Source organism: Rhinopithecus roxellana, chromosome 3 (assembly GCF_007565055.1).
Source record: "Rhinopithecus roxellana isolate Shanxi Qingling chromosome 3, ASM756505v1, whole genome shotgun sequence".
Lineage (NCBI taxonomy): Eukaryota > Metazoa > Chordata > Mammalia > Primates > Cercopithecidae > Rhinopithecus > Rhinopithecus roxellana.
In genome coordinates, this window is record NC_044551.1 from 98,422,601 (window position 1) to 98,494,689 (window position 72,089).

A 72,089-nucleotide genomic window follows, 5' to 3' on the forward strand; every position below is an offset into this window, starting at 1 on the left:
CCTTCTATTAAACCAAACATGAGAAGGATTCGCCAACGTGAAAAAAAAGCTACACTTCTTCACGGTATTTTTAAATTTATTTTTAATTGACAATGTTATATATTTATGGGGTACAATGTGATGTGTTGATATATATGTGATATATATACAATATAGTATATATGTAGTCTACCATATATATGGTAGAATAATTAAATCTAACAAATTAACATATCTATCACCTCACATACCTAACATTTTTGTGGTAAAAAAATGAAATCTCCTCTTTTAGCAGTTTTGAAATATACAGTTTTGAATTATTATTAACTATAGTCATCATGCTGTGCGATGATCACTAAACTATTTCTCATGCATGACTGAAATTTTGCACCGTTTGACCAGCATCTTTTCATATCCCATTTCATAAATACATGCTATCTATGTTAAGTTTAATGGGTTTGTTTTGTTATATTTAAATGAATGAGTATTTTTCAATGCCTCAGTTTTAATTTATAATATAATAAATATTAATAAGTACTTTGGTGTTCTCAACAATTACTCAGGGTTTCAAGAAATCCTGAGATTAAAAAGTTTGAAAACTGCTGACACAGACAATGAGAACCCTCTGGCTAAAACAGCCAGAATAATAAATTAAACGATGAAGGTATGGCAATATCTTTGAATTTTTAACAGATAGGAAAACAGAATTTACTTCCAGATGTTCATTGCTGTGAATGTTTGAACTTTAATCTGCATGGGAATTTTAATCATTAAACTCTAATTTCTTGCTAGGAAATTTAAAATGGAAGAGGGTTTGGATTCACATTTCAGATATCTATGTTGTTATACTGTGTTATTGTACTTTGCTTTTATGTTGTCATTTAATTTCATCTCTGAATCTCTGAATTAAAGACACTAGAATGAGCTGAATTGTACAACGTAGCTGATACTAATTTGAAATGGAAATGGAAGAAGGATTGCTTTTTCAGCCTTGGCTTTGATTTTACTGATTTCAGACTGACCTTGGCTTTGATTTCACTAATTCACTTTTCTGGCTCATTCTAGAAACCTCTTGGAGCAAAATCTACTGCGCTGGACGTATCAGGTAAACGCCCAAAAGACAGTGGCTGGTATTGGGAGCAGCATCAGGTGCATGAGAGTGAATCTTTCCTGAGAGCCAGCTGATCTCTTCCTGAGTAGGGAATGGCCATACCTCCCATGGGCTCCAGGCCCAGATGCTCCTTCTCCACTCCTGGAGTTTCCCTTCCTGAAGATGGAGTGCCCTTGGCACACCCTCTGCCTTTCATCACCCTGGCATTCACTGTGCCTCAGGGCAGGCGCTGTAATTATCTGTAGTGGTTTTGGAGTAAGGAGCTGTTCTATTGTTGGCTCCTGTTCCTTCTCCTGGGAGCACCCAGAGAGTATGAGTTCTCTTCTATCCCAGCTCTCAATGAGTGATTGGTGTAAAAGTCTACCTAATTCTCAAGTTCAGAATTAGGAAGTCAGCTTACTACAGACACAAGCCACATTCACCAAAATCATCTCATTAGTAAAAGTAGTGATATACTGGCTTCCATATGTTATCTTACTTTTTGTCTTATCTCTCTGAGGATTAAAAAACCGGGTTGGAAAGCAGAAATTATCTATTGGGTTGCCTCAAATACTGTAAGAGACTGAACTTAGGTCCATTTGATTCCAGAGGTCATGCTCTTTCCACTTCATGACTCTGCCTCTACTTTGTGTTTTCCCATAGCATTAAAACCAATACCTTCACTGATAAGTATTTGTGAAATGCATGATGAATGAACACATAAATGAATGAACAAATGAATGAATGAATGAACAATATCCCAGCACAGCATTGTCTCCTATTGTGTGGATTAGTATTCAAAATTAGGCAGAATATTTCGTTCTCATGTCAAGTGCTGACTAGCTTATAAAGTAAATGCTGTGATTTGTTAAAACTTAGTGCTTTTTTCTGTTTTACATTAAGGAGGTGTATAGTCTTGAGAGGTAGGATAGCATAGTACGCTGAGACAGGATAAAACTAACCATGAGAGTTACATCACTTCACCCCAAATTCATTGACTTCACTTAAGTGAGAAATAAATCCGTGTTGGATAACTCTTAGGCATCCACAGACCATCTGAATCCTACATCTGTTGCTGTTTGGGGCAGTGCATGTTTTTCCTTTGACCACAATTCAAGGAAAATAAAGCTTCACCCCAGCCATTTCACAGATAATTGGCTCACTGCATGCATGTTTTTACACTAAAAATCATATTTAGTAATTACTCGCTATCTACAAAGATATATCGATAAGATACACAGGAAAACCCCAAAGTATAATGTATGATTCCTAATTCGTTATCTATTGTTACTTAACAAATTACCCCCAAACTTAGTGGTTTAACATAACAATAGCCATTTATTACCTTGAACAGTTTCTATGGAAGATAATAAATGGCTATTGTTATGTGATGTTATTTGCAGCTTACCTGGGATGGAGTAGTCTAGTTTGGAATCTCTCCTGATGTTATAGTCAAGATGGCACCTGGGGCTGCAGTCATCCAAAGGATAAAGCAGGCTGGAGGATCTGCTTCCAAGATGGTGCACTCGCATAACCCTAGCAAGAGGCCTCAGTTCCTTCCACGTGGACTTCTCCATGGGGCTGCTCAAATGTCCTCATAACATATCAGCTAGCTTTCCCTAGAGTGACTAATCCAAGAACAAGGGAACCACAGTGTCTTTTGTGAACATTCTCACTTTGGAAGTCACATGGTTATTTTCACAATATCCTATTGGTTACATAGGTCATTCTATTTAATATAGGAAGGGACTACACAGGGAATGAATAACAGGGTGGGGATCATTGGGAACCATCTGGATACTGGCTACCACAGTTTTTATCACTTTCTCTAGTTTCATCATGAAGAAAAACTAAGCTCATGGAAAGTGAGTAAGGAATTCTGTGGCCGCAGCAAATGAGGTGTCCAATGACAGGGTCTGTCTTTTCTGTACTTGGTTGCTACATTACAGACACATTGAGAACATCCAAGGTTTGATGTTAAACTAAATTCCCAGGAATGATTAATTCAAGAAGTTCCCATCTCAGAAAACTGAATCTTAGAGGAAGGGTAATAATTTATTCATTGAACAAAATTCATTGAGCTCTTAGTAAATGCTTAGTAAATACAGACTAGCTCTGTAGACCCTTAGATAAATGTGGAGCTCACACTACAATGAGGAAATCAAACATGTGGATACATAATCAGAGTATAATGTTGTAAGGCACTGATATAGAAATATATGCTTCATACATGGAAGTACTAAGGAGAGCTGCTAACTCAGCAGGACATGGGGAGTATCAGAAAAGATTTCCTGGAAGCAGTGACACATAATCTCAATCTCAAATGATAACTTAGAATTCACCAAGCATTCAGGACAGCAGAAACAGCATGAGAAAAGTTAGGAAGGTGAGAAACAGCATGGAATGTGTAAGAGAATGAAGGTAGAGTGGCGAGGAAGAAAGTAGGGATTTGCAGAACATAGCGTTGGAGAAGTAGGCAGGCCCACTCAGAGAGAACCAGGAGTTGGGTCTTTCAGATTATACACTATGGGAAATCTTTGACTTTTATCATCAAGAAAAGTGATATGGTCAGATCTCATTTGAGATAGATCACTCTAGGAGTTTGTATAGAAAGAATTTGAGCAAAATAAGATTACAGACAGATAGATCCAATTAGAAAACATTTGCTGGAGAAATAAATGGGGTAATGAGGACCAAAACTAGGGTAATAACAATAGGCAAGGAAATGAAAAGACAAATTTGTTAATTAATAATGAATTCGTCATCCAGAAAAAAACAAAACAAAACAAAACAATAAGCAGATTTTCCAGTAGTAAGGTAAAATACAGTAAGTAAAGTATGATAAAGAAAGAGGAAATTATTCTGGTGGTCTGTATTCCAAGCTTGGGAGGTGGGATATTTCAAAGATTGGTCATTTTCACTATAGAAGGTCCAGTTTGCTAGCCCATCAACCTTGGAAAAATGAGCCCTGTCATGACCACCTAGGCTCTCAAGGGGCCACACAATAATTAGAAGAGGAAAGAGAAACTGACTGACAGTAAAAACCAAACCACAGAACATCTGTGGATTGCCACTGAGTTCTGACTCTTATTATAAATCAAGCATCAGGATTTTTCCTTTTACATCAGTGTCCCTGATTTTCCTGTTTCACCTGTAGGAAAGCCAGAAGTATAAATGTACACAGGGAGATCTGGCATTCTTTCATGTAAAGAGATGCCCTTACCACCTCCTGAGAGCATGGCATCTCTGCCTTCCAATTACTGTATTCTCCTATCAGAAAGTTCTATTTGGTTCTTTTCCAAATCCACCTAGTAAATGTTGATCTCTTGTTTCTTCATTATATTTTCAATACTTTGTTTTATGAAAACATATCAAACATACTCCCTTTACATTCTGTTGCTTATCATTTTAATGTCTGCTGGCTTTGTAAGTCTACTTCTGTGCTTTGTTTTTGCTGCTGACTTTTGTTTATAATGGCTTGGTTTTGCTTAATTTTTGTAAGAAATTTTGAACCCATTCCCTTTGGGGATTTTTGTATGAGAAATTTCTGAGGCTGTAGTTGAAATTGTATTCATCTAGGGAGAATTTGCATTTGCTTCTGCCAACCTTCCAGAAGCACTACCAACACAAGACTACCGTAAAGTAATTCTTCTACAACCAAACAGGTAGAGGGATTTTGGTCCCCAGCCTTGTGATTACAGGCCTGTGATTAGAAGTAAGTGGGAAATTTTTTTCATTCAATTTATTGAAAGCCAAGATTAAGACAGAAATATGTCTCTGGTGTGTATCTCCAAGTTCTTTATCAGCAGGGCAAATTTTTTTCTATTTGTCTACTTTAGGGGTGTTAGATTTATACAGGAACTCTGACTGGATGCCCTCCTTTCCCTGTTGGGGCTCAGGCTTTGTCCCCTGTCCCTGTGCCTTTGTTCCACTGAAACCCAGAAAGCCATCTCCAGGTTTTACTAGATACCCCCAGGACAAACATTAGCTCCAGCACTACTACCCTGCCCTTTTGGATTTGTATTTTCCTGAAGTTTCTAAAAGCATTTGGAGAAATTCCCTTACTTTCTCCTCACTCTACCTGCACTCTCCCTGTGAGAGGCTGATTTTTAGGTAGCATTTTTAGGTGTATTGTACTGGAAAAGATCTCTCTGCACATCTGATCTGCCACTTTGCAGACAATGGAATTTAGAGCTAATCTCATATCATGCCACAAGAAGGACAGATCATTTACTTATGTCTTATGCTTAAAATTCAATCAATAAAGAAGACAGTTGGAATAAAGAAGAAGGCCATGTTGTCATTTTTCTCACATGTTCTACCAAAAAGGGACCTAAAGGAGAGCCAGATGGCCCTTAGACCAGTCAATATTTGAGTGCTACTAAGAAGCAATAAAGTGTCAAAGGATGAGACCACTGCTCGATGTCTTAAACAAACAAAGCACAACAACAAAAACCCACAAAACTAAATTTATGACTTCCTTAAGTGAGGCAGAGTTATGCTGGATGGGCACGATCTCTTGAAGAAGAGTAGGTAACTGTTGGGTGGAGTGGAGGGTAGTGTAACCTGTAGGAGCGTAGTTACTCAGGTGAGACTGTTGTGGATGGGTTCACTGCCAGAAGGCTGTTCATTGGAGGGAGTCCATGTGCTACTGGCTGACTTTCCAAAGCTAAAGGCTGATGCTGATTACTTGGCTTTCAGAAGCATATTCACTGAGGGGAGTTGTTGATGGATTAAATAGGTTTACAATGACTTCTCATGCTCCATTACTATGAAATTGTCTTATTGCAAATAAACAGGTTTAAAATCCATTTTGGTGCTTACCTGTTACTATGGCTACAGAATAATTAGTCTTATCCTAGGAGTATGGAAACTTTTTTGTTGGCAAATGAAAATGTCATCAAGAAAAATATGCAATAATTTGTAGAATTCAATCTCAACAAAGTCTCTGTATTTTTAGATAATGCTAAAATCTTCAGATTAGCATTAACCTACCACAGTCTCAATTAAACACATATATGTATATATGTACCTATTCCTTCTATGAGAAAAAGACAATGACAAGAAAACACTGTGCCCTTAGTTGACTCAGCCTCTCACACCTTCAGTGGCAACAGCATTGTACAATTCAAAGTACTACTCGGAATATTTACCTCATTCACAGGTCATAAAGTCCTCAATCACAAAATAGGATTTTAGTCATTGTTACAAAGTCCACATAGTAAAGGATGAAAGGAGACATGCATCCTAGAACATTTTTAAACAAAGTATGAAATCAAAAATATTATGCTTAATGCTTAATGAATTAAAAAAATGAACTTACACATCTAATTTCCTGACTATTTTGATTAATATTGATTACATAGAAATTTAAAATGCAGTGAGATAACCAGTAAGAGATGCCAAAAGTACATATGCTGGCATTACATTTTATTCAAAATACACGACCGTGTAATGATTAAGAACACAGCCCCTGAGCCTCACTGCCTGGAATCACAGGTTGGCTCTGCACGTGTCTCTGTATTCTCATCTGCTATTTGGACTAAATCATGTCCCCCAAGACTTGTATGTTGAAGTCCTAACCTCCAGTACCTTAGAATGTAACTATTTAAATAAAGGGTGTTAACAAAGGTAAATTAAGGTTAAATGAGGTTGTTAGGGTGGTCCCTAGTTCAATATAATTACTGTCCTTGTATGAAGACCAGATTAGAACATAGACACACACAGATGAATGACCATATGAGGACACAGCAAGAAGGTGGCCATCTGCAAGCCAAGGAGAGAGGCCTCAGAAGAAATTAACTTTGCTGACAGCTTGATCTTGGACTTCCAGCCTCCAGAACCAAGAGAAAATTAATTTCTATTGTTTAAGGCACCCCATCTATGGTGTTTTGTTATGGCATCCTTAGCAAACAAATACATCTGTTAAATGAGATGATATTAAATTCACATAGTAGTTGTGAGGTGTCTTAGTCCATTTTGTGTTGCTAAAAAGGAATACTTGAGTCTGGGTAATATATATTAATCTATTCATGAGGTCTGTGTCAATGACCCAAACACCTTCTGTTAGACCCCACCTCCAACACTGGGCATCAAATTTCAACAGGAAGTTTGGAAGGGCCAAACACTCAAACCATAACATGGACCAAAATAAATAAATGCTAAGTAATAATAGTGACTAACATTTACTCACCACTTACTATACACCCTAGCACTAAGATCAAAACCTGGGGCATGGCTGCTGCTCAATAATGCACTCATTGGAGATTTTTATTATTTTTTAAATTAATATTTGCCCAGTAAGAAAAGAATGTAATTCCAACCATGGTTTTGGATGTAATCTTAAATGTTTACTATTAACAGCTTGCCTTATTTCCAAACTTGGGGGAAAACACCATCCTCCATGAGTGGCAGCCTTATGCGGTTTTTTCATCAGCACATGGATAAATTACAGCTTAAGGAGTGAAAATAATTTATTTCACCTCATCCATTATATCAGGTAAGAACAGGGGAATATATGCTATTTTGGGTGTCAGACTGTAATTCACTGCATTAAATGAGAATATTGGTTTTGACCCATTCTTTTTCCTTTAGAGGTCTTAACCTAACTCTGTAGGGCTGTCAAAAGAGACTTACCATTTTAGTGAGAGGTGGAGACAGCTGGAACAAAAGCATGGTTTAGAAAGAGCCAGAAAGGTAGCAAGGAGAGGAGCACATAAATTTGCCAGGATGGGGCAGGGAAGGAAGACAAGAAGAGGAATACATTGAGCACCTGATGGTGACTTGAGAAATTTAGTGTGGATTATAGTACGATGACAGATGAGCATGTTTGGTGGAGTGTTTTTAGCATCAATATGTAAAAACAACTGAGAGGCAAATAGCCTTTAAGGTGATCCTAGAAAATCTGAACTATTCCTACAATAACAATGAAGAGGTCACTTGGTAAAGTGGTCTTGTAAGGAAATTCACAAGTAACTCTTTCTGTGGTTCTGTAGACAGAAAATGTGCAATGGGATTCAGAAATCCATGGGAGTCAACCTAAAACGAATGTGCTGAACTCTGCTCCACTCTAATCCTGAAGCAGAGAAGAATTACCATGGTACAGTCTAATTATCATGGTACAGTCTAATTATCATGGTACAGTCTAATTATTGGGGAGAAGACAAGTCAGGATTTCAGAAGACTTCAAAAGTCTGGTTTCTGTCTTACAGGTAAATGCAGTAACTAGAAATAGCCCAACAAAATATAGGCTAGTAGAAGTTCAGTTAACTTTGCTTTAATGACTATTTAAGAATCACATATAATTAGAAAACATGATGGGTTTACACTTAATGAATGATTTGAATTAGTTTTAATTTTAGGAACTGAAAGAGTTTTCATGTTGTTCCTTATCTTAGTCAAATATTTTGTGAGTAATAGATGAGGATAAACTTCAGCCCAGCCTCTAGACCAATTATCATAAATTGCATATTTATTGCATCAGGTAATTGAATTCTTGGGCATCCTTTGTCCCTGCTCCCTACCTCCCCTAAGAGAACTGCCTCATAAATTTAAAACAAATCATCTTCGACAAATTGCACCAACTCCTAGTTTGTGAATTATTTGATGTATTCTCTTAATGTATAGTTTAGCTTAACTCAATATGTTAATTCAGTAAGTGTGTGCCAAACTTTGATGACTTTTTCTCACAAAGGCCTAAGCTCCACAAAATTAAAAGACAAAAGTAAAAACAAAAACCTTTTCTCTCCTCCAAGTTAGTTAATGTGATATTAACTTGCCCTAAATAACATTTTCTATTGTCAGGGATTTCAAGTATGTTGAGAGTCTAAAATTTTTTTAATATTCTTAACTTCGTCCTGTATCACAGAGTCAAAAGGAACGGGAAACCTGGAGTTTAACCTCTTAACTAAGAATATTCTGGATAGTACAGTTTGGTTTTGTACACATACAATTACTAGCTGAGTGCCAATTGCAGATTCATGAATAGAACAACTAACAGGAGAAGACTTCTTTGCCAAGCCATTAACTGAGTTTATGGTTGTCAAAGTAACTGTCATTGTGACCTGTACATAAAACCAAAATGATAAGGACATCACTGAAAACAAAAATTCTTGAACTTATGGTAACACAAAGAACAAGTTTTATGATTTTGCAGGCTCCAGTGATTACATTAGCTGATTCTAACTTGAAAATTCATCAAATCCGTGTTTTACTGAATTGATTGCTAATTCATTTTAGAAAATGAGTAAATTAGCCATATATGCAGGACTGGAATTGCTTCTCTCTACATTGCTACTACGTTCCAGGACAGGTAGGCATAGGCCTAGCATTCATTAGTAGTTATGATTTCTATTTGCATACTCCCTGATCCATCTCTGACAATCCCGTATAAACTGCATGTAATCAATGAAGAATCATTATGTTGTGATCAGTAGTAATGTCATAAACTGCTATGAGACACTGCAACCAGCAATCTCAGGGTAAGAATGAAAGACGAAAATAGGGAGTAAAGGTGGCAGTTTTCAGAGGGTGAGTGAGGCCTCCCTCTTGTCTCTGCTCCATGACGGAAATTGATATTACCCAGATGGGTATTAACGAACAGCGGGAAAGTTGACTGCATCACCACAATTAATGCATACTGGTGACTTCAAGTGTTAATTTGTTATCAATGTAACTGCATGAAAGTTATCAACATAATTTCCTCTGACAAGTGATTCAGTCTAGGGGAAAAACTATGAAGCCTCTGTGGTTAGTTATCAGGCATCTGTAAACTGTTTCTTCCTTCTGCAGGTATTCCAGGCTGGCTTGAAAACACTAATGATGTGCAAAAGCAAGGCTGTGATTTACTGAGACATACCTCTTGTATAAACATGGCAAGGTTCACTATCACTTCTAGAAAGTGTCTTTAATAGGGGTGACAACTCACGTTATAAATAGTGTTTTCTAAAAATCCAGAGACGAAATGAGCTGGGCTTGGGATTTGAAAACACACTGCAGACAGACCAGGGCGAATTAGTATTCACCGTGGAATTATCTCAGCTTTCTAATGATGCTAATATTTATTTTTACTTAATCACAGAAAATGACAATGGGGCAAGGAAGACAATAAGTATAAAGAATGGAATTTGCCAAATAGAGAGAATCCAACATCCTGACCAATTTCAGCATCTCTTGGGAGACCTTTCTGTCAGCACTTAAAGGAAGGAAAAAGAGAGGCACCATTTTTCCTCTGCGCTTTTGTCGATTTCTTTGCTGGCTGTTTGGGCCTCAGACTAACCCATGAGTCATTCTGCATAAAGGAGGATGGGGTGGGAGGAGCGGAAATGGAAGCAGTTCTCTCTTATCTATTTGCAAGGGCTTTATTTGAAAAAGGCCTAAATATAATTGAAGCTAATATTATTAGCATGCATCAACTCTCGGATTTTTTTAAAGATCCATTTGTTTGATAATGTTCATTTTCATAAAAGCTCTTGCATGAGTTGGACGCTTTTAACTTTCACTCTATTAACTGAAAGTAGTCAGGAAGAAAACGAATATTCCAGAGCAGCAATGGGTTCTTGTTTAAAGATTTCTCCCAAATCTCTGAGATATACCACTAGTCCCATTGTTGTTTAGGCGGTGGTGGGCTGTAACTCCAGCTAAATAGGACCGAATGCTTTATCTTTAGAATGATGCCCCTCCCCTAAATACCCTATATTCAGAAATGCTGAAGAAACGGTTTGACCATTTGTAACATTTTTATTACCAATCTACGAACGGTTACGCATTTGTCTTAATATTTCTGGAAACTTCTTTACTTGAAGACAGCAGGTTGCATGTCCCACCAGCAGAGCAACTGGGTTTCATGTAAACAAATGTGCTCTGCCAATTTAGGTTTTGAACAGAGTAGAAAAGAGAGGAAGATGACCATCTATTCAAGGAAGGGGGAGAGGAAAGGATTTTAAGTGTTGAGGACGTGTTCTCAAATAAACCAAGCACCAAGAGCACAGAAGCAACAAGATTTTGAGGTCAAATGAACTTAAGCTATTTACAACTGCTGCTTTTTTGAGACAAGGAGAAGATCTTTAAGGATAAAATTATGCCCTCTAAGTTTGTCACTTAACTCACCCCTTCTTTGGAAACAGATAAGTGAAAACAAGATGATGGGCCTGGTGTGGTCGCTCACACCTGTAATCCCAGCACTTCGGGAGGCTGAGGCAGGTGGATCATTTGAGGTCAAGTATTTGAGACCAGCATGACCAACGTAGTGAAACCTCATCTCTACTAAAAATGCAAAATCAGTGGCATGTGCTGGTGCATACCTGTAATACCAGCTACTCTGGAGGCTGAGGCAGGAGAATCACTTGAACCCAGGGAGATAGAGGTTGCAGTGAGCCGAGATTGCACCACTGCACTCCAGCCTGGGTGACAGAGTGAGACTCTGTCTAAAAAAAAAATAAAATAGGCCGGGCGCGGTGGCTCAAGCCTGTAATCCCAGCACTTTGGGAGGCCGAGGCGGGCGGATCACGAGGTCAGGAGATCGAGACCATCCTGGCTAACATGGTGAAACCCCGTCTCTACTAAAAAAATACAAAAAACTAGCCGGGCGAGGTGGCGGGCGCCTGTAGTCCCAGCTACTCGGGAGGCTGAGGCAGGAGAATGGCGTGAACCCGGGAGGCGGAGCTTGCAGTGAGCTGAGATCCGGCCACTGCACTCCAGCCTGGGCGACAGAGCGAGACTCCGTCTCAAAAAAAAAAATAAATAAATAAATAAAAAATAAAATAAAATAAAATAAAGTAAAGGTGATGGAAACCTAAAGTCCATGAACCTAGTAGAACATAAACATAATTTCCAAATAGCCAGAAAAGCTTCAATATTCCTAACCCTTTTTAATATCAGAGCGAGGAGGAGGGAGAGGAAGTGCTACACACTTTTAAAACAACCAGATCTTGTGAGAACTCACTCACTGTCACAAGGATAGTACCAAGGGGGATGGTGCTAAGCCATTCATGAGAAAGCCACCCCACGATCCAATCACCTCCCATGAGACCCCACCTTCAATTCTGGGGACTATACCATTCAGTATGACATTTGGTGGGGTCACAGCTCCAAACCATATCACAGACATTGCTTTGAACTGGAGACACATGTACTTTTGTCCTCTTGTGCACATAAGCAAGTTCTTTCTTGAGAATATATAGCTAGTTGAATTGTTAGGTCTTAAAAGTTGTGCATCATCAAATTTAGTAGATTATGCTACATTGTTTTCCAGTTTGTTTGGACCAATGTATGCCTCCATCAATGCACGAATGATGCCATTGACCATATTCTCACAATCCCTGATATTGTTAGTCTAGTTTTTGCAAGTTTGGTGGATGAAATATAGAAGGTATCGTATTGCATTACATTTCCTTCATTGCTAATGAGAATGACCATATTTTCATAAACCTATTGATCATTTTTGTTTCCTTTTCTATGAATTATCTTTCCATTTCTTCCTTTGCCCATCTTTCTACTGGGTAAATAGAAATATTTAGACAGACATTGCTGTCTACCTACACAGTATCTAAAAATATTTAGACAGGACAAGTATTTTTCTTTTGATAGTTTTTTCTTTGGTGATATTTTTATTATTTGCTAGATATATTCCAGGTATGAATTCTTTATTAGATTACGTGTGTCTAAAATATATTTTCCTTACATAATTATAACTTATTTTTTACTTCTCTTTTGATGAAAAGAAATTCAAGTAATTAATATAGCCCACTTACCAAACTTTTGTTTTAGGTGTGTCTTTTTAAAAATATCACTCCTATCTCAAGTTCATAAAGATATTCTTCAATTTGTTTTCTAGAGTTCTAATTTTGATTTCTACACTTTCACTCTTAACCCAAAGAAGATTGATTTTTATATGATGTGAAGCACTTTCCTATTTTCTTTTCTTTTTCACACAGCAACCAGTGTCTTAGCACTACTTATTGTATTGTTCCTCCTTTAATTCTATAGCCAACTTGTCAGATCTACGACTAATGCTATTGGGATTTTGATAAGAATTGCATTAAATTCATAGACCAATTTACCAAGAAGGAGCAACCACAAATATGGTATATCTCTCCATTTATGTGTCTTCTTTAATGACATATAAGTCATTACATTTTTAAAATAAAGTTTAAAAAATTGATCCATAAATGTCTTGAATTATTTTATTAGTTTTAGTTCTTCATGCCTTTATTTTTATTATTTAAAATGTTCCTTTTCTAAATTATTACTGATATATAAAAGGGCAATTAATTTTTTGTTTAAATATTCTATTTTATTCTAATAATTTGTCTTTGTTTCTTCTTTTCTAATTTTTATATGTAAATTTTCCCCTAATCTTTTGTCCATTGGCTAGAACCTCCAGGATAATGTTGTGTGTAAGTGATGACATGGGCATTCTTGACTTGTTCCTGATTTCAACATAGAATATTTATCACAGTTAAGTGATATTAAGCACTCTTTGCAGTGTCACCCTGTGTCCTACCACTTTATACCTAAACAACCTAGGGCATAGATACAGGTATGACTGGGCTCCGGAACAATCTGAACACTGTATCTGTTATTGAGTCTAATTATTTTCTGTACATCCCCAAATTCTCTTGTCAAAGAATAAGAGTACATTCTCCAAATGCTAGTGCCAACCCAAGTACCCCCACTAAATCTCCAAACTAATTATAACTAAAACATAAATTATCATCTTATCCAGCAAAAGAACAAAGCAGTTTTTAAGACCAACAGGGCATTGCTTGAAACCTTCATGTCATTTTAGACTCCTTCCTTTCCTTTACTCCAAAATCCTATTGGGTCCCCAATCTTATCTTGATGGTGGACATGTATCCCTTCCTGCAACAAATACGTTCATGTGTATATTTTCATCTCATGCTCTCTCTCCTAGGTTAGTTTCACCCTCTTAATTGGTTATGTTTTTCTTATTCACATTTTGCTAATTAAATGAAGCTTCACTGTGGCTTTATATGGAAAAGAACAGCCTGGAGAGTAAGAAAACTTTTGTGTTTGTTTAAACGCATTTCCAGGACATTGATATCATACTAGCCTCATTCACTTGGGTACATACAGCACACAAAGGAGCTGTGACAGTAGACCTCACATTTTCTTTCATTAATTTGTACAAATTAAAGCTGCTGGCGTTATGTCAACCACTATTATTGATCATCTCCTTAGTACAGGGCACTGGGTGAGGAGCCAAGGGGATATAAAGATGTGTAAACAAGAACCTTGTAAAGTCTAGACAGGACACAATCAATTAGTTCCATTGGTTGAAATTACTACTATTTGAAATCTTTGTTGTTACATTTATGGAGACTAACAGCTAGAATTGTTAATCCTCTTTTGTCTCTCTTGCCTTTAGCCTTTTCATTAACTGGACCTACTAATGTACTACACACACTCAGTTCATAAATCTTAGTCACAGATGCAATCATTTTTGTATCCTAGTTCAAAAGATGTTTTGTTTCATCTCTTCTTTAACCTTGAGGATAACAAAACAGACAGCAAGGGCCATTGTCCTTGAAAGCCACTCTAAATGCTTTTGTCTAACCTCCTTAAATGTATCACACATCTCCAAGGATAATGATTTTACCAACTGCTTAAAGAAAAAACTTACAAAATATTTTCCCTCAAAAGGTGTTGTCATACCATATGCAAATGAAATGTGAAAAATCTCACTTTCCATGTTGGAGAACATACTGTTTTTTGTAAAGCTAGAGGAAAAAATTTAAAATTACTGTGCTGAAAAGATTGCATCATTTGATTCTCTTGCATTACCAGGGAACTGGGTGAGATTCTTATTGTTTGGGGACACTCCGGGAGAGGGAATAAATTATACAAGTAGCCCTGGCCATCAGGGCTGGGGCACCTGGAAGCAGGTCTGGAAGGTCCATTCTCAGTCCACCACATGACCTGTATGAGTCAGGGTTCGTGGGAAAAATAGAACCAATTTGACGTGTATAGAGAGATTTATTTTAAGCAACTGGCTCATGTGATTATAGAGGCCGGTAAGTCCAAAATCTTCAGGATAGGCAGGCAGCCTGGAGACCCAGGAAACAATTGTAGTTCGAGTCTGAAGGCTGTCTGCTGACAGAATTCCCTCCTACCCCAGGGACGCCAGTGTTTTTCTCTTAAGGCTGCCAACTGATTGGATAATACTCACCCACCCAGCTTGTGAGAGGTCATAAGATTTACTCAAAATCTACTGATTTAAATGTCAAGAAAAACTTCACAGAAACATCTCGAACAATGTTTGGCCAATTATCTGGATACCATGGCCTAACCAAGTTGACACATACAATTAACTGTCAGAGGGGTGCACCAAAATCTCACAAATCATCACTAAAGAATCTACTCATGTAACCAAATACCACCTGTTCCCCCAAAAACCTATAGAAATAAAAAAAATTTTTAATTAACCATCACAGGACCCACATGGCTTAATTTCTCACTAAGAGACACTTATTCAAGATTTTAGGGACTATGGCTGAAAATGTGGCACCATGCCAGCTCTGTGGCACATTCAGGCATCTGTCCTTGGTGGCTACCCTGATATAACTTGGCAAGCAGTGAAGACACTGTCATCATGTTTATGGGGGCCTATGTTTCCAAAATAGTGTGAACCCAAGTCTGAAGAAAACATTAAGTAAGGGCTCTGAATGTGATATTCAACATTGGTCCTTTCCAACTCAGTCTACTTTTCCAGAAATTATACTCAACTCAACATTAGCCAAAGACTTACGTTTGATTTCCTTTGTTTCATTTTATCACATATACCTCTTTATAATCATAACATATCTCTTTTCCTTTGCTTATTTTATCATAATATACCTATTTAACAAAGATGGGTGAGGAGCTGAGGGAGTATAAATATGTGTAAACAACCTTGTAGTCTAGATACGACATAATCAATTAGTTCCATTGGTTGAAATCAAGATTATTTGAAATCTTTGTTACATTTATGGAGACTAACAACTAGAGACTAACCTCTTTAACAAAGAGGTATATTATGGCTTGCAATGCAAACTTATCTGCATTTTTCAGATAAAATAAGAGACTTCAGGGGAAAAGTTTTTCTTTTCATAATGCCTTTTTTTTGTTTTGTTTTTTTTTTTTTTTTTTTTTTTTTTTTTTTTTTTTTTTTGGAGATGGAGTCTCACTCAGTGGCCCAGGCTGGAGTGTAGTGGCATGATCTTGGCTCATTGCAACCACTGCCTCCTAGGTTCATGCCATTCTCCTACCTCAGCCTCCCAAGTAGCATCACCACGCCCAGCTAATTTTTGTATTTTCAGTAGAGACGAGGTTTCACCACGTTGGTCAGGCTGGTCTTGAAGTCCTGACCTCAGGTGATCCGCCTGCCTCGGCCTCCCAAAGTGCTGGGATTACAGGCATGAGCCACCATGCCCAGCCCATAATCCTTTTGGACTATGTGTCCCAGTCTTTCTCAGAGACAATTCTTCAACTTATATTTTTTGCCATTAGACACAACAATTTAAGAAGAATTTCTGTGACAGTTTCACCTTGGTCATCTTAGAGCTCTCAGCCACCTTGAATAGGAAATTTCCCACTGGCTAGCTTATGAAGCTGAACCACAGGCTGACCACTTGGCATTGCCAGGACAAGACAGTTTCAACCTCCTTCAGTGAAGAAGACAGGGACACAGTTGGGCTAATTCATTCTTCGCCTCTGATTCCTGCCTCCCATCCTGGCTGCTGGAAGATAACAAAGAGAGATATGAGGAAGTGTGAATGCTACATAGCAATCCGTCACTGATATACAAGCTTAGGACAAGCACACTCTGCAGAAAGAAAAACAGCTTAAGACATTATTCATCCAACAAATATTCATGGAGCACCTATTATACATCAATAGCATTCTACTAGGCACCTTGGTCATGGTATGCATCTTGTTTGGTTCTTGCTGTCAGGAGGTTTGTTGGTATTCAAGCAGACATAAAAGTATAAGACAGTAGCATAAGCTTCATCCTAAGCATGTTTGCTACATAATTGAATTTGATCATCCATTTTAAGGCTTAGTGAAAAACCAATTGTAGAAAGCCTTTAATTTAAAATGGAAAAACTCAGTGATTTCCTCCTACTGAAAATTTAGAGGGAAAAAAACCCTTATTATCTAATAAATTATCTTCATTAAAGATGCATTAGTAATCAATCTTCATAACATCTGGTGACAGCTATATTGCTTATTTTAAAAAGCAACAGAATCTCCTTTCTCCGAGCATGCTTTTTATGGTTCTTCTGAAAGAAACGTATTAAACTCAGCCATAGAAGAAAGTAAACTACTTTACAATAAATTAGTGTCTCATAAATAAGAAAATGCTTAGCATAATATTTTAATGGCTACTTTAATTTAAGGCGTAATATATCACTGCCCAAAATGTCTACTGCAGAACATAGTTCTTGCTGTTGATGGGCAAACCCTAGAAAGAAGACGGCATGGAGTTTATTTTTCCTACTCTTCAAACTGAACAACAGAAGATCGTAAAGTGCTTTGTGGACTATCCACAGCAAATGGCATTTTCCTCCTGCCTTGGAAAGCTCATGCACACCGTTGTCCTGGGATGCCCATTATTCATCGTTAAAAAGGCAGATGCTTCTGAAGGCTCATTGGCTCTTGTAAATATATACTGACATGTTGAATTTTCCTCTTTTAGAGACCTCAGTGTTCCTATAGTTCTTAGCACAAAGTATCAAAAGATCCAAAAAGGATCATAAAAACCAATTAGTAATGGATTTGTTTTGGCTACTTCCAGACAAATGGGTCATTTCTATATTTGGCTGCTGAAGAGGCATTATTTACAAAGTGAAAGAAGCCAATATCCCCACAAAGTGATTCATAACTCCTTTCAGAAGCCAACGGCCCACTTTACTCTCTCAGTGCCCCAAGGTATTGAGTTGAAAAGAAGTGCATGTACAAAGAAGGCTAAAGAGCTGCCGTATTACATGACCTCCAGCCAAGTGACAAGAAAGTGGTCATAAAAAGGGTTTGAGAATAAGAGATCATTTAAGGCATTGGAGAAAGATGAGGTAGAGGGGTTCACACAGTTGGGAAACTGGAACTCAGAGAAAGGACAAACTGTATTTGTGGAAATAATAATAAATATGTCATGAATGAATGAAGCCAAATGAAGAAAATAAGAGAGTTCTCTCTCATATGTAATAACATTCTCTCCTTCTGCTATACTATGGTTTGAATGTGTTCCTTCCAAAACTCATGTTGAAATGTAATCCCTATTGTGTTGGTATTAAGAGGTGGGGCCATTTGGGAAGTGATGAAATCACAAGAGCTCTGTTCTCATGAATGGGTTAATGCCTTATAAAGGTCTGGAGGGAATGAGCTTAGGCCCTCTTTGCCCTTTCTCTCTTCTACCATCTGAAGATGCAGCAAGAAGGCCCTCAGCAGACACCAAAGGCCAGCACCATGACCTTGAACTTTCCAGCCTCCAGCACTGTGGGGAAATAAGTTTCCATTGTTTATAAATGACCCAGTCTGTGTTATTTTGTTACAGCAACACTAACAAAGATACCCTGCCTTGCTTGCTCTCATTCTAATCAAGCCCAGTGTATTCTTCTTTTCTTTCTTTTCTTCTCTGTAGTTTCTGTTTCTCCTGAGTGCACAAGATCGTTCCTCATTGACTTTTGAGGTCACTCTCCCATGGTCACTGGATGAATGAACACCTGATTCCACTTCCCAATTCCACCATTGACCGGACTTGTGATCTTGAGCAAATCTGTTACCCTCTCTGAACCTTAGTTTGGTCATGTGTAAAATAGGAACACCAGCACACACCTCATATGATGAGTACATTTCATAATTTCCCCAGGATTGCTGATGTCAGCCCACAGTTGTGTATTTCAGTAATTTCTAGGGAAATTACATTGACCAGGAATGGAGTTTACATCCTTGACCCCTGATCCTTGAGGCCTGACTGCCTTTCAGCTTCAGTTCATTTACCACCTGCTCTACACCTTTCTGTCAACACTGACACTGCTTATTTCTGAAGTTCCTAAACCTGTCTGCTCATCAGAATCACCCAGAAACCTTTCAAAAACTATAAATTGCAAGGACTATTTAAGTTAGAATTTCTCAAACAACTGTATCAGAATCTAAGGGTGTGAGTAGGGTGGGAATTGGAGTGTCCGTGTGCATTTTTTACAGAAGTTTTCAATCCAGGAATTCTGATACGTCATCAGGCTTGGGCCATGTTCAAGTTCTATTTCCCAGTGTGGAAAACTGGCCTAGACTAATGCCTTCTCCTTGCAGCCAAATCACTGCATGACCAGTGATGTTCTAGAAGTCCAACTTGGTGACTTTCCTCCCACTGGAGTTGACTGAGTCCTCTTCTTCCCCATTGCATGTGTCTCAAGCCTGCTCCCAGCTCTGCTCTTCCCAAACTGTCCCATCCTCTGCATTTAACTCTCTCAAGCCCAGCTTTTCCATATGTCAAAACAACCTCAGCCTCTTACATATGCCCTCCTCTGAACTTTAGACATCTGATATCCTAACACCCAAGGTTCATATCTGACTACGTCTAGTGGTCCCATGCTTAGCTCTTAACTCCAAGGTTACATGGTTACTTTCTCCCAAGACTTCTGTTCTTTGCACAGCATCAAGCAGTCCTTCCAGTTAGCCATATAAATCCAGAGTATTGGTTCGCCTTTCCTGAATCCACCATAAATGCCTTGCATCCCTTTGCAGGAACCCAGTATTCGGGTATCTTTAACCCTGAAAAGCAGATCCAGACTCTTCTGGGTTTTCCTGCAAGTGCTGAGTTAATGGAATGCAAATGCTCCCTTGGCAAGTGCCTTGGGAAAAGCATGAGCAATTCCTCAATAGAGCCGACAGGCTGCACCCACACAACAGTGGAGCACCTTTTTCACTACCAGACCCTCCATGACCCAGAGACAGCCTTTGCCGCTGCCACTTTAAACTTTGATACTCTGTTCCTCTCATTCATATTCCCTGTGTAGTTAAAAATACACCACACACAGACACACATACACATGCCCACACTGACCTGAAAAGAAGTGCATGAAGGCATTGTGTGTGTATGTGTGTATATGTATGTGTGTGTATGTGTATGCAGCTCGTAAGCCTGGTGCCAAAAGAAATGTGAACCAGAAACTATGTCAGCAGTTGTGAGAAAGGAGCTGCCTCGGGCACCTCTCCAAGGATAACGAGTTCGCAAGGGAAGTTGGGGGTAAGCAGGTATTTGGATGTTTTCGGTTGCAAGTTAGTAAATATCCAATTCAAATAGCTCAAGCAATAAAGATATAAAACGAGAAGATCAGAGAAAGGGTGATTGCTCAATTGCTGCGGTATTTCATTGATACATCCAGGTTCTGTCTGTCTTTTTGCTCTTCCTCTTCCCGGTGTGGTAATATCTACTCTCAGGGCTATCAGATGTCTGCTGTAAATCCCGGCATCATTTACAGTCACGGACTGGTGCCTCTCCCTGTGGCTCCCTTTTCATTAGGAAGTCAACCTTTTTTTAAGACCCCCACGCAGACACACACACAGCATCCTTTCCCCCTCGTGTTCCCCTCCGCCAGGACTGGACCACAAACACAAGTCCCAGCTTGAAGCAAGTCTGGGAAAGTGAATATCCAGCAAGTGTGTGTCCCTAGAGGGAAGCTGGATCCACCAGGAAAGAAGCAGCTGCAGGGCTGAGGCAGGGACAGAATGGGTGGTGAGTAACAGCCCACACTGGGTGACCCAGGGACTCAGGAATGAATGAAGAGAAGAACAGAAGCGTTTTTCCTGCCTGTAACTTGGATGGTCTCTCTTCCTATTGCACCGGAAATCATAAAGCATTCCAGTAGTCTCTACATATCCAGACATATCTCAGAGGTGAAGGTCCAGATACCCAGGCCTCACCATTTTTGGTCACTATCTAAGGACATCAAAAGCACTTCACATCTTTCTAGGTACCAAAAGAAACCTGGGAAGGCATTCTCTTTTTAAGTACATATCCCGCACAGACACACAAATTCTATAAAGGCCTGAAAGGTCTGCCTTAGCTCAGGTTGCTACAGCAAAAATACCATTAATTGGGGTCTTAAATGATAGATATTTCTCCAAGTTCTGGAGGCTGGGAAGCCTGAGTTCAGGGTGCCAGTATGATCAGGTTCTGGTGAGAATCCTCTCCCTGGTTTCAACAGTCAGCTTCTTGCTGTGTCCTCACCTGGCAAAAAGAGGGGGAACTAACTCTGTGGCCACTTCCCAAAGGGCACTAATTTCACTCATGAGGACTCCACCTTCATGAACTAATCACCTCCCAAAGGCTCCACCTCCACACCCCATCACCTTGGGGATTAGGGTTCCAACAGATAAATTTGGAGGGACGCAATCAGTCTACAACAAGGTCAAAGTGAAAAGAGGAAAGGAGGTGGTAGGCAGGGCCTGGACTCACAGCCCACCTTCTGGTTAATAGTGGCAAGAGTCTGCCAAGCACACTGAGTCATGTCTGAGGCTCACCTGGGCTTCCAGACAGGACAGTTAAACTGAAAGAAAATGAATGAGGGCACCAACTATTAAAGAAATTAGTTTCAATCTAGAGCTGGTGAAGCCTGCAAATTTGTGGATAAGGAAAATTAACAAGGAGTGTTAGCAAGTAATGGCTGAAGCAGAAACTTGGAAGTCAGAATCTGGGCTTAAGTCCAAACCCTGGCCCTGGATCATGGTGCAAACTTGGACAAGGCCCTCTGGCATAGGGCTGCCAGAATGTCGTGTAAACGATGTGGGGCATGTTCTGAGTCTGCAGTGAGAGGAAACAGGAATTATTCGCAGATAGAGGGTGCTGACATATGTAGGCAGCTCAAAAGTTAGCTCAAAAGTCTAACTAATTAGCTCGAAAGTCTAATGCTCATTGACACTAGTGTAAATTGGGCAAGGTATTACAGTGTTTGGCAATTCTACAAACTTCCACAGCAGTGCTACTTCTATGGAGAAGAGAAGGGAGCCTTCTGGACCCCACTGGCCCTCCTCACTTGCTCCACTTAGTCCTTCTCTGCCCTCCCACACAAAAACTGTATCTGATAATTTTATGGGGTCGGGGACCCCCCCAGTCTTGCTCCCTTAGTCCCCTGAAGCACTTCAGCATCTTAGGACTGTTTCCAGTGCCTGCCCTTCTCTAATTCTTGTGCTTCTTCAAAACTTACCTCTCCTGCCTACCATTACTTCTGAGGCAGAGAGGTCACCTAAGTGCTGTCAAGCAGCGGAGGCTACTAGTTGATTCAGGGTCAAGAAGTGCCCCATCATCCTCTCCCTCTCCCATGAAGTATCTTCCATGGAGTATTTTCTCTTTACAGGGGCCTTCTGTCTACATATAGGAAATTCAATCATGGGAAGACATCTACTGTCCTTGAAATCATTACTCTGTTCTGTCTGTCACTAAGGCAAGATTTCTCTTGAGAAATTATCATTATTTTGCTTTAGATGTAGTATAGCAAAGTGGATAAAAGTGCAGGGCTCCAAGATCACAGTCACTGAGTTCAAATCTTGATTGTCTTAGTCCATTTTGTGCTGCTATAACAATACCATAGACTGGGTAATTTATGAACAATAGCAGTTTATTGGGCTCATGATTTCTGGAGGGTGGGAAGTCCAAGATCTAGGGGTTGCATCTGGTGAGGGCCTTCTTGCTGCATCTGCATCATAACATGGTGGAAGGCATCCCATGGTGAAAAAAGCATGTGAAAGCAAGCAAGAGAACTCACTTTTATAACAAACCCATTTTCATGATAATGACATTAGTTCATTCATGAGACCTCTTCCCTCACCTTTAATCACCTCTTAAACCTTTAACCTCTCAAACATTCCACATCTCAATACTGTTGGTTAGATTTAAGTTTTCAACACATGGACTTTGGGAGACATATTCAAACCATAGCACTTTTTCTACCATTTGTCACCTGTGTAAACTCTGGCAAGTTATTTAACATTTCTGTGCCTAAGTGTTTACACAGGAAAGAAAGAGACAGACAAAGATAGAGGCAAAAAGGTTGCTAGTAAATACTTCATTGGAATGATTTGAAGTTTTATTGAGTGTTAATGGACTGAATGTTTGTATGCTGAAGACCTAAATATATACATTGAAGTCTTAAGCCTCAATGTGATGGTATTTGAAGTTGGGGCCTTCAGGAGGTAATTAGGTTTAAATGAAGTTATGAGAGTAGGCGCCCCCATGATAAGATTAACATCCTTATAAGAGGAAGAGACACCAGAGCTCACTCTCCACCATGTGAGGACACAGTGAGAAAGTGGCCATCCATAAGCCAGAAAGAGAGCCCTTACCTGAACTCAACCAGACTGGCATCCCAAAGGTGGACTTTCAGCCTCCAAAACTGTAAGAAATGAACATCTATTATTTAAGCCATCCAGTCTACAAGATTTTGCTCTGCTGGCCCAAACTCATTAGACAATGAGTTAATGCATAGAAATAGCATAGAACAGAAGGCATTGATGCACTTACAGGCATCAGTCAGAGGCTAAAGCTTTATTGGCAATAACAAGAGGGACAGACTTTGATGATTTTTTTAAATATTGCATCTAAATATTATTTACCTTGATTACTGAGTTTGTTGATGCCCCCTTAAATTTTGTGCCCAACACAAGTGCCTTCCTCATCTCACCTACTCCTAGCCCTGGTCACTCTTCCCTGACACTTGGTAAGTGCTAAAGGGCAGTTAGTTGTTATTTACGGGGCAACTTAAGGATAAAAATGTATATATTAATAATGTTTTTACAAATAAATTTATTGGTGTTTGTTTTCCAATTGGTCTGATGAGCAAATCTATTTACAGATCCCTTTCCTGGGGTTTCTGGGTCATGACTTTGCACTGTGGTTTATGAACAGGTCAGAATGTGATTTTTTTAAAAACTAGCCTGAGTTGTGACATGGCCTGACCCAGAAAGACATATGACTTGTAATAATGGAACCAGCCTAAATTCCTGTGGAAGAGGTCTGGCCAGATCATCAGTCTCCATCTGGATCCTTGTCTTAGACGCCGAACAAACTCAGCATGGTCCTTTTTGTCTCTCAGCCCCACTTGCCTCATTAGGGCTGACTGCTTACCCTGTCTACTGAACTGGGGCCAACAAGAACATTTCTCACTTTATATGACATTTCGGTCACCCACAATAGACATCCCTTCTGAATATGAGGAACATCATGAAAAACATCACAAAAAAATGTTTTTATATGTTCCCCCTGGATTTCTATGGTCCCTTTCTTTCAAGGAGTGTAGATCATTTTCTAGTATCTGTGTAGCATTCCTGTGCACCAGGCAAGAAAAGACATGATTTCTTCTTGGTAAGTGCAAATGCTGCATAAAGCAGACTCACACCTCATCACATTGCTGCAGAATGACATTGTTCAAGCTATTTTCTGAGGCCATGATTCTTGGTCTTCTTTTCATGAACCTTCCAAGTTCATCTTCCTCTCCTTACTAGTGCTTTTACCTCAAGGATTCAAGTATTCAGAGTTCATTTAGAGTTAGCAAAAGGACCAAATGTTTTTCACTGGGAATCCCATTTCTAAGCCTTGTATTAATTCCACAGTTGGTAAAACTCTTCCCTACAGGCATGCATTAAAGGGAATCGTTATATGATAATCACAGCACCACCATGGTCATTACTGTGGCTATTGGAAAAGAAAGTAGAAAATGGAAAGTGCAGAAGTATTAGACATTGGATGGGGCCAGAGTCCTGATGCAGGGAGCATCTTTGGGGAGAGTCAGACAACCATGTCCACATGAACAATCCACAACAGGTCACTGGAGCTGGTGAGCTGGCCCTGAACTCCTGTGAACAGAGAAAGGACTCTTGCAGAATTCTGGCCGTGGCCTGGGAGTCAGGAAACCAGAATCTTCACCTAAGATGTTCCCCTAAAAAGCAGGGTGACTTTGAGGAACTCGCAAAGCTGGATCTTGGATGTCTAATCCAGATTGTAAGGAATTTAGGCTAGACCAGTGATTTCTACATGGATCCCTCTACCAAGTAGAAGTGCCTTCAGGCCACTGTGGGAATAGGCATAAGGACCCAAGCTGATGGGGCCCAGGACTGCCATGTTTGTGGCAGAGCAGTTTCCGTTTCATCTGCTTCCTATATTGGGATACGACTTAAGATTTTGTCTAAAAAAAGAGTTCTGCTGTTGGTAATAAAGCAAAGTAAAACAAAAAAGAAAACGAAGGAATGAATGGTCTCAAATCTGCCTTTCGTTGTCACTAGTCAATGATTAAATGAAAAGAAAATGATATGGTTTGTAAATTTACTCTCTGTCAATACCCTTCAGCCAAAGCCTATCAGAAACACTCCATCATTGAAACTGGGTTTATTATTCATTGCAGCAAGGAAGAGTGTTCTCCAGGAGGAACCACAAAGAGGGTGTTAGAAGGAGCCTAACATAGGACTGGGGCTTTGGTTAGATCACTGGCAGGGAGAAGGTCTAAGGAAGTGGGAGCTTGGTTTAGATTGGATGCTGCCAGAATGTGGGGAGAATCCTGTTATTTGGTATATTAATCTTTCCATGGTGAGGGTACACTAGAGCAAGGATAAAACTGTAATTGATAAAGAAACAGCAGTCACTCATTTTAGCTGAGAGAGGGGGATGTTTGGTATTTTATGGGTTGCACATGGCCTTGCTTTGTCTCACTTCATCACGGTCTCAGAGTGACCTTGGTTGGTCCTGGTTGCTCTGTGAGCTTGTTTATGTGAGCAGGAGAAGAACAGGGCCCAGCTATGAGCTCCAGGTCAGCTTGCAATAACACTGAGGTCCAGCTAGGGGTATAAGGCTCCCAGATGTCAGGGACTGCTTTTCATTTTTTTATTTTTTACTTCCATAAAACAATGCATTTTAACTTGGGGCAGAACCTTATATCAGCACCTTTCCACCCGAGAGTTCCTTGATACAATTAGATGCTTCTCTGAACAACCTGCACAGGATACTCTGTGAAACAATTATATGAAAAATCATCCTCAAAGTGTCTTCTGCACCAGACACTTTTCCCTTTTCTTACCTACCCCAACTCTCCCCCACCCAGAGATGGCTGATGTGATGCTGAGACCTGCCTGCTTTGTGCCTCCAATCCTTGGGAAATTCTGGGAGATGCCAAATAAATATGAACAAAGAACAAAAGGGGAGAAAAATACAAATGAGATGGAAAAATACTTGGAATTTTTCATAAATGTTGCTCATTACACCAACAAGCCAATCAGAGCAAAAATCACCTGATTCTTTTAATTAGTTAGTGACAGGGCAGTGGCCATATTAGCATCAAGGTAGACTTCCCTGTAAAGAGAAAATTTGGAGGGTATGTGTGTCCTCTTGAAGGAAGATGGACATGAAATGAAAAATGTTTAATAAACAGTTTATTTTGGGGGGTGAAATAGACAAGAGGATATGAAAGTAAATTGCATTTGAGCTTTTGGTACATAGATATAGAAAACTGGTGAATATCAATTAAAAACCACTCTCACATACATACATAGACAAACATACATGTTTGCCTTTTTTTTTTTTTTTTCTAACATTATATATGATTTCCTGGCAGGAAAAGGGTTACTTAGTGGACTAAGTGATGAGATGAGAAGGAAATACGCAATGAGAACATTTGGCTTTCCTCATTTTTGAGCAGGACTACATTATTTATCTTTTTTATCTTTTTGTTTTGTTTTGTTTTGTTTTGTTTTTGAGACAGAGTTTCGCTCTTGTTGCCCAGGCTGGAGTACAATGGGCCATCTTGACTCACTGCAACCTCCGCCTCCTGGGTTCAAGCAATTCTCCTGCCTCAGTCTCCCAAGTAGCTGGGATTACAGGCATGCACCACCACGCCCAGCTAATTTTGTATTTTTAGTAGAGATGGGACTTTTCCATGTTGGTCAGGCTGGTCTTGAACTCCTGACCTCAGTGATCCACCCACCTTGGCCTCCCAAAGTGCTGGGATTACAGGCGTGAGCCACCGCGCCCAGCCCATTATTTATCTTAAGATGAGAATGGCAATGATCAGAGGAAGGAACCAAAAGATTCCCATTCAATTGGTCCTGGTTGCTCTGTGAGCTTGTTTCAAACCCGACAATTGATAAGGAATATGGTCTTGGGCGTGTCACTTAACCTCTGTGAGATTCCAGTTTCCTATGTTCTCTAATGGAAGACCCGACCGAGCTCTTTAAAGCTCTTTCCGGCTGAAATTTGCAAAATTTACATGTTCCACACCCTCTCTTCATCAGAAATAGGCTCCCTCTTCCATGCTCAGCTGATCCCTCAGACATGAGATTTATAGTTGAGACTCCAAGGTGAGTGTAGTGCACGTTTTCTGGTTTAGTCCTTTTTGCATCCATGCACACTATGATCTATCATCTTTATTTAAAACCTTCCATTTTTGTTGATAATTCGTCTCCCTCCCCATTCACAGTCCATGTGGTTTGGATGAGTGTGTCGTCCTCCCACAAACCAATCAGAATTTTTCCATAGTTTAGCCACCATGTTTGATTTGTCAATATGGATACCTAGCAAGTTTATTCAAGCAAAGTGAACCCTCCAACTTTTCAGGATAACATTTCTGGAGGTTAAGAAGACTTGAACTTGGAGGATATGAGTCTGGTCATTTCTAGATGTAATTACCAATTTATAAGAAATATGAGGGAAAAAATAACATATCAAGTACTTTAGTGATGCAATTAGCAACTGTTGAACTCCATAGAAAAAATGATCCAGTTTCCTCAAAAGAAGAAAATGGTGAAGGGGAGGTAGGGAGGTGGGCTAGGTAGAAAGAGATCTAGAAAACCTGTTAACCAATCACAGTGTATAGAACTTATTTGGATACTAATTTAAATACAGTCATGTGTTGCTTAACAGGAATATGTTCTGAGAAATGAATTGTTAGGAGATTTTGTCACTGTGCAAACATAATTGCGTGTATTTACACAAACCTAGATAGGATAGCCTACAATACACCTAGGCTAGATGGTATGGCCTATTATTGCTCCTAGACTGCAAATCTGCACAGCATATTACTGTACTGAATACTGTAGGAAATTGTAACATGATGGTAAATCAAAATATGGTATTATAATCTTATAGTACTACCCATCATATATGTGATCCGTCATCAGCTGAAACATCGTTATATGGCACATGACTGTTTATAATACAATCAAAGAAATGTAAGCTGACAAGGTGTTTGGCAATATTAAAGAATTGTTGTTAATTTTTTTAGATGTGACAATGATATTGCAGGTTTTTTACAAAAGAGTCTTAATCCTTTAGAAAGACAAAATGGAATCTCTATAGATGAGATACCATCTGGGACTTGCTTTAAAATAATTGCTCTGTGGGGAGGGAATAAATGAAACAAGATTGGCTAGGTGTTGATAATTGCTGAAGCTGGTGATGGAAACACTGGATTCATAACATCGTTCTCCCTACTTTTAGATATACTTGAAATTTGGGGCCAGGCACGGTGGCTCACACCTGTAATCCCAGCACTTTGGGAGGCCGAGACAGGTAGATCACCTGAGGTCAGGAGTTCAAGACCAGCCTAGCCAGCATGGTGAAACCTCATCCTTACTAAAAATACAACAATTAGCCAGGCATGGTGGCTGATGCCTGTAATCCCGGTTACTCAGGAGGCTGAGGCAGGAGAATAGCTTGAACCCAGGAGTCGGACATTGCAATGAGCCAAGATCACACCATTGCACTCCAACCTGGGTGACAGAGCAAGACTCCATCTCAAAAAAGAAGAAATCTGGACTGTAATTTTTCAATTTTAAAATAAACATACACACTCTTTTACACAATAATTTCACTTTTGAGAAATGATACAAATTAAAGTCAAATTTTCCTTTTAAAATTATTTGTAATAGAAAGAAACTAAGTTTGTCTTTCTATTTAGATTGTAGTAATTCCTTTCATTATAACATGTACCCTTTGATTGTGTCAAGGAGCAATTTTTAAATACATGAAAATGTGCTTATTCTTTATTAACTAAAATATATATCAAGATTATAATATCTCAAATAAGTGAAATATATATTACGTAAAAGACTGGATTTATTTCTAAATAAGGCCATGATTATTATTAAAGAGCATGTATAATTATGGTTAAGATTGCAGGTTCTAGAGTGAATTGGAGCCTCAGCCCAGCCATGCAACAGCTATGATCTCAGGCAAAGTACTTTGCCTCTGTTTTCTAAACTCCCCAATGGGGATAATGATGGTACTTACAAAGCATCTACCTAATAAGTGCTTAATAAGTCTTGGCTATTATTACCATTCTCAGTATCAAGTATATAATAAATGCTGAGTATTGGTTGCCTGAAAATTGATTATTGGTATGGATCGTACTGTCAACTTGAAATAAAAATACATAGAGGTGAGTCTCCAAGCAAAAAAGATTTATTTAGGAATGACCAAAGAAATAGGATTACAATTTTGGACAGATACAGAGACCAGGGTGGTCTCTGGCATGTCCAGAAAACAAAGGAAAGTTAGAGTTTTACTGGGGAGAGAGGAGGGTATAGAAGTTGTTTTGAAAGAAAGCTCGTTGGTGTTGGCGTCATCTAACAAGAGCTGGCAAATTCTTATTGACAAGTGTCAGTAGTTGCTAGGTCGGACTTGTAATCTTGGAGTTATGGTTAAGCCCTTGTAGTTTTGAACTGGGCTTGTGAGACAGTCTTTGAAACAAGCAAGGGTTCTTGTATAAGTGGCTAGCTGTCTTTGTGCTGCTAATTTGCCTTGAGTGACTCATGTAGTAAGCTGCAGTTTGAAAACATTTCTTGTGATAGTTCCCATTATCAGGAAAATTGTACAAGATAGCTCTCCATGGTCTTCCCCAGCTCCATTTGCTAGGCTTTGACACAAGGGACTCCATTTTTGTTATGACAACTTTCACACCACAACTGACCGTTGAACAACATGGGGGCTAAGAGGCTGACCCTCTGTGCACTAGAAAATCCATGTATAACTTTTAACTCACCAAAAACTTAACTAATAGCCTACTGTTGATCAAAGCCTTACCAGTAACACAACCAGTCAGTTAACCACATATTTTGTACTTTACATGTATTATCTACTGCATTCTTGACAATAAGCTAGAGAAAATAAAATGTTATTGAGACAACCACACAGAAAAGAAAATCTATGTCCTATTCGTTAAGTAGAAGTGGATCATCCTCAAGGGCTTCATCCTTGTCGTCTTCACCTTGAGTCAGCTGAGCAAGAAGAGGAGGGCAGAGGAGAGGCTGGTCTTGCTCTCTCATGGATAACAGAGGTGGAAGAAAATTCACATCTAAGTGGACCTGCACTGTTCAAACTCATGTCAAGGGTATTTATAATTTTCCAAAGGGCTGTTGCCACCTTATTGCATTTTATTCTAATAACAAGAGTCAGATGATAACTCTTCACAAAATGAAGATGAAAATTTAGCTACAGAGAAGTCGGCCAGACTTTCCCGAGTGACCTTGGTCATCTGCTGGTGATTCGGAATCTCCCTACCTCAGCCCCCTGGCTTCGCTCGGCCAAGACTCCTTTTCCACCAGCAATAAACGGCACCATGTGGCTGACTGTTCACCGCTGACAGGCCCAGACATTATTTCTAATCCCTCTGCTCTAACAGATAATGGTTCCAAATTCCAGGACTGGAGCGATAAGAGCTCCCCTGCTAAGCACTCAGAAGCCAGATGCCATTTAACGTGCCTGGGGCCGCCGATAACCGATAGCACTCCACTACTCCAGCTAAATTTAATTTCTCCTGCTTCTGCTCGCCTTGTCTGGGCACCCTCAGAAGGGTGTTGCCCTGACAGCCGTCTTGATTCGGATGAGCTTTGTCTGCACCCGATTAGCATTCTATTTCTATGCAAATAAGCACTTGCCTTTGTGGCTCCTGGACTAATGGACATTGTGAATTGGAGCCCTGGTCTTCAGAACCCAGAGAGCTGTGGAATATAAGGGGTGGATGGGACTTTACAGAATCAGAAGCCAAATGTCTTCATTTTAAAGATGAGGAAAGTGGGGCTGAGAGTGACCTAGTGGGTTTCCCAGATGCATATTACTAGTGAGTGCAGTCAGTCCCAAAATTTGGATCATCATAGCCCATATTTTTATCTCTATGCTATAAACCCCAGTTCAGCTGAAAAAAGTCACAGATTTCTGATTACCATCAATTATTCACTGTGTGTGTGTGAGAGAGAGAGAGAGAGAGAAAGGGAGGGGGAGAGGAAGGGAGAGAGATGCAAAAACAGAGGTAGCAGTGCGTTTCTCCAAACTGTAGGACTCAATCCTTTAAAGGGAGTGCTCAGTTAATAAGTTTTAAAAAACTTCTATTTTTAAAATAAAAGTTATATTTAGTAAATGTATATGTTTAAATTATTGACCATTTTTATTTGCTGAACAGTTTCATTCAGCTGATACTAAGAGTACAAACACATACTATGAAATGAATGAACAATAAATATTTTAATGTAAAAGGAAAGGAAAGGCAGGGGAGAAGCTACAAGTCAAAGGGAAAGATAAAAGAGGGGCGCCTCATTTGAAGATGAAGCAGAAGGGAGCAACGATGGCTTAATAAAAAAGTAAATTATTATAACTGACATCCACCTCCCATAAATAACGGCAAATCAGTCATAGTCCTCACCTCCATTTACCAGGGCAGATGCGCAGGGTCAAAACAGGGCACAGAGAGGACAAAAGTGCCCATGCTGTCCTAGACAGAAGGAGATTGAGGAGCTCTGCAGCTGCAAGGATCCTGATGCCACCCAACACTGAGGGACACACAAGGATCCTAATGTCACTCAACACTGAAGGACATACAAGGATCCTAATGCCACCCAACACTGAGGGACACGCAAGGATCATAATGTCACTCAACACTGAGGGACATGCATATCATAATGCCACTCAACACTGAGGGACACGCAAGGATCCTGATGCCACACAACACTGAGGGACATGCAAAGATCCTAATGCCACTCAACACTGAGGGACATGCAAGGATCCTAATGCCACTCAACACTGAGGGACACGCAAATCATAATGTCACTCAATACTCAGGGACAAACCGGTGTTGCCCGTACACAGGTCTTCTGGAAGGAAACAGTCTTTTGAGGCATAGCTGATAAATACTGGACTGGGCCTGACAGTGTCCGGCAGAAAACTGACTGTAGCACTGAGAATATCTGCAAATGCTTGGGAGTAATTTTGGTGATCATGACAACATGCCTGGGAGAGAAATTCCAATGCAAGGCACTAGTTTTAGATGGCAGGAGGGCTTTGGTGGGTGAGAAAGCCACAAAAGGCTGCAATGGATATAAAATGGGCCTGCAGGGATAGTTCAGAGGGGCCCAGCAAGACCCCGCTGGATTCACACATGCAGTTTGCAGAGCTGTGACCCTGTGGGCACCCAGGTCCATACACTGATATGCTTGGGAACTGATCAATGTTTTTGGTGTCAGAATGAGGAGAGGAAAGTCATGTGCGCAAAGGAAAGAAAGGAGGCTGAGCCTGAGACAACCTGGCAGCTGTCCTCCCCCTTCCTCCCTGCCCCACCCCATCCCACCCAGACCAGATTTGAGTCCTAGAAAGATGTCACATAAGAACATGAAGTAGCAATGTTAAAGACTGGGCAGCTGTGGTGGCGGGAGAGGGGGTCTCCTTCTACAGAAGGCAATGAAGGCACCTTTCTAAACACTTTACATACATGCTGTCACTTAATTTTCATGACATAATAATAGTAGGTACTTTTATTATCCATATTTTACAGATATGGAAACCAAGGCACAGAGAAGGTAAGTAGTTCTCCCAAAGACACAGAGTAAGAGGTGGAACCAAGATTCTAGGAGAGATGGTCAACTCAAACACTAAGCAATGCTGCCTCGGCCACACAGACGACCATGCTCCCGGTGCCTGGGTAACACAGGAGCCCCTCGTCCCTTTCAAAACCACTCTTCCCAGAAACTTCAGAGGATTCTTGGCATCATTAGGACCCTGAAGGCAAGCAGCTTTCAGGATGTGGAGTGGAGGAGGATCTCACAGAGGCCTTGGGGCAGGGACGGCAGTGGCCCCTTGGCCAGGAGCATGGAGTAAACAGGGCAGTCAGGCTTGCTCCTGGTGAGAAGGTGCCGCCCACTCAGACACACCACACACCCAGGTCCATATCCAAATTGATGGCCCATCAGAAATTAGGAAGCCATCCACTGGAAAGATCTTTTCCCCAGCAACAGGTACATGAATATGTGCTGTGTGTTGAACGGAAGGACCGAGCTCCCACCAGAGGATCCAAGGAATGGGATTGGTTTAGTCCTGGCCTCACCACCTCCCTTAAAAATGCCAGTCGATGGGACTCACTCATGCTCCAAGCTCTCGAAGGAGATAGTCAGAAAAAAGAGAAAGAGAAACCCCGTAATGTTCTGCCTCCATTCTTCCTCCATGCCCAGACATTACCCTGACCAGTTCTCTTCTCGCCTTATGTCAATATCCTTAATACCTCAAATTATGGGCATTTAAGGGAAGGAATTAATCAAGCTAACCTAGTCAAATGACCACCAACCTCACTGAGCCCCAGTGACTTAGGAACACTCTCTGAGCTACCAAGATAGAGTAAAAAAACTGGGCACTTGGTGGAATGGGAGATGTAAAATGTGAAATGGTAGATTACGTGCACCATTAAAAACAAGGAAGCTGGACACAGTGACAAGTGCCTGTAGTCCCAGCTCCTTGGGAGGCCGAGGAAGGAGAATCACATAAGCCTAGAAGTTTGAGGCCAGCCTAAGCAACATAGTGAGATGGTTTCCCTTTTAAAAACAGAAGGAGAGGAAGCCAGCCAGACCGCTATCACTTCTACTGGAGTCTGGGTTTCTCACCAGGCGTGTCTAATGTCCTTCATTTTGGCCATCAGCAGATTACGGAGTCTGTTTTGGCAGAGGGAGCTGGTCAGAGGTGCCACCCAGGGAGAACTTAGCTCTGCCCCTCCCTCAAGACCCGGGTGAGGATGTCTTCTGAATCTTCCCACAATCAGGAGAGAGGAGTTCCCCCAATGCAGCCTGCTTTGTGTCCGCAAAGAAAACCAGCGCATTATTATTCCTCTGTCATCCTACAAGTTGCTGAGCCTTGAAAGCTCCAACAGAGGCAGCTGCTGGAACGTGGCTGTGGGGGCAGTGCCACATCTAATTGCTTCACACGTGGCTGCCAGTTTATGGGCCCTTCGCTCTGCATTTAACACTGTAGCTAGCTGATGGACTTTTGCTGTTGGAAAATATGCCCCGGTCCTCTGCACACTGTTTTATAACTGATGGGGGAAGATGCTCTCTCATTTGGTAAATTGTATCTGGCCTTTCCAGCTCAGTGATCATTAACGTTTGTTCTCATCCAATGGGCAGATTCAAAGAAATACAGCTCTCATTAGCTCCTGCTCAATTAAGAAAAATGCTCATCTGCCCCCATGACTCAAACACAGCTTCCTAGCTGGAGCTGTTTGAGTTCCACAGCTGGAGAGACTGGGGAGGTCAACCAAACCATCTCCGATGCTTCAGCCCCCAGCCCCAGCAACATCCAGACTACGAATCCCCTCCAGCACCTCCTGCCTCACTCATTCCACACCTGTCTCCTAATGAGGGAGGACTACAATAAGTGACCCTGCTGAGTGCTTGCTGTGTACCAGGTGCTGTCTTAAACTGATGCGCATGGCTTAGCTCACGCAGGCATGCTTACAAATCTAAGACCTCCAGGGTCACAAGAATGCTCTGGAGCAGAGTTCAAGTTCTACTCCTGACACCTGTGTATGAGCTGAGTGAACATGGGCAAGTCACAAAGAGGAGACCCACATTTTTATATTTAAACCAGGTCCAGGGAGTAATAAGGTGAATCTCTGTGGTCAGTGCCTCTATGGACAAGTTGCCTTCACTTTGTTCTCTTTTCTCAGACTATTCACAGGCGGCTGACTTCCAAATCCTTGTGATCAGCCACCAGGGCCATGAGGGAAAAGGAGAGAATGAATCAGCCAAAATCCCGTCACTATCCTTGGAAAAAATGCCATGTGATGTTGTATTCTAAAATTTGAAAGTTGGAGCTGAAAATGATCAGCGGTAGCTGTGTAAATTGGCATGGCCTCTATGGAGAACAATCTGCTAGTATGTCAGAATCTCAAATGAACATCCCCTTTGACCTGGCAATCCTACTTCTAGGAATATATCCTAAAAAATGGGGTTTGTGGGGGAAAGTGTGTGTTCAAGGATATTTATGTCCGTATTGTCTTACTAGCATAAGCCTGCAACAATCTAGACGAGGATTGACTAAATAAATTACGGTATATTTGCACAACGAAATATTACAAAGCCATAAAAAATAAGGCAGCTTTAACAAGATTCAAGAGGAACAATCTTCAAAATATTTTAAGTGAAAAAAATCAAGATGTTATTGTACATTTTTTAAGTATTTATACTCAGTTGTTTATATATCATAGAATATCTCTAAAACAAAATTAACAATCTGATCATAGTTGCTGCCTCTGGGGAAACACTTTAGGTGGCTTGAAGTCAGGAGTGAGAGAGAGAATTACTTTCACTGTATATCCTTTTGAATCCTGAATTTATGTCATAGGAGTGAACTGCATATTCAAGAAGTAAACCGTATGTAATTAGAATATTAAAAATATTGATGTTTAAATAGATAAAATGCTTATTATTTATTAATTTATTTATTTAGTTTATATTTTTAAAGGGGGAAAGGGGCCAGGCATGGTGGCTCACACATGTAATCCCAGTGCATTGGGAGGCTGAGGTGGGAGGATTGCTTGAGCCCAGGAGTTCAAGTCCAGCCTGAGCAACATAGAGAGACTCTCTCTCTTAAAAAAAAAAAAAAAATAGCCAGGCATGATGATGCAGACCTGCAGTCCCAGCCTACTAGGGAGGCTGAGGAGGGAGGATCACTTGATCCTGGGGGGTTGGGTCTGCAGTGAGCAGTGATCTCACCACTGCACTGCAGCCTGGGTGACAGAGCAAAATCTCTCTCTTTAAAAAAGTAATAATAATTAAAGGGCCAGGCACGGTGGCTCACACCCGTAATCCCAGCACTTTGGGAGGCCGAGGTGGGTGGATCACCTGAGGTCAGCAGTTTGAGACCAGCCTCACCAACATGGTGAAACCTCATCTCTATTAAAAACACAAAAAAATCAGCTGGGCATGGTGGTGCACACCTGTAATCCCAGCTGCGCAGGAGGCTGAGGCAGGAAAATCGCTTGAACTCTGGAGGCAAAGGTTGCAGTGAGCTGGGATTATGCCACTGCACTCCATCTCAAAAAAAAAAAAAAAAAAAAAAACAGTTGAAAATCATAAATCTCCAGAGAACAATGAAAAAAATAATAAGGCAAATATGCAGAGAAATAAGCTGGCATTTTTAAGGGAGATGGTGAGGCCAGGACTAAATCAATCCCATTCCTTGGATCCTCTGGTGGGAGCTCAGTCCTGTTCAACACACAACACATACTCATGTACCTGTTGCTGGGAAAAAGGTCTTTCCAGTGGATGGCTTCCAATTTCTGATGGACCATCCATTTGGATACTTTGGGAGCAGCTAAAGACCTGTTCTCAGGCTTTGAGTATTTTTATGTCTCCTAACCAGCTTTCCCCCATGAAGCCTCTCTCCATCTGTGGTCATTTTTTATGTACCAGTTTGTCTGGGCTATGGTGCCCAGATGCATGGTCAAATATCCCTCTAGTTGTTGCTGTGAAGGCAGTGTGTAGATGAGATAAACATTTGCATCAGTAGACTTTAAGGAAAGCTAATGTACCCTCCCTAATGGGGGTGGCCTCATCCAGTCAGTTGAAGGACTTTGGAGAAAAAGCCTGAGATCCTCTGAGAAAGAGGAAATTCTGCCTCTGCGCAGGCTTCAGACTAGAGACTGCAGCCTCATCTCTTCCCTGGGATCCCAGCCTGCTGACCTGCCCTGCAGTTGTTAGACTTGCCAGCCCCACGCTTGCATAAGCCAATTTCTAAAAATAAATCTCAAGAGAGAAAAAGGAAGACAGAGAGCAAGAAAGAGTGAAAGAGGGAGAGAGAAAGACATACTGTTGATTCCATTTCTCTGAGAACCCTGACTAAAACACCACCCAGAGGAATGGCTCCCCACCATCACTCATCCCACTTCCCACATCATACTTGGTGAAGCCTCTGCTATTCTCTTACCTACCAAAGTGCATACGTCCAATCCTGCGGCCTAGGCTGGAAGGTCCCTGTGAGCCGGTGCTATGTCTCCACCATCAATGCATTTCTAACATTCAACGGAGTACCTGCAAGTGCTTGATAAGGATGTGTTGTTGAATGAGGCTACACGTTTAGTGACAGCGCTCCCGATGCTGAATGCTTAGGTTTGACTCATCTGTAGGTTCATATCCAAATCAGCACATCAATTAGGAAGAACATGAAGGAAAAGAAAAAGAAAACAACCCTTACCAGTTGTTTGCAATTACCAGGACCCTTTGTTTTCCTTGTTGCTTCTTACACAGCTACCTGAAGACCTGCCAAAGGCAATTTACTGTTCAGGATTAATCCAACAGGCCGCCGCAGTCAAGATGCCACAATGTTGGACTTAGCCTACACTGTATCCAAAATTAAAAGCAAGAATTCTCTTTTGAAATAAGATATATACAAATAGAAAAAAAAATAAGAAAAACTTATCTGTGATCATCACCCTTCCTTGTACTCCAAATGCAGTGCTGAATTTTAATGTCCATTTTAAAGAGGAAATTATGACCTTCAACCCCAAGATCAAAATATCATTTCTGAAAATCAGATTGAATCTTAGATTAGAAACTGCTGCAGACATCTTCCACAAAAGTTTTTTTAATCATTTATCATAGTTTTAAAAGATTACAAGATGAATTCATCTTTGATTAGTCAATCTGAATCCTCAAGTGAATAAAGAATCAATTGGCTTAGTTTTCTGATCAATAAGATGATTTTCAGTGAGCACCCAACACCAACAATCTTGTCCCATAGGAAAAATGATTTATAAGCATGTCAAATGGAGATTTTATTTTATCCTGCCTTCAGCTGTCAACGAAAGACTTAGCAGCTCTCCCCAGGGAGCAAGGAGGCGAAACAGTAGGAGGCCTTTGGAGGTCAACCTTGAAAGCAGGAAACACTCAGCTTTGACCTGGTCTATTGAAATCAATATGGCATGGCATAGAGAAAGGAACCAGATGGCAGAGTACACTTACATCAATATTTTTCTTTATTACAGAATTTGCATTAAATTTTGTTAAAGGAAAAGTGGATTCAATTGACCATGAGAGATACAAAAAGCATATGCCATGAATCATATCTTAAATGAATTTTAATCATCACTATAGGATTTACAGTAGAGGCTTATTTTTCTTTGAATAAACTTATCTTTTTATTTCTATTCTTTGTTATGTAGAAAAATACAGTATAAGGCATTAAAAAAGAGAAACATAACCTGTATTCCCACCATCAGATGATGCCATCATTAACACTGTAGCATATTTGATCACAATAGTTTCTTTACGCATTTTATATCATTGTGAACTCTGCTTTTTCCACTTACACTAGAGTAAAATAATTTTCTGTTATTACCTTTCTCTTCCTAATAGGAGTTCCTATTATCATCATTTTGGGAGGTTAAGGCTTTTCTAAACCCCAGAGCTCATAAGCAATGGAGCTGAGACTCTAACCCTAACCTACCTACCTCCAAAGACCATACCCTTCCACTATGTCAAACTACCTTAAAAATAGTTATTCCCTTGGGAGGCCCAGACGGTCGGATCACGAGGTCAGGAGATCGAGACCATCTTGGCTAACACGGTGAAACCCCGTCTCTACTAAAAAAAATACAAAAACTAGCTGGGCGAGGTGGCGGGCACCTGTAGTCCCAGCTACTTGGGAGGCTGAGGCAGGAGAATGGCGTAAACCCGGGAGGCAGAGCTTGCAGTGAGCAGAGATCCGGCCACTGCACTCCAGCCTGGGCGACAGAGCGAGACTCCGTCTCAAAAAAAAAAAAATAGTTATTCCTTTTGGCTCAGTAAGTCACCTTTTGGGGAATCTGTATGGAATCTGAAATGTACGAGATGAGTCTGGGACATCTTGAAATGCAAGAATTCAAGAAGCTACTAAAGACTAAATAGGTCACGTCAAAAGGAAACCAACTTGAAAAAAGATCTCAAAATGACACAATGCGACTACCCAAAAGAATCATAATCGCTCTCAGTTAAATCATTAAACATAAAAATCAATGAGTTCATAATGATACTTTTTAAAAACTTACTTATAAGAGCACCAACTCATTACTCTGAAAATTGATAAATACATAGAAAGAATCAAGAATTTATCCTGTCTTTCTTGTACAAACTGTAACTCAGGGCAGCCAAATACTTGATAAGGATAAGTCTTTATAGAAGAATTATGGGTAACTAATGCAGGAGGAAGGACAGATTAAGAAAACTGCCATTTCAATCCACCATGAAACCCTGGATCTGGCAATGGTCATCAGTGAATGTTAAAATCACAGGTGAAATACTTGTGGGCGACTTTTAGAGGATGGAGCATCCTGACATCACCAGGACTGATTCCTGGCATTACCGAAAGTGGAGCAAACAGACATCATGAGTTCATGGTATGATTCCACAGGAAGTACATAGCATCAGAAATATTATAATCTAAAAAGCATTTTAACCTTAATCAATTTAAGACTCAAACCTAACTATCAGTTTATAGGAAATAGAAAAAACAGAGGAACAAGTTAAAAACATCACAGAGAAACAATTACGCAAATCTAGAATGTAGATCTAAAGGATAATCTGATTTTTCTAACAAATTCAATGGCATGAAAACAATTGAGGAGCAAGGAGGAGGGACAATGTAGACTGAAATAGCTAAGAGATATTATTATTAATATCATTCAAATAGGCCAACCGTAAAAGAACAACTTTAAGACAATTAAAGACATTTGAATATGAATTGGTATTAGAATATTTGGGGTATTTTTGTTATTTGCTTGGTATGATAATACCTAGGTGGTTATTTTAAGTCTTGCTGCTTAAATGCATACAAAGAATTTACAAAGAAAATAATATGATATCTAGTATTTGCTTCAAATATTCCAGGAAAAAAAAGTAAGTGTGTGTGTGTGTGTGTGTGTGTTTGTATGTGGTGGGAGGGAGAGAGGAGGCAGAGATGAGTAGATGAAACAAGAGTTGCAAATTGTTGACAGCTGTTGAAGCTGAGAGATGAGTCCATGAAGGTTCATTATCCTATACTCTCTACTTTCTGTATGTTTGGAACATTCCATAATAATAATAATAATAATAACCCTAAAAAGTGATGCATATGAGTACATCAAAACCTATAGAAAAGAAATTCCATATATGCCAGGACTAGAAAGATATGGAAGAAATAACTACAAAAAGATCTGTGAGAAAATCCTCCTCCATATATTATGTGCTGATTTCTGATCTGCATTTGAAATGGAATCACTCCAATATTATCTGATTAATTTTGAAATTGGTGATTAAAATAAAAGACTGATCATCTTCTACATTTTTTGGCACCTTACACTATCACCAATTTAAGTGTTAATAGAAGGAGCATGAAAACTGTCAATCTAAGAAATTCAGAATGAAGAGGTCTGTGATATGCTCAGTGAACTTCTTTGTTGTGGCAATGAAATAGTTTGGAAATGGAAAGAGAACATAAATTCTGCAGAACAATTTCCTGTGCTCCTCTTTAAACAGGTTAAGGTGCTGATTTGGTTTTTTGAAAACCTGAAGCTTTGGATCACAAAACAAAAAAAATTAATTGTGAGTGAAGGGAAGAAAAGATCACTTGTAGTGACACTTCTTTTCCAGGGATATGGTTAAGCAAGCTAATAGCATTCAGAGGGTAAAAATAAGTCCATTCACTAATGCCCACACACATTCCATATAATGACAGATGGAGATCTAATTTTAAAAACATACTACATTGTAAAAATACTTTGGAAACATCTAACTAAACAGTGGATTAGAACTTGATTAAAAATAAATGATTGAAACGCCAAAAGCTCATTAAAGGGAAGATGCTATGTGGAGTTGACTCCCCAAAGAAACAAAGCCCTTCATGTCCAGTAAAATATGTTCAGCTGAATGAAACTACTGAATATTTTAATTTTCAGTTTGTGAGGGAAAAATTATTTACACTTAATCACTGGTTTGTTTTTAACCCCATAAGTATAACAATTAGGAAAATCGAGGCATTGATAAGATGCTTAAAGCAGGTCATACTCTCAGGACAGGTTCCCAGGAGCCAGACTCTGAGATGGAAAGTTACATGCAGGAGCTTTATTGGGGAATGTTCTCAGAAACATCACCTGGGAGGGGTGAGGGAAGCAGGATTGGGCACACGGAGAAGTAGAACTGTGATGCGGTTGCAAGAGGCCATGGCAGATACCAAGAAAAGACCAAGTAGAAAGGCCCTTCAGAGCTTTCATAATCTAGGCAAGGGGGCGAGGCCCTTGTATTCTCACATAAATCCAATACCCACGGAAATGGGTATTGGAAAAAGTAGCTCCTTTTGGCCAAGAGTCAATCCCGAGAGCGACTCACGGATGAGTACGTTTGCAGGAGTGAGAAACCAACTCTTCTGACTGCTTGGAAATGAATGCTTTGATCCTGAAGGAGACATGTGGGGAGTATATCTCCCCTCGCATTGCAGCCCCTACCTCTAGCCTCCCTCCTTCATGTAGTAACTTCATCCCCTCTGAGAATAGCTCCATAGGATTCTCAATGATCTATTTTTCTTTGGAAACTGGTAAGAGGAAGGTTATTGGGACAAATCTCAGCCCCTTTCAGTGACTACATCTGGTGTCATGGTCTCCCTCCTCTGCTATCACACTTTTAAGCAGCACTGCTGTAGTCTGGGTGGCTTACCTGGTGGCATGACCAGATTTTCATCCCAGGGGACCCTGAGCCCTGCGTCACCATGAAAGCATGGCTTGGTGGCATAACCAAGTTCCACCCATGGCTACTGTACTTGCTAATTTACCATGAAGATCTGGCAAGGGGGTACCAAGAGACAACCTAATGAGTCACCTGGGTGGCTGTGATCACGACTGGACAGCGGCTGGAGCTTAAAGTGTAATGGAATTCTTGCTGTTTCCCTGGTAGAAGCATTCTCCCCTTGGAGATAAGGACCCAGGAGAGACTAAATGTGGGAGGCAAGCAAGCACAAATTCCTAAAGCAGGTTATTGGGAGTAATGGTAGTGGAGCCAGACCTACTTCCAATCATTGTTTTCTTATTGTTTTCTTTTCTCGCTCTGCCGCATGGCTGGAGTGCAGTGGCACAATCTTGGCTCACTGCAACCTCTGCCTCCCAGTTCAATTGATTCTCTGCCTCAGCCTCCCGAGTAGCTGGGACTACAGGAACACTCCACCATGCCTGGCTAGTTTTTGTATTTTTTGTAGAGACGGGGTTTCACCATGTTGGCCAGGTTAGTCTCAAACTCCTGGCCTCAAGTGATCCACCTATCTTGGCCTCCTAAAGTGCTGGGATTACAGGCGTGAGCCACCACACCAGGCCCCAATCATTGTTTCCTGAGGCCATCAATCCCACCTACTGGAAACATAGCACTATATAATCGACATTGGTTCAATGCCACCCTGTCCTTACAACACATCATCTGCAGGCTAGCACTTTAGCTGTGCTAAAAAACTAAAAAACTAAAAAAACTCTAGTAGACAGGCAGTTTCTGGATGGTGTTATGGGATGAGACCAGTAGATCCTATCATCATATGTCCATTGTTGTTCTTCCTTTGCTATAAAATGGGGTCAGTGGTCCACAGTCGCATAATGCAGGATTCCAAGTCAGTTTATCTTATAATCTGCAAGCCTGCAGGGGTAATGCTGCCTGGGTCCCTGTTGGTAGGAAAGGTAAAGCCATCTCTGGAATATGTGTCAATACCAGTCAAAATCAATTACTGACATTTCCAGATTAAAAGGGATCCAATGTAATCAAGTTGCTAACAAGTGGCTGGTTAGTCTCCTCTGGGGACTGTGTTTGTTGAAGAGCTCAGTGTTGGTTTCTGTTGCTGGAAGCTGGGACATTTGGTAGTGGTAATAGATATATTAAGTAATCACTTGACTTCATGGAGATCCGCTGTCAATTATTAGGACCCCTGGTTCTGAAGGGGGACAGAATGATAATTAAATGGGGACATGATGGGGACCACTTGTAGTGTTGAGCATGTTTAGAGTGCCAGATTTCTTGGCCATTTCCCTGGATGTCATATTGTTTTTATTTATTCTCTTGGCCATGGTAAGAAAGTTTCAGAGGCTTCTATGTAGCCTTCTTCACTACAGACCATACTGGTTGGCCCTACAAACCGAGGAACTAATGAGAAGATTCTGCTGACTACTATGGATTTCAATTATACATCCAGAGACTGAAGAAATGACCACCAGGTGGATCCATGGAGCCAAAGAATCCCTTGTGAAATCGACTGGGTCTGGATTTATTTCTTACTCTTCATAAGCTCCCACTTCAGCAAGGGGCCTGGATGAAACAAAACTTCCTGAAGATCAGTGGAGTTTGGACCATGCCCAAGAGTCCTGGAAATATCTAGGATTGTCCTTTTTCCCATTGAACAGTTAACCAAGTAAATGACCACAGATCCCTTCAAGTAAAGACTGGGGGAATTGTTATCATACGTACTTGCCATAGTATAGCAGGCTCCTTCCTCAAACCAACTTCTCTAGTCAACAGGTTCTGGGTCAAAGGACAGGTTCAGATCTGAAAATTGGCCATGACTCTTCATTGAAGTGTTGGCATTATTCTTATGTGCCCCTGTATCTTACCCTTAATAACACTGTGGTCTAGTAACCATCTCTATAGCTCTCTATGGGTGAGGACCCCTGGCTGCCACTCCAACCTTTCCATTTATGATAATAATTGCATCCTTCTTGGTCTGCTACCTATGGTCTGCCACCTGGCCTCTACCAATCTGGGATCTTACCATCCCCATTGCTTTTAGAGATCCCAGTTCTATAGAACCCCAGCACGGTCTACAGTATCAGCCCTCCCCTAGAGGGGATAGCCACTACTGAGTTTCTCATTGACACATTGCCCCTTGGAAATACGTTCCAAGGCCACCCCACAGGTGGATGCCGGAAACTGTGAATAGTACCAAGCCCCATACGCATGATGTTTTTTCCTATACATGCACTGTGGCACTTTTGCAGTTTGAGTACAACCACAAAACTAGCATAAATTTATTTGTCCTTCTTCACAATTTTACAGGTAAAAAATTTGTTCTTACCATGGATCTTTGCAACCTCAGCATACAATTTTTTTTTTTCCTTAAGAACTTTCACCTTTTCACTTAAAGGAAGCACTTTATGGCTTCCCTTTGGCATATTTGAATCGCCAGTATCACTCCTCTTGTGCTTTGGGACCATTATTAGGTAAAATGGGGGTGCCTTGAACACAAGCACTGTGATACCTGGACAGTCGATCTGATCACCGAGATGGTGAAGTGGCTAACTGGAGGGAAGTGTAGACAGTGTGTATCCACTGGATAAAAGGACAGTTCAAATCCTAGGGGAGGGGGGACAGTGCAAGACTTCATCACACTACTCAGAACAATGTGCAATTTAAAGCTTATGAATTGTTTCTTTCTGGAATCTTCTATTTAATATTTTCAGCCCACAGTTGACTGTGGGTAAACAAACTGTGGAAAGCAAAACCATGGATAGGGAGAGCCAGTGTACAGCCATCCCTCAGCATCCATATAGGATTGGTTCTAGAACCTCCCTTGGATACCAAAATCTGTAGATACTCAAGTCTGTGATATAAAATAGCCTAGGATTTGCATATAACCTACACACACCCTCCCATACACTTTAAATCACCTCTAGATTACTTATAATACCTAATACCATGTGAATGCTATGTAAATAGTCACTATACTGTATTGACTACAGAATCACGACAAGGAGAAAAAAAATGTACGTACATGTTCAGTATGGGATGCCACTTTTTTCCCAAATACTGAATATTTTCAGTCCGAGGTTGGTTGAACCCACAGATGCAGAGAGCTGACTGCATATCCACCATAGCATTCCTGCTTCTCTGAGCCTTTTGATCTCTTTCTGCATCGTCTGCTAAGGCATTTCTCACATATCTCCTCCATATAGTTGATAACTGCATTTCTAAGAAAGAAAAGAGTCAACAAAGAGACCCCAAGAGTCAACCAAGCAGAGTGCCAAATTCTCTATCTCAGGGGACTGCTCCCATGTAGATAAAGTTTCCAGTATCCAACTATATATTGCATCCTTCTTAACCCAGGCCCTTCGGGATTCATCCTATGTATATTCTTCCACTCCTGCTAGTACTTGCTGACTCAGTGTTGCATCTTCTTTGGTGTCTGTTTTTTCCTTCCTTATCACAATCAGCACTTCTCCTGTCAAGTTTTATTGTACTTGACTCTAGTTCAGAGGTCAGTAAACTTTACCTGTAAAGAACCTGATCGTAAACATTTTAGGTTTTGTGGGCCATATGGACTTTGTCATGACTACTCAATTCTCCCATTGTAGCATGAAGGCAGCCATAGGCAATGTGTCATTGAATGGATATGGTTGTATTCCACTAAAACTTTATTTACCAAAATAGACTGCAGGCTGGATTTGGCCAGGAGAATTCAGTTGCTGATCCCCATTCTGTTTACTGGCCTAGTGTCCAGGAATGGAGTTAGGATCAACCCTGAGTTAAGAACATGCTGCAAGAATTGCAAGAAAAACCTCCTGCACTGTCTTCAAGCAACGGTAGCACTGACTTTTAATAGGGAGCAGTGGGCCCAGAGGGTTCAGGGGAATCTGAGGATTCGAGATTTTTGGTGCAGAAACACATATATCCTTATTCCAAGTCTCGGCATCTCACTCCTTCCCAGTCAGGGTCCTGACCTTGATATAGCACACTTGCTGGGGGTGAAAATTTTAACCTTCCCTGGAGCCCTCCTGGCCTTATAATTAAGTTCTAGGCTTCATCCTGGCTTTTTTCTATTTCTGGCTGCCGGAGATGAGAATCTCTTTATAAACTGCCATAGGCCCTCCGGCTTTCACACTTAGCCTTAAATTGGTGATTAATCATTGTATCCTTTCATCCCCTTTCTCTAATTCATTTTATAGCACTCAGAAACAGCCATCCAATTCTATTGCACTTATAATCACCACTTCCCCTGAACCCTAGACACCTCAGATACTAGACCTACCAATGCATTACCTTCCAGCAGTTACACCACAGTGAAGGTTGCAGCAATTGCAAAGTTACAGCCTGCCAGGGGCTGTAGGTAATCCACCCACCCACCCCTAGTGATGGTGTCCTCTCTGGTGGCCAGTCAGCTGGTGACCCAGCTCCACATTCCATTTTAGAGTCTCCTTCCTCGGACCATTCCTAGCACCAATGGTTTTAAGTATGCTTACCTGAGAAACAGGGTCTGAGGTGGAGATTTACATGCAGGACTTTTACTGGGGAGTGCTTTTAGGATCAATACCTATAAGGAAGTAAGAGAAAAAGGATTCCTTAGAGGGAGAAATTGAATTATGACTCGGTTGCAATAAAGGCCTTCAGCAATTCCCATGGACTGCTGTCAGAGTTGTCTAGACAAGGCAAGGGGCCAGCCAGCCACAGGATGCGTGCTGCCCCCCAAACCCCAACAGCAGAGGGGGTAGGGCCTTGGGCAGGGCAGCTCTCTTCTGCTAAGGGAGGGATTCCCAAAGACAGACTCATCTGTGAGACAACAAAAGCCAGCACTCCTGGCAGCTGGGCGAATGAGTGCCTGAGTCCTGGAGGGGAGGTGGGGGCTGCACACCACCACATCCACTACCAGCACGTGCAGTGAGTTCATGTCCACAGGAAGTGCGTCAGATAGGCATCCGTGAGCCCACCTTTACTGTCACACCCCAGTTTCCAGGAATCCTGGGAAAAGTCCTGGGTTCAACTAACTGTTGTGATTGTAATTGCGGTTCCTGAAGGAATTCTAGATGACAAAGGCAATAAAGTAGCGGTGATTTATTGTATATGGAAACTTTAAAACTCACTTTTGAAGAGTAAAATAACAAAAAAGAGGAAGGAAAGAATAAAGAAGGAAGGTAGAAGGGAAGGAAGGAAGGAAGGAAGGGAGGAAGGGAGGAAGGAAGGAAGGAAGGAAGGAGGTAAGGGGAGGGGAGGGGAGGGGAGGGGAGTGGAAAGGAGAAAAATCAAGTCATCTCAACTCACTAGAGCAGCCATACCTACTTAACTGGATACAGGTATTATAAAAAGTTATTTTTCTACTTCCCTGCCTTTTAACAAACAACATTTTCTGCTTTTTGACTGGGGAGAGGACATTTGAAGTACCATGAAGCCAAGTTTGTGACAGTGACAAACTTAAAGAGGTTACAATTTTGAAATATGTAAGTATTTAAGTTGGAATCCACAAAATACGTATTAATGTGTGTGACATGTATAGATGTCCAAATAAATGTAATTTATTTCCTATAAAGTCAGAATAATTGTGTAAGTAGATTTAGAAAACATCATTTTAAATTATTTTGTCATTGAAGCTGCAAATTATTATAAAATCCCACAGAAATTGATAGTTGAAATGATTTTGAAATTCTCAAGTATTGTCATAATACTTGCATAATTTGAAATTCTGATGGGTTCCTCAGAAGTTTGTTTCCAAGTACCTGTAATCTTTTCATGTTGTTCAACATTAATTCATAGCCAGGACTTATCTTCAGGCAACTTTAGGGCTTGTTTCTCTGTGATTATAAACATGAAAACAATCAGTTGGGGCTCTTTTTGGCAGATTTTGAAATGTTTCCATTTGTTCAATTTCTATCCCTATAAACGTAGTAGGTAATGGATCTTATTGGTATCCAAAATATATCATCTCACCTTATATTTATTCTTCAGGAAATTAGGTTCATGACTAGGTGGATTTTCAACAAGTTAAATATAAACTTTCTGTACCCTCATTAAGATATTTGTTGATGCTATTGGGTTCATCTTGAAACACACACACACACACACACACACTCTCTCTCTCTCTCTCTCTCCACGTGTCTAACTCCTCATCCATCCCTCTTCAAACAAAATGAACATTAGGACTTTAAATTGCAGGCAACAGCCATAATCAGAAAGCCAGAGGCCACTGCTCCAACCCTGGGGTCCTCTAAAGTTGATTGCAAGGCAAATACTAGGCAAAGATCTCTCCAGATCCTTAGATGTCTGCTTCTTGCTCATGGAGTTGAAAGGATGAAATGAAAGGGCGTGGGCACAATCCCTAGCTTGGTGCTGGCACAGAAGCTCAATAAGGTCCACAATCCCTCATCTACAGTCCCAAATCCCGGAGTTCTGAACACTGAAATATTTTTTGTAAATCATTTGGCATTAAAACCTGGCCAGACAGAGGGCTATTTTTCTAGGCCTTGGGATGAGTGAAATATATCCCTCTCTAGAAGTATAAATGTGTTTGATTATCAGATGGTCCTCCAAGTCTTATGGAGGTCTGACATTATCTACAGTATATGCACCCCAATAAATTCCTAAAAGTCCAAACATCTGAGTCTCTAAACACCTGGCCTGAAAGGCTTCCAGCTGAGAGTTTGTGGATCTATCCTTGGTAGCTCTTTTCTCCTTCCCTTTTTGCTGGTCGTGGTCCCTCTCCTTCCTCCCTGGCTGTCGTTAATCTATCTGAAATAAAAGCTACACTTGATCAGACATCCTCTTGTGTCAGCACCTGTTAGGTACCTTATCACATGTTTTTTGAAAAGCCTGTGATGACCCTGGAAGGGATTGGTAATGAGCCTCATTTTAAAGATAAGGAACCTGAGATGGAGAGAACATAAGGTCAAGAGCTCCCACGCACAGAACTAGGGTTGCACCCCAGTCTCTGGCTACTCAGCCTCTGCTCCTTCTACCACAGCAGGCTGGGATTTACTCGAAGAAACACTTAAAATTCAACCAAGACATTCTCCCTGTGTACTCAGAGGCAGTAAAGTGTAGTGCCATCGTTCTCAAAGTATGATCCCAGGATGCCTGGATGTCCCTAAGACCCTTTCAGGGCCTTTGCAAAGCCAAAGCAATTTTTATACTAATAATTATATGTTATTTGCCCGTTTTGCCTTTGTTCTCCTATCAGAGGACAGTGGAGTTTCCAGAGTTGGCATGACATGTATTATACAACAAACTGAATGCAGAAGCAGATATGAAAATCTGGTTGTTTCCTGTTAAGCTGGATGTTAAAGAAATTTGCAAAAATGTAAAAAAAAGAAAAAAAAACCCCACTCATCTCACTATAGTTTTTTTTAAGGAAATATCGTTGTTTTTTATAAAAATATATTGAGGTTAACATGCAATGGTTTTATTACTTTTAAATGAGTTAAACCTTTTTTAATTTTCTCTATCTTAATTTCTAATACCATATATATCAATAAATGCAACCAACAAAAACGAAGCTCATCACAGTCCTCAGTACTTTAACGAGTGTGAAAGGGATCTGAGACCCAAAAATGTAAGAACTGCTAGTGCAGTGCTGAGTGCAGACCTAGAATCCTAACTACCTGGATTCATACCCCAACTTTGCTACTTAGTAACTATGGAAGTTTCTTTATGCCTTAGTTTCCCCACTTACAAAATGGGGATAATATGTTATTTACCTCCTAGAAGTTGTGGCGAGGACTTAATGAGTTTGCACGTGTAAATCACATACAACAATATCCATCACTTAGTAAGTTCTTTGTTTTAGATTTTATGTTACTGAATTGTTACATACTCTATATATTTGTGTTTATTTCTAGGGAAAATCCCCCCAACATTCAAGATGAATAAAAAGAATAAATTACTGAATTATTCAAATAGGTTCCATTTACTTGAATTAGAAAAAGAAAAAAGTCTTGGAACTGGAGTCATGTTTCAAGTATAAATGTTAAAATAGTTTCCATTTACTCTATTTACTGTCAATTTAATATTCTCATTCTCTGGCACTAAGCGTTACAAAAATCTTTTTAGAAAAGCTAAAATCTCTCACCTTTATAAGTAGTCTCATTTTCCACATTGGCAGATGCTGTTTAGAGAATGAGTAAACTAGGGTAGGGCAACATGTCTGAGACACGTTACCCCAAGTGAGAATGGTATATGAGATTGAAACACCAAACGTGGTGATTAATAATAAAACAGGGCCGGGCGCGGTGGCTCAAGCCTGTAATTCCAGCACTTTGGGAGTCCGAGGCGGGCGGATCACGAGGTCAGGAGATCGAGACCATCCTGGCTAACACGGTGAAACCCCGTCTCTACTAAAAAATACAAAAAACTAGCTGGGCGAGGTGGCGGGCGTCTGTAGTCCCAGCTACTGGGGAGGCTGAGGCAGGAGAATGGCGTGAACCCGAGAGGCGGAGCTTGCAGTGAGCTGAGATCTGGCCACTGCACTCCAGCCCGGGCCACAGAGCGAGACTCCATCTCAAAAATAAATAATAATAATAATAATAATAATAATAAAACAGAATGCTTTCAATTCACAACTTAGAAGTCTTATTCAACGAAATTTAAAATGTAGTTTTTTAAGAAGCACAGATTCTTAAATAAATGTATTCTTGAATACAGTTTTAATGCTTTTAATATAGGTTTAGGTATATGCTAAATATAGAATCATTCTTTTCCTCTAAAGAAATGCATCATGCTTACTCAGTAAATAACAGTTTATACCAAAGAATTTTTTAAGGAGTTGAAAATGGTTTGACTCTGCAGAGTAGCACAGTGGCTAGCACACACACTTAAAGAAATATGTTTCTACCTTACTCTGTCAATTACTAATGCATACCATGGCTGAGTTTCCTTATGCCCAGATTCTGCTGTGTAACGACGATAGGAGGGAAATGACCGAGGTCAGTTCAAATATGTCATGAAAGTCTAAAATTCTGACTCCTGAAGCCTCTCATTTTCCAGCACTGACAACAGAAAGCACAGTAAGTAAGAGCAGTGTGACCTTGGGCTGTTATGCCCAGTATTCCTGAGCTGTAAAGCGGAAATAATAATTGTATCTACTGCTTAGGTGGGCTGTGATGATTAAATAAGGTACGATAATGTATGTAAAGTCCTTGCCCTTAAAACAACATTGACAGGAAAGCTCCACTACAAGGTGGTTAAGTGGAATCCAAGATTCAACCGTGTAACGTACGTGATGGTGTAACAGTGAGGTGTTCCAGGTGCTATTGCTGCGCAAACTTAGTGTTGCAAAACTATTTCATTATGCTAATGGACTCTATGGGTCAAGAATTTTGGAAGGCCTCATCTAGGTAGTTCTTGCTCGGGTCTGTTCCAGGATTGCTGTGAGATGTTGGTAGGGGCAGCAGTCATCTGAAGGCTCAACTGGGCTGGACATGCAAGATGGTGCCCTCAGATGCTGGCAATTGGTGCTAGATGTTGACTGAGACTTTAGCTGGGACATCAAACAGAGAGCCTACATGTGATCTCTCCATGTGGCCTGGGATCCCACATAGCATGACTACCTGGCGTCATCAGATTTCTTACACTGATCGAGAGTCCAAGGAAGCCAACTGGGAAATGAACTGTATTTCTGCTGCATTTAATTGGATATGAACAAGTAATAAAGACCAGCCCAACATCAAGGCGTGATAGACTCCACTTCTCCAGGGGAGGAATGTCAAAGAATTAGCTGGCATGTTGTGAAGTTGCCATATGAGGTGAAGGAAAAATATCATTTTTCTTTCTGTATAGCCTCCAAAAGAAATTAATAAAAGTGACAATATTGAAAATATTGACCTGAGAAAGTCCTGAATGATCATGAAGGAAGCACTTCCTAACTGTCCCCAAACCCAACCCTGTATAAGAATTTAGCTCACTTCTATCCGGGCATGATGGCTCATGCCTGTAATCCCAGCACTCTGAGGCAGGATCACCTGAGGTCAGGAGTTCGAGACCAGCCTGGCCAACATGATGAAACCCTGTCTCCACTAAAAATACAAAAATTAGCTGGGCATGGTAGTGTGCGCCTGCAATCCCAGCTACTTGGGAGGCTGAGGCAGGAGAATCACTTGAACCCAGGAGGCAGAGGTTGCAATGAGCCAAGATTGTGCCATTGTACTCCAGCCTAGGCAACAGAGTGAGACTCCATCTAAAACAAAACAAAACAAAACAAAAAATTTAGACCACTTCAGATTGAGAACATGGGCAAAGGGAAGATAAGAAACAGCAATTGCCAATTCCCGCTAAATTTGAATTATGCCAGATCATATTAGCATTATCATGAATTTTTACTCTTTATCAGATTATAAGCTAGGTTACTGTAAGCAAAACATCACAACACAATGGCTTCAATTTACTTCACTGACAGTCCAGCCAGTTCCAGTTGGCAGAGCACCTCTGCTCCCTAATGTTCTTCCATACTATTTCTCTGCCATTTTCCCTGAGGTATAGTCCTTATCTGCATGGGTAACGCTGGTGCACCTCACTTCCAACTCAGGAGAGGAAAAACAGGCAGCAAGTAGAAAAGCCGCTCATCTCAGAGTTGTGAGGATCTGTAGTCAAGTTCCATCCATTGCCTCTGTGCACAACCACTGGTCCAAATTCAGTCACACGACCAAGCCTTGCTGAAGATGGGGCTGGGAAACATAGTTGCTGCCTGATAAGCCACATGCATGAGGAGAGAACAGATTAGGAGAACAAGTGTGCCTCACAAACAATAAATAAATAAGTATTCTAAAATTTTAACTGTTTGCAGCATTAACAAGCTAATCAAATCTTCTTAATCTCTATCCATTTCAGTGTCATAAATAACGAATATGCCAATTGCAAAAGAATCTGAATTAAATGACATGTATTCTTCAAAGCTCTTACCAATTTCTCTAGGACTGCCAGCAATTCTCTTGCAAAAATGACTGCACATTGAAAGTTGGTAACACAGCTCTTACCTGAACTCCCACATATGAATTATTGTGAATTCCAAATTAATAACGTTCAATGAGATCTTAACAGAGTTTGGAAATGATAATCAAGGTGGAGGAAAACAGCTTAACAATGAAGACTCCACAAATAACCAAAATTGGGGCAAAATTTGATCACCTTCTAGGGAAGAAAAGGTGGTTCTTTCATGTATTAATGTAAATGTAAGATTGTATGTATTTTTGGATTTAAAATGAGATTTTTGCACAGCTGCTGTAAATCTAATGGACTTGAGTACATTTTTGTAGCCCCACCTTCTCCCCAAGTGTGCTCCTTAGGCTGGGAGGATGCTGAGGACACTGCATAGGTATGCTGCAATTTCAAGAATGCAGGACACTTTGGGAGGCCGAGGTGGGCAGATCACTTGAGGTCAGGAGTTTAAGACCAGCCTGGCCAACACGGCAAAACCCTGTCTCTACTAAAAACACAAAAATTAGCCGGGCGTGGTGGCACATGCCTGTAGTCCCAGCTAATCAGGAGGCTGGGGCAGGAGAATCGCTTGAACCCAGAAGGTGGAGGTTGCAGTGAGCCGAGATTGTGCCACTGCACTCCAGCCTGGGTGACAGAGCGGGACTCTGTCTCAAAAAAAAAAAAAAAAAAAAAAAAAAAAAAAAAAAAAAGCAGAACAAGAAATCGTCATCTCTGGCTTCCTTTTTTGTCTCCTTAAAAAAGTTACTGAACTACTCTGAGTCTATTTCCTCATCTGTAAAACAGGAATACTATCTATATCCCACAGTGGAGAATCACAAAACGGCACTTTATACTCAGTAAAACAGAAATGCCTACTACACAAAGCAGAAAGATTAAATCGACACTGTCCAGTCTGTAGACAGGCAGCAAAGCAGCTAGGGGTTTCTGTAACATGTGTGGAAAGGGACAAGATTATGTTCTCTCACTTTACGTTCTCTCACTTTTGATCCCAGTCTTGATGTCTCAAGCTAAAGACTGACAAACACTTGCCGGCACCATCGGGTGCTGCGATGCCTCCCAGGAGGAAAGGCTCCACACAAGTTGCTGGCAGCCAGCTGCAGCAGCCAGCGCTGGCTTGGTACTCACGAAGAACCTTTTTTTTTTTTTTTTTTTTTTTTTTGAGACGGAGTCTCGCTCTGTCGCCCAGGCTGGAGTGCAGTGGCCGGATCTCAGCTCACTGCAAGCTCCGCCTCCCGGGTTCACGCCATTCTCCTGCCTCAGCCTCCCGAGTAGCTGGGACTACAGGCAACCGCCACCACGCCCGGCTAATTTTCTGTATTTTTAGTGGAGACGGGGTTTCACCGTGTTAGCCAGGATGGTCTCGATTTCCTGACCTCATGATCCGCCCACCTCGGCCTCCCAAAGTGCTGGGATTACAGGCGTGAGACACCGTGCCGGCGGAAGAACATTTAACATGACGACTCTGGCATCCACTGTAAGTTTAGATAACTGTTTCAAGGACAATAGGTGCTGTGGCAGGACGCCTGGTGTATGTCAATACAGATTCGATTCTTTTCATCGAAAGGAAATGTGGAGAATAAAAATTTGAAGAAATAATGATGTCACACCTGTATGAAAACATCTCAAGTACCCCATAAACAAACACCTCCTGTGCACCCACAAAGATTTTTTTTAAATTGGAGGAACAAAAGCACTATGTCAATACCACAGCGAGGGGAGAGAAATGTAACAACAGAAGCATTCCCTAGGCTTTACGCTTGGATCTTTGTTTGGCAGGTTCTGCCCACACACATGTGTTCATTTCTCCAATGTGATAGGCATAAGATACCAGAAAAGGGACATGTAGCTGTGAAAACACCAAAACAGGGAGAACTGATAGTAAATGACTACGTGTGAATGGACCAGCAAACCCAAAAAATCCCAATACAGAAAGCCGAGTGGGGAACAGGGTGCACCCAGAGAAAGAAAGATAAACACACCCCAAAGGGACGACAAGCAAATAAAATATCAAAGACATCTCCACACTTTCTTGTACCACCAAGAGGCTCCCCTAAAATAACAAGTCCATTTGTCATGTTTCTTGTCTCGTTCACTTAACTGTCAAGAGATAAGGTTTAAATCTCTTTTTGTTTGCTGTGCCCCCCTCCATCCTCCATCCTGCAAATAGAACTCTACTCCAGAAAAGCAAATAAATTGAATTTTACAAAATTACAGTGTGGACAGAAGTGAGATAATGAATTGTTCCACAAACCCAAAATCAGAACTAAGGTGTCTCCTGAAGCCTGGAAGAAGTAGCTAATTAAATAAATGAAGAGGCTGGGTGGTTCACGCCTGTAATTCCAGCACTTTGGGAGGCCGAGGCATGACAATTGCTTTAGCCCAGGAGTTCAAGACCAGCCTGGGCAACATAGTGAGACTCTCTCTCTGAAGAAAAAAGAAAGTTAGCCAGGCATGGTGGCACAGACCTGTAGTCCTAGCTACTGGGGAGGCTGAGGCGGGAAGATCACTTTAGCCTGTGGGGTCGAGGTTGCAGTAAGCAGTGATCGTTCCACTGCATCCAGCCTGGGCAACAGAGCAAGACCTTGTCTCAAAAATGAAATATTTATTTAAATAGAGATAGTATTAGTATTTTACAAGTCAGTAAACATGCTGTTCTCTTTGCCTCCCATGCCCCCACCAGGTAAAGGAGATGACAAATTAAAAGGTGACATAAATGTATACATTTATATACATTCATGTATATACGTGAGATATGCATTAACAGTGCTGGCTGGTATGGTGATGTGGAGTTGGAGGCAATCAAGGTGTCACCTCTAGAGAAAGTGGTAAGGACAGTGTGGTAGACACACACTATAGAATACAAGGCAGCAAGTCAGAAGCAATGAACTAGGCAGCAGTCAGAAGCAATGCACTAGATGTTGCTAGATATGGAGTAAAAAAATGTTGAATGAAAAATGAAACTGAGAAGAACTATAGCACAATATCATGTACATTCGGCTAAGCATAAATTAAAAACATACCACATGCAAAGCACTACGCCATTTTCTCAGGCTATAGATTTAAAGATGTGTCAAACACAACAGATTGGGTCCTTGTGTGGGGAGAATGGCAGAAAACAGGATGAAGGAGCAAAATTAATACCAAGGAGTCCTCAATGTTGGATAATAGGGAACCTGGACACTAATGGGATATAATTAATTCAACTCTGCATCTAAAGTTTAAAGAAAAAGACCTATGTCTAGCAAATGAGGTCTGGTTAATACACCGTGAGGGCAACCACATTCTCCTGGCATGCTTGAACCCACTACTCAGAATACTGCACTGACTAAATCTCACCATGCCTTACTCAGTGTGGCATGTTCGCTCTGTAAAAGAGAACTTCAAACACTAACTGTGCCAGGGACTCAATGACTGTCTGGTCCTTTAGCAGATTTCTTTAACCCCAACAACCTGTGAGATAATAAAACCTCCATTTTACAGATTTAAAAAGCCAAGTCACTTTTCCAAGGTCACAAAGATAATTCAGATGGATTTGAACTTCATGTTCAGCTTCATTTTCAATATATTAGTGCCTTCCTCTAAGCCACCTAAACTGAGAATTTCTCCCGAGATTTGACCCTGAGGTAGCCTTTCTAAAATGATACCTAAACGTTTTACCTTTACTTTCGTCCTAGAGTAACTGCACCACTGGAAACGGCATCAGAGTACATAGCAGTCACTCTGCGCATTCACATTTAGAAATAGAAAACCTTTACGGCAAGCTATGGATGTGCTTTTTAACTTAGCCTGGATTTAATGCAAGTGCCCAGAGATATTCACTACCTCCTGTGCCATGATACATTCCATGAGCGACATTCAACTTTGCCCCTACATAAGCCTTCAAGCCCCCTTACGTAGGTCCCAGTGCCATGATATGGTGAGTTACTCAGAAAGTTAAACTAAGTTTGGGGCACACAAGTCATTCCCGATTCCTCACATTACTCTGACGACCATAAATCATTTAAAGCTGAGGCAATGAAGCAACTGTCAGGCAGCAGTGCAAGTCCCAGGGTCCAGTAGACACAGGACTTACCTTGTGAAAACATAACCTTTCAATACTATTCAAAAATGACATCTGAAAACTCATATGATTCTAACTTTTATTACTAGGTCAGAACCAATGAAGTAGCAGCAAAAGGGTCTCTCCTATGATCTGGCTTTCACTGGTCCTCAGGGCAAGGAGGAAACTTGGGCAGGAGATGATCACTCAATCCCAGCAGACTCTCAGAACCTCACTTGGACCCGAAAGTGCATCTGCTTGGTGGCATTGTTCTTCATTCCTGTCTTCAGCATCCATTTTGATTTCATCCTTTGGACATACTGCATGTCTCGCTCTCGCATAAGAGCCGCTCCTATGATTGGAAGGCGGTTAAGAAATTAGGCAAAGGTCTGTTATTTGTGATCAGAGAAAATCCAACCTTGGCAGAGAATTCAAAAGGTTAGTTTAGGGTAACTGGGTTCTTGTATTTACAACAGAGTTACTAACTTGGGGTCTCTAAGCCATGGGCCTCAAGGGTCTCTGTGGACCCCAGAATTGCATACCAGAACTTTTGTATATATACATTTCTCTGGGATTAGCATATTTAGTTTTCATCATCTGGAAGAGTCTATAAGCCTAAAAGGTGAAACCCCATTAATCAGAAAGGCAGAAGCTATAAATCGAGTCAGACAATACTTCCTGATAAGAGTAAGATGAAGTCAAGTCTCTACGAGATTCAAGTGGCCACACAGCTCACAAGTAGCCACAGTGAAGGAAACCACATATAAATACAGTGGCATTTCAAATGGATTTTAGTTGCCTAGAGCTTCCCAGGCCATCAGAAGGCAGCCCTCCTCTTATCTTCTCCACAGTCCTATAGTTGGATAGATGTTTTCCCTGAAGATCTAAGGATATAATCAGCTTTATCCAGCAGACACATCAGAATAGATGTAAAGAGTATCATATTGATGAGGTTTCAAAGCTCAACAATTGCAGTGGCATGCTTTACTCTTCTAACTTTTGCTAAATATTCTATGGGAAAATTACAAAAAAAGGGGACTGATAGCTAACCTTGACTATGGGCATGCACTATATCAGACATGTATGACATTCAACCCACTCAACTCTAAAAGGTAGGTCTTATTACTATCGTCTCTGTTTTATAAATGAGGAAACAGAAGCTTCTATTAATTAAACTACTCATGCTTATCATATAAGAACCTCTAAGTACATCACATAAGTCACGTTTGACTCCACAGCTCAAGCTATTAACCACTAGGACACTGTCTGATTCCTCTGCATAACCTCCAGGATAATTTCAACCTTTGGTGATTACTAAATAATTCTTTTTGTAACTATTATCTTCTGAAAAAGTTAATGGTATATAAAATTGCTGTGCCAGGAATATGAAATTTCTAAGTCATAGCACTTTGGGCTTATTGCCTTAAACATATCAAGTGGTAATGGAAGTCCCTGGAGCCAAGAGGTTAAGTTTCCCCCAGAGAGGATCCACAAGGACAACATAAATGGGAACAACTTTCCCCAGACCCCTGCTAGGAATACAAGTTCTTAGACTGGTCTGTAGTTGTAAAGATCAATGTACCTGTGCTGCCAGTCCATCCCAGGGCTCTGTACTGCTGAAGTACTCGGCCCACGGCCTTCCGATTTTTGGCAACTGCCACAGCTCTGGACAAGCCAAATCGCTGTTTGTAGTATCTCATCAAGGAGCGATGACCCACTCTGGCACCTGTTTTTCAAAAGAGCAATACTGAAACACTGAGTTGGATAGTTTTTTCAAGGCAGAGCTATAAAGCAAGGGCTTTCCAAATGAGATCTTTTAGTATATGTAGATGGAAAATCGATGTACCAGAAGAAACAGTTGTTCTACCTACTAAAGAAAGATGAAGCAGCATGTAAAATAAAAATGAAAAAGTGAAAGAAAGAAAGCATGCCAGAAAAAGAAAACCAAACAATAGATTTTTTAAAAAGAGAATGGCAAGTCACTGTTAAGTGAAAAACTTAGCATTGTGTACTTACTTGCATACAATCCCCAAAAATACACATAGAAACCCCTACTAATACAGATAATAGGGCCCTAGGAGATAAGATATTTTTAGCATTTTATATATATAAATAAATAAAAATTATACAGATATATGGGAAGAAGATTAAGCACAGAGAGCAGTTCTGATGTTTGGGTCTACAAGCCACAGTTAGGATCTAAAATACAAATCAATCCACCTTTCCTTTGCTTAAATTCTCTATTGTAGTGATTCTCCAATGGGGATTTTACCCAGCAAGGGACATTTGGCACTGATTGAAGACATTTTTGGTTGTTACAGCTAGAGGTTACTACTGGCACCTAGAGGGTAGAAGCCAGAGATGCTATTAAACATCTTTAAATGCACAGGACAGTCCCCATAACAAAAAATTATCTAGTCCAAAATGTCAATAGTGCCAAGGCTGAGTAACCCTGACCTACTGCTTCCTAAATGATGGAAATCACCTGGTGAATTTGAATTTTAAAAGATGATTAAGCTGAATGCTGTCTATAGCTTTTGCTTATTTAGTAGGATCTGGTAAAACTATGTGAGTCAATCATGCTTTCAGAAATGAATTTCTAAATTTAATTTTCAAAGTATGCTCATGTCATTACAACATATGATTGTATATCTCATTATCTCATAGGCCCACTAACTTGTAACAGAGTGAGAAAAAAGAAAACAGACTCTGCATATTTCAAATAAAAAAACTATGGGACAAAGGTATTGGCCACCAGTTGGAAATTCTGTAGCTGGAATAATAAAAACCTGAGGTAAGTAAAGATATCTACTGGAAGAACAATTCAAGATTCCTATTTAAGAGTGAGGCACATCTGATATATTAATCTAGGGGGTGGCAAACTGCAGCCAGAGAACCAAATCTTGCCAATCACCTGTTTTAGTTTGTTTTACTGCCACACAGCCATGCTCAACTGTGTAGGTATCATCTCTTGCTGCTTTGGTGCTTGCTACAACAGCAGAGGTGGGAAGCTGCTGCAGAGACAGAATGGCACACAAAGCCTTAACGATCACCTCTGGCCCTTTTTAGGGAAAATGTCCCAACCCCTGTGTCATACGTTCAGGGGAGATGACCTGAAGGGGGCTGGGTGTAGAGATGACTAATTCCAGGCTCCCTTATAGCAGTGCCTCTCCAAAGGTGGTCCCTAGGCCAGTGTCATCAGCATTACCTGAAAGCTTACTAAATACACGCTATCCTTCCACAAGAATATTAATTAGGACCAAAGCAATCAAATATCTTCCCAGACAGACATAACCATGCAGATATTTAACAACAGCATATACATAAGGCACGATAAAAGCCATTTCCACTGAAAATGAATAAAGGATATTTGGCTAGGTAGAACCCTGTGTACAGTTTCCAGAAAAGGTTTATATTTACTTATGTAAAGCCATTGCTTTCAGAATCTTTTGTGTAAAAAGACCATGAACCAGATACTATAAATATTGTGGAAGTCTATATTTGCTTTTAGGATCCAGACTTTTAATTTGCATAAGAAAATTATTCTGGTTGTTTTAAGTCCCTATACCTGCCAAAACAACTGGAAAATAATTTGTTTGCTACACAGATATGCAAAAGTAGTTACTTTCAGTTGCTTGTTTTGTTATCACACTCAAGAGATGACAAAAATAACCTTTCGATTCAAAGACATAGTCTTTGGATACCAGTGTGGATAAAAACATTTTCCCTGAACCTGAATGTTTTGACAGCGTAACAGTTAACGAAGCTCTTAGACCACAAGAAATCAGTGAGATGTAGTTGACAGATACAACCACAAGCTTAAATGGAGGGTCTACAGGAAATTCCAGCATTGTTTGCTGTGATGTTCTATTTATAACGTTAGGTCTGGACACTCCAGGTTTGCAAGGTGATAATGTTGGTCATTAATACATAAGAATTCAATATATTTATATTCTTAAGCAACATGTGGAAATACATCCTACAGAAGGTTGGCCTTTTAAAGCGTCCTTGAAATGGCTTCATCACTCAATGCCAAGGTTTCCAACAGTTGGTAAGAAGGAACTGAAAACAGCATTCAGAGCTACCCCTGCCCTATGCCAATGACAGTAACCACCTGATATTAGCACCAAGTATGATGGGCTAAGGACAGCTACACTTGAAGGCCCTCATCCAGGAAAAATATTTTCTAGAACACAGTGTGACTGCCCAATAAATAAGGGATTGGTTATGTCTAACCAATCCCTTGGTTAAGTCATGGTGAAGCATGCAACCTGTCCATCTAGCTTTTGACACAGCAGTAACCACTTACGGACTGTCCACTCCTTTTTTGTTTTTGTTTTTTGGAGACAGGGTATTGTTCTATCACCCAGGCCGGAGTGCAGTAGTGTGATCATGACTCACTGCAGCCTTGACTCTTGACTTTCTGGGCTCAAGTGATCCTCCTGCCTTAGCTGAGACTATAGGCACACACCATCACACCAGGCTAATGTTCACTCCTTCTTAACAAACAGCCTTACAATTTCTGACATCCAATTGAATGGGCCTTTCATACCAACTTACTCCATAAGAGCTGAAGAGCAACGAAGGAAACCCCCAAAAAAAACCTTCAAGACCACAATCTTCAAAATAAATGCTCACAGCGCCCTCTAGTGGCTACTTTTTGTCATTGGCTTTGAGATAGCCTGCTTGATTTTACTGAAGACCAATCTGAGCAGCTAGATTTAGTGTCCCAGCAGCAGGGGAGAGACTCTTGTTACCCAGTAAATGCACAGGAGATGAGTTCAGGAAGGCTTCCCAGAGGGTTGAATCTAAATAAGATGAATCTTACAAGAAAAGTAGGAATAACAGGCACCACACATGCAAATGCCCAGAGGATGAAAAATCTATGTGGGTGGATAGAGGAATAGCACTACACACCTGAGGGACCAGTAGCGAGAGAAACTCAAAGTTACCCTAAAGGCAATGGCTCCCAGGGGAGGAACTACAGAGGGTAAAGAAAATCTACTGATGTTTTAGAAAGAATGTTTTGGTGGTCATGTGGAAAGCAGATAAGAAATGACCAGACAGGTCATCTGTGACACAGACAAATGAATACAAAAAAATACTCAAAAGACATTTAGGAGTTACTAAGCCATCTGGATATGGGAGAGGAAGATCTCTCTAAGATCTTTCTAAGGCTAGCCAAAGCCAAAAATGGGCTTGGCTTTGGCAGTCAAAATGGGTATCTTTTTAGATACCTTAAAAAACTCAATCACCCAGGACAAAGCTGAGGACTCTTTATTTTTTATAAGTTTCAAAAATTTAAAGTCTAGATGAAAACTTCTCTGAAACATCCTAGATTTCTTAAATAGATATGCTCATGTTATGCTAAGTTTTGTACTATGTTGCGCTAAAGTAGCTGCTAAATGAAGCAAACACTACGGTGATCCTACTACATGGCAGACACTGCCGTACTAGGATTGTCTTATTCAATGTATTTAAGGTCTATGGTTATCTGATTCTACCGTTTAAGAAGCAGAAGCTAAGGAGACAACAAGGTAAACATATAGTTCTGGAAAATAAGTTATTAAACATATTTCTGATGTCCTCTATGGGTACTGTCACCAGAGAAAGACTAGAAAAGGTTCTCTGGGATTTATGTTTTACCACTGTGTACTAGATAGGCCATGATAATATACTGCATTATAACCTTCTTATCACTGTAGAAAGAACTGTCATCTTCAAAATAGGTTCTGCCTGACCTTTCTTCCTATTGCCACACTCTAAAGCTGCTCTTGGCCTTACAAGGTTATCATTCTGAGCTACAGATAGCCATCTGTACCTAAGCAGTGACATTCTGTGTGGAAAGCCATAAGACAAGGCTGCTTCACTGCAGACCTCTCCACCAGCAGAGTGTGTTGTTCCTGCCTGCACCATTACTGCAAATCTCCCGAAGTAGTATACGGATATTGGAAAAAGGCTTTACTGATTAGGTATGTGATCCTGGTAAGTTACTCAGCCTCTCTAAACTTCATATGCAAAATGAAGATGCTGGAATCTAACTCAATGTTGGCCTATAAAGACAAATACATCTGCCTGAATGTGCTAACTGCTCAGTAAATACCAGATATTAAGATCTTATTATCATCTCTACCTTTCCATCCCCTTTCATTTCTCAAACATGTCTTCTGTAGCTTCTCCTATTCTTATCAGTTAATCACGATTCTTTCTTCCTACACAATAAACAACCATGTATGCTTCTCACATTCATGGTTATTCTTCATCTTTTCACACCTCATGGTGGATAAATTTCCACCATGAGTCAGATACACCCACACCAAACTACCATTTGGAAGTCTGAGCAACTAAAGGAAACAGGAATCAGTTCAAAGAATAACAGTAAGGTTACAATTAACAAGAGAAACCTAGACAGGACCAAAAAAAACAGATAAAGACAGAATAGGAAAAGTCTACATCTAAAAAAAAAAGAAAAGAAAAGAAATGCCTGATCAAACATTCTGAGTCATAACCCAGAAATGAACAAAAACACTGATCAAATTTAAACAAAACAGCCAACTTAGAGCTGAGCAGCAACCTTCAGGGTTTACACTGTACGTGAGAACCCAAACATATACTTTAAGCTTTATGGTCTATTTCCCTCAGTATGGAAGGTAATTGATGGAGATATGCTTCTCCCTCAGTCCCACTGGCATTAAGCTATTTATTTTTGACAAATGCACTTACCAGAAGGCAGAATCAATTCCATGGTTTCATCATCATATTCCAAGTTCTTTTCTGAGGGCAACTCCTCAGTCTCACTGGGGTCCTCCCCGTCCTTGTGATCTGGGTAGCTACTCCTGCAACAGAGCAGTTGCACTAATAAATAGACTGATACCTCAAATGGAACTAAAAGACATAAACTTTATTAGCAAATGTGGCAAACTTCCTAAGCTACCTAAAAGGGAGAGGGGAGGAAGCAGCTGTAGGAACTACCAGCTAAAAGGTTTTGGGAGAAAACAACTCATTCGCATTTTGTCTGTAGTAGAAGTCAGCAAATGACCTATAACAGAATTCTATGTTTTTCCCTAGAAAAGCTACCTAACAGAGAAGAAAAGAAGGAGAACGTACAGCTGTACATGCAGCTATACTCAATTTAACCATTATAAAAACAAGTTATAGCACAGTGCTGTCCAACAGAACTCTGTGACGACAGAAAATGTTCTATCAATATGTCTTTGCGTCTGATACAGTAACTGCAGTCACATGAACTTTGCAGCACTGAACTTTGAAATGCAGGTAGTCTGAAGAACTGAATGTTTAAATTTTTAACTAAACTTTCCATTTATTTAAATAGCTATATGGGTATACCTAGTAATTACTATATTGGACAGTGCAGGTCCAGAAGAATCTCCATATTCCTAAAAATGTTGACAAATGCTATTCATAGATACACATGAAAAATAACAGGAAAAGTGTACATTAACTTATTAACAGTAAACCACACAACCTAATAAGAAAACAGACAAATACTTGATCAGATACCTCACAAAAAGATATCCAAATGGCCAATGAATACATAAAAAGGCTCTTGATTGCACTAATCATCATCAGGGAGATGCAAATTAAAGCCACTACACACCCACTAAAGTTGCTAAAATGAAAAACTCTCCCTCACTACAAGTGGAAGTATAGAAAACCACTTTGGAAAACAATTTGACAGTATTTTCTAAAACTGAACATATGTATATCCTCTGGCCCAACTCCTACATATACAAACAAAAGATAACCTATAAACATTTGCCAAAGACACACTAGAATGATGTGGCAGCATTGCTTGTAATAGCCCCAAACTAGAAACCACTCAAATGTGTATCAGCCTTAGACTAGATGTTGTGGAGCACTGAACAGAACACTCTGTAACAATAAGAACTCTCTCCAACTATATAAAATAGTATGGATGGGTCTCCCAAACAGAAAGTTGAGCAAAAGAAGTCAGACCCAAGAGTACATTCTTTGTGATTCCATTTACATATAAAGTACAAAAACAGGCAAAATCAATCTATGCAGCTATAAGTCAGAATAGTAGCTACTCCTGGAGAAAGGAGGGGTAGTTTCTGGAAGGACACACAAGGGAAATGTCAGGGGATTATTAACATGCTGTTTGTTGATCTAGGTACTAGTTATATTTAAAATTTCACTAAACATGATACCACAAGTACGGTCATCCCTTGGTATCCATGGGGGATTGGTTCCAGGACCTCCCTAGGATACTAAAATTTGCAGATGTTTGAGTCCCTGATATAAAATGGTATAACATTTGCATATAACCTAAATCATTGCATACTTTAAATCATCTCTATATTACTTATAATACCTAAAATATTGTAAATGCTATGTAAATAGTTGTTACACAGTACTGTTTAGGGAATAATAACAAGAAAAATAAGTCTGTGGATGTTAGTATGGACAAAATTTTTTTTGAACACTATAGTTTGGATGCACAGATGGAGAACCTATGACTACAGAGGGCCAGTTGTATACATATATATATGTACTTTTCTGTAAGTTTATTCTTCAATAAAAAGTTTCAGGTTAAAAAGAAGTAAACAAGTTACCTTGTGAAGGGGAGTGAAATTATAGGTAATTTGTCATTTTTTAGCTGAGTGAATCCACGTAAAATGCTTATTAGAACAGTGTCTGGCAGGTAAGCACTCCATAAACATCAGCTTTGTATGTAAAAGCTTTCTATTTTCCAAGTTTTCTTTACTAATAAGCATTATCACCTTCCCCCCACCCCCAACCCCAGAGACAGGGTCTCACCATGTCACCGAGGCTGACCTGAAACTCCTGGCTTCTGGTGATCCTCTTACCTCAGCCTCCTGAACAGCTGGGATTACAGGCTCATGCCACTACACTTGGCTAACTTTTATTTTTTTAAGGAAAACAAATAATTTAATATTCATTTTTAGGAAGAAAGGCTCACATAATTTCTCATTTCTAGGCACCAACAGAATAAAACTGTAAATGGAATGAAAAATACATCATTTGGACTAAGGGAGAACCAGTTCCATCAGTTACATATGTTAATTCAAACTAATGGTTTAAGCAACACCCAGTAAAGAACAACAATAACAACAACAAAAGGCTAGAGCTTGAAGCTTAGAGTCTAGAAGGAGGAGACAATAAACAAATAATATACAATACACACAACTGGCAGTAGGGGATATAAGGAAAAATAAAACAGGATCAAAAGGATTGGGTAGGTGTTATTTTACGGAAGGTGGTCAAAAAAGGCCACACTGAGAAGGTGAAATTTATGTCAATGCCTGGCAAGAAGTGAGGGACAAGTCAAGTGAATATCTGAGCGAATACTATAAACAAATACAGCAGCAAATGCAAAGGTCCTGAGAAACACACTTGATGCATTAGACAAAGAGTTAGGAATTCAGAGAGCAACTAATACAACACAACAGAACCACAGAGGCTCCAGATCATGCGCAGGGCCTTGCAGGACATTATACTTTGGCTTTTACTCTGAGCAAGATAGGTAGTCTTTGAAAGAATCTGAACAGAGTTTGACCTCACTTAGTGTTTTAAAAGAATCCCACTAGTTACAGTTTTGAGAATAGAACGTGGCGGGTAGTAAGAATGTAAGCAGGAGGCTACTGTAGGAAGTCAGGCAAAAGATGATGGTGCCCTGGACCTGGGTAGGAGCAGTAGAAGTAGTGAGAAGCAGTCAGCCTCTGAAGATAGATAGTGCAAAAGTAGTTAAAGCAGGATTTGGTGATAGATTCTAAAGTAAACATGAAAGAAAACAGAAGAATAAAGGAAGACTACATGGCATATGGCTTAAGTAACTAGAAGGACAGAGATGCCATTTACTTACAGGGAGCAGATTAGGATGCATAGCAGGAGTTGATTTTGGACAAGTTAACGATCCCTTTTAGACACAAGTAGAAATATGAATGAGGTAGCTGGATATCTTCAGTCTATAGCTAAGGGGAAGGCTATACTAGAGATATAAATGTGGGGGTCACGGGCCTGCAGAAGATACTGAAATCTGTGAAACTGGGTAGGATCCTGAATATAACCACAGGATGACAGACTGAGTGCTGGGCATTCCAAGCCTACTGCTGATGGTAGCCGCTTGACTCTATCCATGGTATTTGCTTTGACCACTCTGATGACAACATCAGTCAAAAGGTTATAAACATTGGTGTCTAAAAGGAAACTTGAGAGGGATAAATACTGAAAGAGGATGCTTCCCACCACCAGCAGAATTCATTGTCTTCTCTACTGCCATAGCCTCTAATCCTCCCCTCTACCTCCTCCCAGTCATGTCCACCAACTACAAGTCTCCAGCTGCAAAATGAGAAATCAGGAAGAAAATGCAAAAGCAAGACTTAAAAGACTGAGACTTTTCTGAACATTGTATCACTTGGACTACGCATTGGACTAAAATAGTATGGATGGGTCTCCCAAACAGAAAGTTGAGCAAAAGAAGTCAGACCCAAGAGTACATTCTTTGTGATTCCATTTACATATAAAGTACAAAAACAGGCAAAATCAATCTATGCAGCTGTAAGTCAGAATAGTAGCTACTCCTGGAGAAAGGAGGGGTAGTTTCTGGAAGGACACACAAGGGAAATGTCAGGGGATTATTAACATGCTGTTTGTTGATCTAGGTACTATATTTAAAATTTCACTAAACATGATACCACAAGTACGGTCATCCCTTGGTATCCATGGGGGATTGGTTCCAGGACCTCCCTAGGATACTAAAATTTGCAGATGTTTGAGTCCCTGATATAAAATGGTATAACATTTGCATATAACCTAAATCATTGCATACTTTAAATCATCTCTATATTACTTATAATACCTAAAATATTGTAAATGCTATATTACTTATAATACCTAAAATATTGTAAATGCCTGGCATGGTGATTAAACACATCTGCTTATCTCCTATACTAGCTCACAGGAATTTTGACAACTAGTTGTTCACAAGTACTTAACATACATTTGCTAAATGACATACAAATTATTCAAGATTCTAGTTAGGGCCAGGCATGGTATCTCACACGTATAATCCCAGGCTAAGGCCGGTAGATCACTTGGGCCCAGGAATTCAAGACTAGCCTGGGTAATATGGCGAAACCCCATCTCTACAAAAAATACAAAAATTAGCAGGGCATAGTGGTGCACACTAGCTGCTGGGGAGGCTGTGGTGGGAGGATCACCTGAGCCTAGGGCAGCTGAGGCTGCAGTAGACCGTGATCGTGCCACTGTCCTGCAGCCTGGGTGACAGAAAAAAATCTTTCTCAGAAAAAAAAAAAAAGATTCTAGTTAGGGGTGAACCACCAATGGGATAATCTCACCATCAGATGCCTGGTTTGGGCCTGGTTTAGCAACTGTCTCAACTCCTTCAGGAGACAGCTGGTGATCAAGGACTCTCCAGGAACCCAATACGTGAAACCTAATTTCTGTACCTCTGTTCAAGGAGCAAAACTGAACTCTTGATGATTTAACCAGAACAAAAACAAAAACAAGTCAAACCTCAGTTTGGGTCTAAGGTCTTCTCTTTACTAGATGTGTTAAACTCTGTGAAACTGAGTTTCTCAACTAAAAGAAAGAACTACCTAATACAGAGGTGTTATAAGTGTTAGTAAGGATACGTTGTACAGTGCCAAACACATATCCAGCACTGGCACACATAGTATCAATGCAAAGCAAATATAACTTCACTTCACTTCATATTACAAATTATGCTTACCTAAAATCATAGAAGTCTGCAAATTCCAAAGCAGCATCGCCATCTGTGAAGAGCTTACAGTGGCTTTTGTCATTCATATGCGCCTGTACAGCTTCTGTGGAGTAGAAGGACTTCCCTTTCTCATTGCACCACAAGCAAATCTTTCCAACACCAACTTTCTCTCCTAGAAAAACAATTTAAGGAAAAAATATGAAAAAAGCTTTTTGCAACCAATTAAATCTCACTATTTGTCACAACTCAAAGATCATTCACAAAATAAGCAAGCAATTATATCAAAGATTAATGAAAAATGCAAAACTAATGTTCCCTTGAGACCAGTCCCCCAATAATGTGATTATTTCCTCATTAAAAGAAAAACTATTGTACTTACCCAAGTATTTAATCAGTCCCTTAATATCTGAAAGGTATTCTATATCAGGAATAAAGAAACTGTGGACTTTGGTCATATGAGCCACATTCTTCATGAGCGAGCTGGAATGATGGGAACAAAATAAGCAGTCCCTAATAGGGATGGCACCAAGGGGTGGGCCTTCCTCAGCCTCTTCCTCCCCTGCATCCTGCTCCACAGCATCGTCCATTGCTTCAGTATCCTCACATTCCAATTCTTCATCAGAATCAATATCTTCCCAATCTGCAAGCCAGAATTTTGAAATACTAAGTTTAAGAAAAGTAATAGCAAGCAAAGATATCACAAAAATTCACATGAGGTGATACAGTCCTATATTTGAAGAAACAGCTGTACCCCCAACTCCCAAGGACAACTCCTCTTTCAAGATCTCAATTTTAGCTCTTTGTTTACCAGACTCATCTGAATGGCTGTGAAATTCCTTAGTCTTTCTTTTCCAGGAAATAGGAGTCTTCTGTTGTTTCTTTCCTATGCCTTACAGCACCTAGCTCAGTGCTGAACATAGTTAGGGAGTCTCCTATCTGGGTGAATATATATATATATATTTGTGTGTGTGTGTGTGTGTGTGTGAGACAGAGTCTCGCTCTGTCGCCCAGGCTGGAGTGTAGTGGCCGGATCTCGGCTCACTGCAAGCTCCGCCTCCCGGGTTCCCGCCATTCTCCTGCCTCAGCCTCCGGAGTAGCTGGGACTACAGGCGCCCACCACCGCACCTGGCTAGTTTTTTGTATTTTTAGTAGACATGCTGTTTCACCATAGCTTGATCTCCTGACCTCGTGATCCGTCTGCCTCGGCCTCCCAAAATGCTGGGATTACAGGCGTGAGCTCTGGCTGCATATTTTTATAAACTGCTAAAACAATGCCTCTATCTACTATTTCACAAAAGTACTATGGGGTGTCTGTATGTGCTGGTGGGGTGCTCTACGAACGGCTATGGTTTGAATGCATGTTTCCCTCCCAAAATTCAAATATTGAAACTTAATCATCAATGAAATGGCATGAAGAGGTGGGGCCTTTAGAAGTTGATTAAGTTAGGCGAGCACTAATCCCGAATGAATGGATTAGTGCCAGGGAACTAGCCCGTTTTTGCCTTCTGCTTCTTCCACATGATACCATGAGAAAACTTCATCTATGGACAGGCCCTCACCAGACACTGACTCTGCCAGCACCTTGATTTTGGACTTCCCAATTTCCAGAACTATGGGAAAATACATTTATGTTATTCATAAATTACCCAGTCTCTGGTACTTCCTTATAGCAGAGCGAACAGACTAAGACATGAACACCTACACCACCACTGTTAATAGGATGTGGAATGAGGGAAGGAAGGAATAAATAACTCATAAAGTCAAAGAGGTGAGGCTGCTGGCTCCAGCTCCACATTTCTGGCTGAGTTGATTTTGATCCCCTCATTCTGTTTTACTCAACTAAAGTAAGTGCAAAACCACCATAACTGGAAACCCACTGGAACAGCAAATAACACGGCGGCTGGTATGACGATAGCATGTCCTCCTGTGCATATGTTAAAAGTTTCCTCATCCGAAACAGAGAAGGCGTCAATTCATTCTCCAAATATGTATTAGGCACTTCTTTTTCCAGACAAGGTTTTAGGCCTTCCAGAATGAATTGAGTAAACTAAACAGCCAAACCTGCTGGCCAGATAAGGCACTTCAGAAAGCGTCTAAACCACCTTCCCTCATCATTTTTACTTAAAAGTTCTCAAACACACATACACACACAGGCATCTCGAATATAAATCTGAAAACTTAAGGGGGGCCAAGTTCCTCTTTACCCTCCCCGCCCAGACAGGGCCATCACCGTCTCCATCCAGGTCCTCTTCCTCCTCCTCACTGTCCTCCTCCTGCTGCTTTGCCAACTTCTTCGCCTGCTGTTCAAACCACTGGAGCCGGGGTGGTTTCTCGCTCGGGTCTCGGTCGTGGGTCCCACGGCCACCAGTCCCCACGGCTACGGCACTCCTGGCCTCCTCTGCAGGCGCTGGGGGCGCCTTCTTGGGAGACATGGACGGCTGGGCCTTGATGGCCTGCTGGATGGCCGCGTTCATGGCATCCTTGTCCACACTGTCCACGCCCAGTCCTTTCTCCAAGTTCTTTTCATTCATCATCTCCACTTTCCGATTCACGGCCTGCACGGCCTTCTTCTCCAGCTCAACGTGCCGCCGGGACTTGAGGTGGTTCTCGTAGGCGTTGAAAGAGGCAAACTTCTTACTGCAAACGGTACAGTAGGTGGCCGAGCCCTTGCTCTCCTCCTCCGCTACGGCCCGCTGCGCCCGCACTCGCTCCTGGAAGCCCTCGGCGGTCACTGGGGCCATGCTGGCCACCTTACGCCGCAGGTTGTAGCGGTGCCAGTCCGTCTTATAGTGGGCCCGCTGCATGTCCGCGTCGCGGAACGCCACCCGGCAAGTTATGCAGGTGTACGTCGCCATTGCCAGGCGAGAAATAAGAGCCGACCACGCCAAACACCTGGTGATCAGCGCCCTGGCCCCACACGACCCTCAGACCTTAACCCGCCTCAGCGGCCTGGAAGAGCCACTCGACACGCCGACTTCCTGATTGTCACTGAGGAAACTTCCGGCACACGTCGGAAGTTATTCACAACTGGACAGGAAACCCGCCTCTCAGGCTGTGGTCACGCCCCCGCCGCCGTGAGATCCGGGAAGCCTAGGGAACGCAGTGACTGAACCGGACCTGGGTCCCCTCAGTCAGCCCGAGTTGGGTGTTGCTTGAGGGAGGTCGCGCCCTCCTAGTTACCTTCCCTGGTGGTTGTGCCGCTCAGTGTGACGCGGTCAAGTAGACGACTACGCGAGAATGGGGGAGTGGGGCGCCCGAGGCTGCTCCCGGCCCTGGGAAGC

General features: G+C 40.8%; 1 protein-coding gene and 1 long non-coding RNA gene across 2 annotated transcripts in view; both read right to left on the reverse strand.

Annotated features, from left to right (window-relative positions):
- Nucleotides 1-16,444: 16,444 nt before the first annotated feature.
- Nucleotides 16,445-37,735, reverse strand: LOC115896550. The gene is made up of 3 exons (XR_004056466.1): nucleotides 37,291-37,735; nucleotides 23,408-23,457; nucleotides 16,445-16,806 (listed from the first exon to the last, which is right to left on the reverse strand). It is a non-coding gene; the product is annotated as an uncharacterized LOC115896550 (long non-coding RNA).
- A 19,413-nt stretch (nucleotides 37,736-57,148) lies between these two features.
- Nucleotides 57,149-72,089, reverse strand: part of ZNF622 (zinc finger protein 622) — a 15,431-nt gene continuing 490 nt past the window's right edge. Inside the window, exons 1-6 of the mRNA XM_010356333.2 lie at nucleotides 71,039-72,089; nucleotides 69,188-69,448; nucleotides 68,818-68,980; nucleotides 63,786-63,898; nucleotides 58,645-58,788; nucleotides 57,149-57,414 (exon numbers count right to left, since the gene is read on the reverse strand). The exon at nucleotides 71,039-72,089 is cut by the window's right edge and continues 490 nt beyond it. Coding sequence (XP_010354635.1) covers nucleotides 57,287-57,414; nucleotides 58,645-58,788; nucleotides 63,786-63,898; nucleotides 68,818-68,980; nucleotides 69,188-69,448; nucleotides 71,039-71,663 — 1,434 coding nt within the window. The 5' untranslated portion in view covers nucleotides 71,664-72,089 and the 3' untranslated portion in view covers nucleotides 57,149-57,286. The remainder of the gene's footprint in view (nucleotides 57,415-58,644; nucleotides 58,789-63,785; nucleotides 63,899-68,817; nucleotides 68,981-69,187; nucleotides 69,449-71,038) is intronic.